At 44.0% G+C, this 72,089-nt stretch overlaps 2 protein-coding genes and 1 non-coding gene across 3 annotated transcripts in view; all 3 read right to left on the reverse strand.

The window, feature by feature from the left end:
• slc3a1 (solute carrier family 3 member 1) overlaps positions 1-6,345 on the reverse strand; it is a 17,668-nt gene extending 11,323 nt beyond the window's left edge. The window contains exons 1-5 of the mRNA XM_056292081.1: positions 6,084-6,345; positions 4,146-4,325; positions 3,283-3,425; positions 2,962-3,087; positions 913-1,032 (exon numbers count right to left, since the gene is read on the reverse strand). Of these exons, the coding sequence (XP_056148056.1) occupies positions 913-1,032; positions 2,962-3,087; positions 3,283-3,425; positions 4,146-4,325; positions 6,084-6,312 (798 nt within the window). The 5' untranslated portion in view covers positions 6,313-6,345. The remainder of the gene's footprint in view (positions 1-912; positions 1,033-2,961; positions 3,088-3,282; positions 3,426-4,145; positions 4,326-6,083) is intronic.
• Positions 6,346-10,545: 4,200 nt separating this feature from the next.
• On the reverse strand, positions 10,546-47,843 carry ppm1ba (protein phosphatase, Mg2+/Mn2+ dependent, 1Ba). Its single transcript, XM_056291339.1, has 6 exons — positions 47,516-47,843; positions 31,723-32,650; positions 29,758-29,875; positions 26,903-27,014; positions 17,543-17,600; positions 10,546-11,373 (listed from the first exon to the last, which is right to left on the reverse strand). Exons 2-6 carry the CDS (start codon positions 32,617-32,619, stop codon positions 11,344-11,346), a joined length of 1,215 nt encoding a protein of 404 aa, XP_056147314.1. The 5' UTR covers positions 32,620-32,650; positions 47,516-47,843; the 3' UTR covers positions 10,546-11,343.
• Positions 47,844-62,195: 14,352 nt separating this feature from the next.
• Positions 62,196-62,277, reverse strand: trnas-aga (transfer RNA serine (anticodon AGA)). The gene has a single exon. It is a non-coding gene; the product is annotated as a tRNA-Ser (tRNA).
• Between the last annotated feature and the right edge of the window lie 9,812 nt (positions 62,278-72,089).

Here is a 72,089-nt window from a genome sequence, read left to right on the forward strand (position 1 = left end):
TTTTTGTGTTTTTTTAATTTCCTCCTTTTTCTCCCCCAGTTGTACCCAGCCAATTACCCCACTCTCCCGAGCCGTCCCGTCGCTGCTCCACCCCCTCTGCTGATTTGGGGAGGGCTGCAGGTTACCACATGCCTCCTCTGATACATGTGGAGTCGCCAGTCGCTTCTTTTCACCTGACAGTGAGGAATTTCGCCAGGGGGATGTAGCGCGCAGAAGAATCAGAGAATCACGCTACCCCCCCCCCTCCCCGAACAGGCACCCCAACCGACAAGAGGAGGCGCTAGTGCAGCGACCAGGACACATACCCACATCCGGCTTCTCACCCGCAGACACGGCCAATTGTGTCTGTAAGGACGCCCGACCAAGCCGGCGGTAACACGGGGGACTTGAAGTGCCGATCCCTGTGTTGCTAGGCAACGGAATAGACCGCCACGCCACCCGAATGTCCAAGCTGACAAAGTTTTGGTGATTAACAGTTAGCCCCCATCCCTACAAAATGAAAACGGCATCTAAATGTTGCTTTCTTCTTCTTCGCTGATCTTATGTGTGTCCAGCAGCATCTCTGAGTGCACGTCACTGGAGGTTCGCTTGGTTCCGCATTAGGCACCTCCCTTCTGCAAAAGGATATTGTGGTGTACCGTGCATGAACCAGCACCTGTTTTGCTATCCAAGATCACTCCTGTTCAAATGGCAGATAAGAGAAGACATCCTCCCCCAGCTTTGATTGCCAGATGTCAACTTTAAACAGTGAAAGAGAGTTCCCCAGCAGAGGGACAGTGACAATTAAAAGCCTAGCGGCGGGAAACCATCAGCTACAAAAAGCGCGACGACAGCTGGAGCAGACCGTGGCGTGTAGCCGAGCTAGACTTTGACGTTTGACGCAAGTCATGAGGTGCCCGAGACAAAACTCACGGGCGGTTGGTGTGGGTCCACCTGCGGTTCGTCTCTCAGGTGTGCGGCCTCGAAGAGGTGCTTCACTGCATCCATGCGGAAACCGTCCACTCCCTTTCCAAGCCAGAAGCGAATGATGTCCTAAAAAAGGGAGCACGCAAAAAATATATATACATAAATAAATAAATGTAAACTACTAATAAGACACGTTAGCCCCTAGCTAACGGGTCTGAACCTTTAGCCGAGCGGTTAGTGACGTCGCCTTGTGGTGCAGTACGCCACATGTCGAATCCCGCACCGGGCAAGAAAATAACCGGTCACATAAACATGAGACGGTGAATAATAACCGCAGGAGGGTAACGAGGGGGAGAGCATTTGACTGTACTCGTTTGTGCTCCCGTTCCAGTGGTACACTGAAAAAGTGAATCTCAATCGATTTCCCTCAGTTTTGTTTATTTTTCGTCTACTGCTACAGAGGACCGTATATGCACACGAACGCATCCCAAGTCTATATTGGTCTGCACGTCCCATTGTACAACAAAACAAGACAAGGTGTCTATATGCACGCTCAATAATCCAGGTGAGGAAATCAAAGAAAGGTGAATCAGTTCACCTGGACACAATGTTTATTGAGAAAAATGTCTCATTACTCGTCTTTGTATAAATGTATTTCTAGTTTTTCCCCTTACCCCACCATTAACCCAGTGGCATATGGCCGGAACTCTTGCCAAATAACTCCCCTGGCTCACGTTTCCACAGGAAGGAGATAGTCGTAACACCAGCTTCCTTCAAACGCGCGTCGGCTGCTCTCGCTGTTTTACACGCTGAAGCCTCGCATGGATTGCATCCCCTTCAGGCCGCGAAGGAGACGTAGGGAGAATGCTTTCGGTTGCTTGGCTGCAGGCGCCCGGATGGGCCAGAGGGGTCGCTGGAGAGCGACGAGTCCCGGAACACTACACCTATCTACACCCACTATCCCTCGGGTAAGGGTGGCCTAATGAATGCCTTACCCCGTGGACGCTCTGGCCGCGACCGGTTACGGCGAGTCTGGGATACGAACCTCCCAGTCACGTGATCATTACTCATGTAAGTGACGTCTTCTGTCTCAACTGACTGCAGGTATCTATCCCCACCCTTATAAACAACACAGTGGCATAATGACCCAAACCAACGATCGGTTTCATATGCAAATTGCCGTGACCGTTAACTGGAGTTTCAATGGCCATGTGTATTATTCACAGAGGATTTGGGAATGGTTGCAATCACAGCATCGTAAGATGGTGACACACGTACTCTTAGACACCCCCCCCCCCGTTATGTCCAGATGAACTAGTAAAACTTTCTGGGAAAACAGAGAAGGGTTACTCATTTAAAGGTAATGTGAAGAAGTTGGCAACCAACCATTTTAACAACTAAATACAAAACTGAGTATCTGGTTGTCAGCAACTATTACTTATAAACAGAAAGGGAGAAAAACATAGATGCTGTAATCCCCCCCCCCCGTTTTCTCCCCAATTGTACTTGGCCAATTACCCTATTTTCCGAGCCAATCCGGGGAGGGCTGCAGACTACCATATGACTCCTCCGATACATGCGGAGTCATCAGCCGCTTCTTTTCACCTGACAGTGAGGGGTTTCGCAAGGGGGACGTAGCGCGTGGGAGGATCACTCTACTCCCCCCCGCCCTGAACAGGTGCCCTGACCGACTAGAGGAGGCGCTGGTGCAGCAACCAGGGCACACACCAACATCCGGCTTCCCACCCGCAGAGACGGCCAATTGTGTCTGTGTCTGTAGGGACGCCCGACCAAGCCGGAGGTAACACGGGGATTCGACCCGGCGATCCCTGTGTTGAGCGGCAACGGAATAGACCGCCACACCACCCAGACGCCCCCACATAGAACATTTAATAGGCAACATAAACGGTTTTAGTCACAAGTCAGTTGTACAGAGAAAGTAAACCTCGTGACTTGCATGTGAATAAAAACAATGGCGAGGGCCTTGAAGGAGTCCCATAAAGAGAGAGTTAAAAAAAGACAGAGAGCGAGTGGGTGTGCGAGTTACAGCCTTACAATTATCTCTTGGCGAACATGTGGGTTTCTGAAGTTGAGGTCTGGCTGCTCTTTGAGGAACTGGTGCAGGTAGCACTGTCCTCTAACGTCATCATAGGTCCATGACGAGTTTCCAAACACACTCACCTAAGAGGGAGATATGAAAAAAAGAAAGAGGAAGAGAAAATAGTGAGTTTTGAGGGGTATTTGGTGGCTGTAAAGGGGGGGGGCATTGCTCTTGTCAAAGCAACTTGCTTTACACATCTGCCTGTTAACTCTGGAATATAGGGAAGACAGATGTGGACCTACATGGCAGACAGACACAGCCAGCTATGTACGAACCCAGTTGTTTGGCAGCGCGGTTGCATTGCAGTCGGTCCACACATAGTAGTCCTTGTAGTGTTCGTCTCTGGTGCGGCTCAGGTTGAACCAGTGGTGGCGATCGCTGGTGTGGTTGGGAATGAAGTCCATGATTAACTTCAGACCTGAAGGCGATGGGGGAGGCGAAAGGGTAATCAGGTGGACAGACTAAAGTTTAGCAGGGTAAGATACGCAGATCCTGATATAGAAAACAGCAGAACTTCAAACGACACAGTTCTAGTACATAACGACAACAGAGTTTTACCGAATACACAGACAGAAAAAAAGAAGACATGGGATTGATGCAAGTAGGGTGAGTCTCTTTTTGCTCAGCCCATCCTCCACAAGAAGGTCAGAGGATGGGGTCAGCTACAGCAACGGCTCCCATGGAGCTGGTAGGGATTCAGCATCTTGTCGGTTCACCTGGCGGATGCTTACAGACACAACTAACTGACTGAGCCCATGTCTCTCCAACCTCCAACTATAATGTGCCACGCATGGAAATGGAGAATTTCGCCGGGCACTGTAATCCAAGTTACAGGGAGGCTGAGGTTGGTGGTTCAAATGAGCTGGGAAGCTCTGTGCTGTAATGGACTATGTCGAGCAGGTGTGCTTTCTAAGTTCGGTATCGATATGGTGATCTTGGGGGAGTCTGAAACCACCAGATCGTCTAAGCAGAGGTGAACCGGCCCAGGTCGGAAATGGAGAATTTCTTAAATGGAAATCCGTATGAAACCCTTCCCATCCCACACATTCATGCAGCCATACAACCCCCCACACACACACACATACACATGCACACAAACAAGCACTTATCTGATCACCAGCCTGCCCCAACTGCATACCTTTGTTATGCATTTCAGCCAGAAGCTCTTCAAAGTCCTGCATCGTTCCAAAGAGTGGGTCGATGGCCATGAAGTCTTCCACGTCATAGCCAAAGTCTCTCATGGGAGAGCGGTAGAAGGGACTGATCCAGACCGACTTGATGTTTAGGTACTGAAAGTAATCCAGCTTCTCTTGGATACCTGCCAATGAAATAATGAGGAATGAAAGGCAGAGTAAATATGGGGGGGGGGCTGCAGTGGATGTGCAGCAGAAGTTTGGTCATATAAAGAAAGAAACCTGTATTCTCAGTATGGGGGCGTGAGGGGTTTCACTAAAAAAAATTCTACACTGCTACACTAGACTTGATTCACAGATGTAGTTTTTGATGATTTAGACAGAAAGGGAAGCTTAGTAGTTGTAAAAAAACAACAACAATTGTAGCTGCTGCATTAAGCAGCCAAAAATAAGCAAAGAAATCATAGTTTCAGGGACGTTATGTTTTATTTGTGCAGATTCCTTCATTTCCCCTGTCACCATTATGTGAACAAGAATGGAGTGTGCACTAAAATGAGTCATAAACACATTCACTGCGACACTATGCTCCTATGATCATTATCCAATCTCATAGCAAAGGCAGAGTGTATCAATTGTTCATGTGTACAAATGTGTTCTTACACACCCATAGGATGTTTTTAGCCCTGAAGTTTGGCTCAGAGACCAGTGCAGAACCTGGGTAACCCCGGACTGTAGACACCAGCTGGCTAACACTGATGTCGTTGCCAGCCTAGGTGATGGCTCGTTGCATTAGGTAGACAATAGATGTTAGGGGGAAGGAATTGCAAATAACCATCAGGCTTTGAGGTGCCCGGGTCCAACACGGGGGTCAGCGGTTCAAATCCTCATGTTACCTCCGGCTTGGTCGGGCGTCTCTACAGACACAATTGGCCGTGTCTGCGGGTGGGAAACCGGAAGTGAAGAGTGGGGTAATTGGCCGAGTACAATTGGGGAGAAAAAAAGGGGGGGGGCCATCTGGCTTTGCTTCTAACTGTCAGACAATCATGACAGCTAATAAGAAAAATTCCATGGGTGTGTATGAATACATTTGTACATATAAAGGATTGCTGAATGAGGGCCGTGCACAAAATCCCTAATCTCCTACCTGAGCTATACCTAAAGAAGTAAATGTTAGGGAATGGAGAAAATAAGTGGCGATAAACTGATACATAGTGATAAAGTATACGCAAAATTAACTCTTTACCTCCACTGAGAGATTCAAACGAGTTAAAGGCACAATCTGTGACCCAAAAGTAAACAAAAGGGTAACCCCACTCCTGTAACTCAAAACAGACTTGGAGCCTCGGGTCTCTTAATACAAGGACTAACACTAATTCTGACTTTCTTTTTATTTTTTTTAATGGTTTCTGGTGACGTCCTCTCTTATGTCGTCTCGATCAATTTGAAGGTAACTACCGACAAATACATCCATTAATGCATTATAGATTTGGTGCATATGAGAGTAAACTATGGTTGAGGAGCTTGAGCACCCCCAATATTTTTGGCCCCCATCACCTCCAGTTCAGAAAAAAATACAACAAAATAGAACAAGATAAAATAAAATACTGACAATAAATACGCTTAGCTGATTATAAAGACGAGCAGACTAAAGGCTGAAATGAGATTTGTTTGGTTACCAACCCTCAAATAAAACAGCAATCAATCAAGTTGCATTTTATATAGAAAGCCAAACGTATGACGTCAGGCCGTGACGTCATTACACCACGTTCACAGGCAGGTAAATGAAAAACACCTGAGCAGTTAGTTTAGTTTTGGGTGTGCAGTAGGCTTCGTCTGCACATACAAACCCCCAAGCCACAGCTTTGGACACGTCTGTCCTTTCTCTCAAGATGAGCACCCGCAATCACGCTCCTACCGGGCCCCCTATACACGCGTCGTCGTACCTTTGAGATCTCCGACTCCGTCGCCGTCCGAGTCCCTGAAGGAGCGGGGGTACACCTGGTACACCGGGGACGCCTGCCACCAGCTCAGGCAGCGGGGGGACAGGGCGATGACCGTCACCGTCAGCGCCACCAGGGCCAGGGTACACGCCACCGTCAGCCAGAAGAGAATCTGCCGGGGCACCCTGTAGCGGGCCTGGCTGGAGTACAGCAGCAGCACCTCCTTGGGCATGCCCGCGTACGGCGCGATCTGCGCGTATTTGTCGTCGGCGCCCGTCTCCGGCGTGACCCCGGCGCGGTCCCTCCGGTCCCTGTCCCCGCCGGCGCTCTCATCGCCGCCTTCCTCGCTGAAGCCCGCGTTTTCGATCGACAACCCTAGCTCGATGCCGACGCTTCCCTGGAGGTCGTGTTCTTGGTTTTTCATTGCAAAAAAAAAAAGTAAGAAATTTTGTACAAATGCACGGAATTTAAAGTATGCTCATTTCCGAACTGGAGAGATGGCCGGATGTTAACAAGCAGCAACCCAAAGTTAAGAGTGAGAGGGTCAGAGTGCAGAACTCTCCTACACACCATTCCCACCTTCTCCACACCACACCACACCTCTCTCTCTCTCTCTCTCACCACCTCTCTCTCCACCACACACACACACACACACACACACGTTCCCTCTCTCCCCACACACGTGCTTTTCTGTCCTTGACTTGTGGCCTCGCTGACCACATTCATTCCCCAAACCTTAACCATCAGCACTACATGCCTAACCTTAACCTAAATTTAACCTACTACTGATTCTCACCCTAAACTGAAATCCAAACCCCACTGAAATTGAAATAAACTGTTGAAGTGAGGGAGGGGGAAAAGTGTCCTCACTGCTGTGGTTAAAAAGTCAAAATTGGCCCCCACAAATATAGCTGGACAAGAAGGCGCGCGCGCACCAAACGGTGCCTGTGGAATTTGAGTAACCGGAGAGATGTGGAGGAGGTCAGGTTAAAGATTAGACTAACTTGCTGCGTCCTTGGCAGACTGAATCCAGTGTATCCCGAGTGTTTGTAACCAGCGGCACAATGTTGCCAAAATCTTGGGGGGCAGATCTTGGGGAGGGGGGGCAGGTTTGAAGTCTATGTTCCAAGTGTAAACAAGTGAGTCTTGTTAGTGCTAGCTAGCCTGGTGACAGATGCGTTTTCAAACTGCAACACTCTTGTGAACCGGGCGTTTTGTACAAGCATAGAAAATGAGGGCCAGGCTGTGTTTCAATAGTATGCCAAACAGCCCCATGTTGCTCACGTGGTGTATTAAATAGCAAATACCTCTGAGGATGCACGGTGATGTTAATGATCGGTGCTGAAGACAAAACAATGCAGCAGTTAAATTTAAATCCATCTTTTATTGAAGATTATGTTCACTGTAGGAGCTGAAACATCACAATATCATACTGGGAAAATAGCAGTACAGAAAGGAGAGGGATGGTGAAAACCCTCTGTCTCTTCAATCTTCCTGTGGACCCCCCCCCCCTTGACCAACAGTTCTCTTAAAGGTCAAAGCTGAGGGTGTGGGTGGGGTAAAGGCCATACATCACTCTCAAACACACACAAGCTTATCATTATAATCTCATTTTGTCCTCAAAATACAGCACTTCTCATTTTTAAAATGGCTAAAGCATTGGAATAAATAAAATAAATGTGAAACTTGCCATTGTTGTCATTCTACAGATATCAGTCAATCAATATTTGTGGATATACAAAGAGTGTGCAGAAAATTCATAAGGGAGTGGCTTAGAGTGCTAGAGTTTTGTTTTCTCCCCCCCAACCTGCAATGGGGGGAAAAAAATAAAATTTTCAGTTCTATGACTTGGCTGCTTTGGCAGTTTGTGTCTATTTCACAACTGGGTTAGAGCCAAAAACTTCTGCAAATTTTTGTTGTCTATTCTATAGTGTCTTTTAACGTAATACTGAGCCGGCTGACCCATAATATCAGATTAATCCGTAATTGACAATGACACTGTCAATTAATGAACAACTCATCTGAAAATATGTCTGTGAAATCATCTTTAAAGCAGAAGCAAGGGAAGGTTGAGGGGAAATCATTCACGCAACACTAAACCGCCTTGGTCTCTTAAAAAAAAAAAGTGTCAAGAAAGACCTTGCATGTGACTCTGCTATATCCCACAATCAAAACAATAATCAAGTAGCATATAGTATTTTTTCCAAAAAAGTAGCTGAGAGACTTTTACCTCATGAAGCGACTGATGAGAGTGGTGTGGCGACACTGCTCAGTCCATGAAGTAGAGTCCTAGTGTGGATATTGGTGAGTTACATTCAGAAAAAAAAATCAACTTTTCTCCCTCCCTTCCGCCCTCAATTCCTCCCTTATCCCAGTGTTGAGTATAGCTTAAACAAAGTCCAAAACCCGGGACCGTGTTCAGCATGGTGGACACATGCACAGCTTTGAAGACGTTGGAGTATGGTGAACATGAACCGACGGAGAGGCCAGTTCCATCTGTCAAGTGAGAGTCACTTGAGATGTGGTTTTGGACCAGAACGGTGTTCGTTCCTTGGGGGAGGGAAGTTGGTGCGTCAATCGCAAGTATCAATTAAGTCTCTGCTTCTCGACGTTGTGTGCGTGTCACCGCGCTGAACACCCCCCCGACGTGTTAACCCCGCCCACAAGTGCACCGCTTCCTTGGCGAGGAAACGAGTAAAGCAATTATTAGACACCCCCGCTCCCCTCACCAACCCCCGTCAACATCATAAAAGAAGTTTTTCATCCCAATAAAACGATGCTACTGCAAAAACAGAACCACACATTCAAGTACCTATTTGTCATATGGCACGAGGGGCAAGTGTACCACAAGAACATAAACCAGCCAGAAAGCTTAAAGGCCTAGTCTCCTCAAATACTGACAGTCTAGAAAGCACAGTGACATTGCCAGAGAATGAGTGGGGGCAGGAGGAGGCATATATTACACTTCTGAATATATGTACATACGCTAACGTAAACATGTCTGCTAAAAAAAACATGATACCCACTTTAAGTACGTGCATCTATTCTTATTTATATTCTGATATTCATAATGTTTAAAAAAAATTGAAAAAGAGAATCTTAGCATGACGCGTGTTTTTTTCTCTCTCTTAAGTTCAAAACTGATATTCACTTAAAGGTCGACAAACAGTAATTTCCATGGTGGACAAGTGAAACGGGCCCCAGGTCAGTGCTAGAAGTTGGACCGGGGTCATGACCCACCGAGCAACAATTACCCTCTCCTCGCAAACGTTCCCTGCCCTCAAGACAGTGCCGATACAGGTGCTGGAAGGAAAAGCCGGTAGCAGTGGCTACAGGCTCTCTCTCTGAACACAGCTCTCGTGGCGTGGGCCACATGACAGCCAGTCCTATGCTGCCCCCCCCCCGCCCTTTGCCACCGCACACTGGCACACACACGTTACAATAAAGTCCCCTTCCGCTCCCTTCTCCCATCCCGCTGTAGTTGGGGGGGATGGTTCTGAACTGCATTATATTCACTTCAGCAAAATAATAATAATAAAAAAAGAATGGCAACCACAGTACAGTGCAGCATTTTACAAAAAAAAAAAGTTTTGAGTGTTTCACTGTGAGAAAAGATTAAAAAAAATTACAATGATTTTATGCAGGAAAGATTTCAGAGAGAGAGAAGGCAAGTAGTAGCTGGAGCAGGTGTGTATGTGTGTGTGTGTTGAGAAGAGGAAAAGGAAAAATAAGGAAGGGAAGATAAGTAGGAGAGGTTAAAATCCCGTTATCCCAAAATCTGTCTTTGGACTGCTGCTTAGTGGGGGGGGGGGGGCAGTATGGGTGACAACTATATACACACAGACATACACATGCAGGAACAAACAACAACAACACACACACACACACACACGCGCACACAGACGCGCACGCACACACACGCACGCATACACGCACAAGGCCACGCTGAAACCTTGATTGGGAATTTGGGAATTAATTTGAAACAAACATAAATCAAAATATATAGATATCTATATTGATTTATATATATGTACTTTCTAACTCTTAACCAACAGCAGGCTGAAAAGCTTATAATTCTGGCAATATCTGCCGACGCAAATGACAGCTTTCTTTTCTGTCACAAAAAGAGAGGAGGAAAGAAGTAGAGAGGAAGATACAGAATTGTTTCTCGAGTTCGTTTAAGAGAGGAGGAGAAGGAGAGGAGGTGAGCAAGGAGGTGTGAGAAAAAGGCATCACACTTCAGTTTAAACCCCTCTCACATAATGCCTATATGCAGCCAGGCGAAGAAGCACACGCCTTGCTTTAGGTAGCCATGACCGGGCCTGGAGGCAGCTGCAACCAACAGCGGTAGTCAACGCCAGCCAGACTCAACTCTTAACACCTAGAAACAAACATCCCGACTTGGCCCAAATGGATCACGTGGGGTGGAGTTTCCAGGTCCTTTACTCCATGTTCATTGCTGGGCCTGTAGTACGTGGTTTCCAACCAGGAGTCATGAATCCTGGACATTAGGAACAGGAATAACTTTAGTCCTGTGAAGGTTGGTCTACTCAGTCAGGTGTCTGTGCAGATGAGGCTGATGGATGTGGGCACCAGCCACTGGTCAGAAGCCACTGTCGGTGGTGGTGGCGGGTGACTCGGCTCTCAAGACCAAGTAGCTGCCTGGCTGCCAGTCAGGTGCATGTAAAGTACTTACACTTCAAACAAATAATGCCAAAAATGCAGCCGGCAAGCCACTTCCATCTATTCAGTGTCTTTCAGACATCCCCGGCCAGCTGGTTTGTGTACAGAATGGCTGGCTGTCCGGCTGTCTAGCTGCAAGGACCTCCCTTCTTTCTCAATTCTGAGCAAGGCACCATAGAGCATCATGAAGTCACTGCGCCCCACAGCGTCCAAGTAGGGGTGCTCATGTGTTTCCAATCAGACCAAAAAAACAACAAAAAAAAAATCACCACAATAAAAGCATGAAATCAAGGGGCAAAAAAACAAATTCGAGCTTTTGTTTCTCTTCTACAGCAACTCAGTTTTAATACAACCATCACTGTTGTTTCTTCCCCTGTTCTGTTTTATAAAAAGAAAACAAAAACCGTTGCGACGGCCCTCTGGGTTAGATGTTTTGGTGAGGATTAAAAAAAAATGGCAGCATTTCTGTTGCACTTGATCTCTTAGTATTGTAGAAAAAAAGCATAAAAAGTTGAGTACAGATGTGATTTTGTGTGAAAAGTTGTCCTTGGTTTTTGGATCAAGCCGACGCTCTGGACAGCTACCAGGGGTCCTCCAACTCCGTTCCATTCTGTGAAAGGCAACAAACCAAGGGAGGGGAGGAGAAAATGAGAAGAGAGAGACATGGGGGGGGGGCAGTTAGATGCAGCAGAAGAAGAGAAGAATTGGAGGGGGGAGGGCAGGGAGGAAGGGAAGACAAAAGAAGACACACTGCTGTTAAGACTGAAACGACATTTTTGAAGGTCACACAATGACATTTTTCAAATCTGGAATTCAAAACCCAAGTTTTCACTTGAATCGAGTGAACAAATCAAAAGTTAAGAAGCAGGTAGAGAAGGCGAGGTAAGCCGGAGCACACTTTCAAACTCAAAGGTTGGGCGCACTCTGTAAAATTACTGACACGATAGGTCCAAGGCTGTTTTTGCAGGGACTGAGACAGAGAAACAGACAGACAAAGAATGTCACGTATTTGCGTGCAATTGTGAAAACAGTGAGTGAAACACAGCCGTGCATGCGTGTTTGTGTGTCTTCACGCAGTTGGATGTGTTCATGTGTATCTGTGTGTGTGTGTGTGTAGAGGAAGATACCAACAAGAATGACCACACATCCTTATTAAACCTGAAGCCATTATCTACACTTTATATGCGCGCGCGCGCACACACGCGCACACACACACACACACACACGCGCGCGCGCGCACGCACGCACGCACGCACGCACACACACACACACACACACACACACACACACACACACTTTCATTCGTTCTTAATGACGCTCCACATGCTAAAGAGTAGATTGGGACAGGAAATAGCGACTGATGAGTGACTGGGAAGTGGTATTATGCACAGCGGGTGGCCACTTACATGCCTGTGGATTTGTGCGTATGTGCTTGAATGTCTGTGCGTCTATGTTGGTGAAGGGCAAGAGAGAGCGGGGAAGGGGTAACATTTATATATGTGGTCACTTACCAAATGAAACAGGAGGGCTGCGTTAATCAGAGGTTGAACACACAGTTAGACAAATCTACACAACCCGTATCAGTGTGTCTCCATGTGTGTGCGACTCCAAACCGTTTCTCCAAAACTTGCAGGTGCGAGTCATTATTTGACAGTTAAAGCAGTGAAAAGTAGTGTAGAAGTAATCGTTTTCATTTTATTTAGTGTGCTCTGAATGCAATATTCTTCCATCTAGTTTCAGATGACCTGCTCCAGCCTAACAGTTTAGCAGTATGAGCATTCCTTAAGGACAGTAAACATGTTTTAAGGGAGAAAAATCAAAGTCTTTCCGCCACTAAAGTGCTAATACAATTTCAAATATCCTAAACGAGCTACTTTTCATTTCAATTCAGTCAGCGGAGTGATTAAGGTCATCTGTCTGTGTCTGTTCGTGTAGGTGTAGGCTTTATGTTAGACAAAAGTACGGTAAGTCTCTAAATGAAGAGAAAATAAGACATTGCCACGAGGACAGTAAAGCACCCATGAGCTCCAATCATATGGCCCACGCAGTAGCTACACACACACAAAAGGGACTGCTCTAAGCACACACACACACACACACACATACACACACACACATACAGTCTTACCCAGACACACACACAAATAAACAGTGAAGTGTTTGCCTAATATGCAATCAGACTTTAAGATACCCCAGCGGTGTAGCTAGGAGCAGTGGGCAACGGCCGTGCAGCACCCGGGGACCAACTCCAGTTCGTCTTGCCATGCCTCAGTCAGGGGCACGGACAGGAGTATTAACCCTAACATGCATGTCTTTTTGATGGTGGGGGGAACAGGAGCACCCGGAGGAAACCCACCGCAGACACGGGGAGAACACGCAAACTCCACACAGAGGACAATCTGGGATGACCCCCAAGGTTGGACAACCCCGGGGTTCGAACCCAGGAACTTACTGCTGTGAGACGACGGTGCTAACCACTGCGCCACCAATGGCTGCGAATTCAGTGTAACAATTCAGGGGCAGCCGGGAACCGAACCCCGATAGCCTGGACCACAGGCGACTGCACTAACCAGTCAACTAGAAGGCCCGCCCCGTTAGCCCCCCCCCCCCCCCCACACACACACACTTGCGCGCGCACCTCAGCATATCAGCTCCCTCACACTTCTGGGCTCACGCGCTTCTGTGCTTGATGACACCAGCATGACCTTATTCACTCAAGGACTTCCTGTTATATTTGGATCTCTGCATGTCTAAAAAATAACTACCCAGAAACTTTCTTCAGATATTACAATTATCAACTATTAGGCGTGTGCGTACACATGCACACACACAGACACATGCAGGCAGGCATGCACGCACATAAACACACCTTTGCTGTGATACAACAGGAAGTGACAGGAACACACTACTGCAGTCAGTGTATGGGCATTGTACTGGTCAACTTGGCAAGGTGTCTCTCTGGGCTAAGTTCAAACACAAAAAAATCCCTCCATCATTCCTCTCATCCCCCCTCTCCTATGCTTTTGCTTCTTTCATCTCTGAAGCTGATGGTCCCTTGGGCAGAATGTGAGTGGTTTACGGGGTGTGGTAGTCCTTTGGCCCAGCGGCTAAAAATCCTCTGACAACTTGAAACCAAAATGGGCTCCAAGCTGGCAGGCCTTCATAATTACAAGTGTCTGTCTCTTCGTCTTGAACAGCACGGATCCCCCTTTAAAAAGAAGTTGTCAAGTTACACCAATAGGATAACCACTGCTATTACGGGGCATTAGTGGCTCAGGAGGTAGAGCAGGTAAATCGGTAACTGGAGGGTTGCTGGTTCGATTCTCAGCTCCTCCTGGCAAAAATGTTAATGTGTCCCTGAGCAAGACACCTAAGCCCTAACTGCTCCCGATGAGCTGGTTGTTACCTTGCATGGACACCGCCATTGGTATATGTGTGCATGGGTAAAATATGCGAGGCATTAATTGTAAAGCACTTTGGAAAACAGTGCTATATAAATGCAGTTCATTTCCATACCACAGAGACCTGCTTTCATGACTTACCTTTGAAAAAAATAGTCTCTTAAAAATGAATCTAATTTTAATTTTTGATTTTTTTTGTTCAGTTTTTTAAATTATCATAATGTTGGCAATTGGTGATGAAATTACACCCAACAATGTACCCTATTGTGTCCAATCAATACATATATAATTCTTAGCTGATTTGAGCTAATGGCTAGTTGGTCCATTAAAAAGTGGACTTTACAATTTGATTGATTTGATAATATAATAATTTCATGTGTGTGTGTGTGTGTGAGCCCTGTGATGGCCTAGCGGCCTGTCCAGGGTGTCTCCCTGCCTGCCGCCCAATGACTTCTGGGATAGGCTCCAGCATCCCCGCGACCCGGATAAGCGGTTTGGATAATGGACGGATGGATGGATTTTTTTTTTTTGATATACATTTTTAATCCCCGTGGGGAAATTCCTCTCTGCATTTAACCCATCCTAGTTGTGTAGCTAGGAGCAGTGGGCAGCCGCCGTGCAGCACCCAGAGACCAACTCCAGTTCATCTTGCCATGCCTTGGTCATGGGCACAGACAGGAGTATAAACCCTAACATGCATGTCTTTTTGATGGTGGGGGGAAACTGGAAAACCCACCGCAGACACGGGGAGAACATGCAAACTCCACACAGAGGACGACCTGGGATGACCCCCAATGTTGGACAACCCTGGGTTCAAACCCAGGACCTTCTCGCTGTGAGGCGACAGCGCTAACCACTGGGCCACCATGCCGCAAATACTACTAATACTAGCAAATGTGGCTTTAAAAGTCAACACAGCACTAAAACAACTTATTTTCACTGAATACTGATGTAATTGGACACATCCAAGTCAGACACATCGACTGTGGTGCTTATCTTGACATTTTAACGCTATACAATCTATACGCAAAACAGTGAATCTCATTTAAGTGCTGCTTCTGTGGTTATAAGGCTTGGCTATAGGCTTGGCTATGTGAGGGATACGAGTCACAACCCCCCGGCTACACCCTTCCATCTTCTACTATATATATATATATATATATATATATATATATATATAAAATTCTTTGATTGAGTAGAGGAGTATTTGAGCATGAGACAAATTGAAAGAGAGAGCAGATACAGTTATTGAGACAGACAAACAAAAGTTACATATTTTTGTATTTTTCAGTAGACTGTTATTCCCAAAGGTAAAAAAAAAACCAAAAAACTGCAGGGTGTGGTTTGATACCTGCATCCCATCCCAACATTCTCCCCAGGTTCTGGCATTTTTTAAATCTCAGATGGCGGTATGTTCTATCTAAATTTTGGTGTTTTGCTGATCTTTAAAATCAACCTTCAACTCCCTTCCTTTTCCTGTACAAAAGAAAAACCTAAGGTAGCTCAGCCAGATTTTTTTCCCAAAGTTTTTTTTTTAGAATCAGTCATCCACGTCTAAAAGAACATTTCACCCATTAAAATCAGGAGGAACATAAACTGACACTAGGTTTGTGTTCAGGAATCTTGTTAGTTTCAGGGAAATTCATCAAAAGGTGGCACGTTCTTATTCATCTTGTTAAAAAATAAATGATATTTGGGGTCCGCGGTGGTATAGCAGTCTAAGCATCGGCTTTGTGTCGATGCAGTTGCCCACTGGGGACCGGGGTTCGCGCCCCGGTCTCGTCAGATCCGACTATGGCCGGACTCGATGAAGCAGCAACAATTGGCAGCGCTGTCTTCGGGAGGGGGCTGAGTCGGCTTGTGTTCGTCACATGAATGCGTCTCTGTGTATGTTGGGAAAAAGCAGTGGTTCGGCCTGGATTTGCCTTGTCCCGGAAGTGGCAAGGCGTCTCCTTCGAGACTGCCGGCTGGAGAGATGGAGTTGGCGAACGCATGCAGTACGAGGGTGGGTGTTTGAATTAAAATAGGGAGCGATTGGCCACTAAATTGGGAGAAAAAGGGAAAAATCAGAAATAAAAAAAAAAAGATATTTGAGTCCCACAAGTAATAACACTTCAGTAAATCTAGTCCAAATTGCAGAGAGTAGCCTATACTGATGTCAGTAAACTAATCACTATCACACCAAATAACAATCTAGGGACCAGCATCGCTTTAGAATGAATGCCTACATACTTATTCTGTATCTAATAGGGAGGCACCCATACATTTATACTATTACAGATAAATTCTGCAGCTCTTGGATCTGGTTAATGTCGAGCACACTCAGCAAGGAATTTTGAGTCCAAGACAAATTTACAAGCTCATAAGGAAATCTGGATAAAGATTTTTGTGATCCAGTCTTAAACTGGTGAGGAACTTTCAACAATGTCAGATTGGTTTGATTGTGCCCTCAGTCTTACACTTGGCCCCTGTAGTGTGTGCTGCGCAACAAATGTAGACTGCGATGTAGACTGCATCTTTCCATATGGAACTTTCAACAGCTAATGAACTCTCAGCACCACAATAGTACAAATATGGCCATGAAGTAGAATCTGGTGTCTTGAATGACAGAACAAATTCTTTGTCCAGACCCTTCTTAAATTTCTTCTCCTTGGTTTGTCCGCACAAATGAATGCACAGAACAAGTGCCGCTACTAGCCATTTGCCAGCTTGCTCCATTTTAGCAATGATGTGAACACTTCTGTTTTTGTGATAACTCAGCACACACCACCAGGATCGGGGGATTCAAAGACTTAGAACTGGTGAAAGAATCCTATGAGGTGTGACCCTTGTGATAACATGTCCTTCCTGATTGTAGAGGATGTACACATCTAGGATTGAAAAGAAATTGTTAAATGTGTGATGTTTGTATTTTGAAAATCCCTTGGTGTATGCCCAGCATAACGCAGAAAAAGTTTGTCATGCACACAGCATGGCGGTCAGTTAGAGGTGGCGGCATGGGGGGGGGGGGTGCAGCATACTCCGTGTAGAGAAAAAATTATTCCTGTTTAATTATCATTTTGGGCTCAAAACATATCTGAAGTCATTTAAACTCTTCAGCTGGAAAAGTGAGATTGTTTGTTTGATGCTCAAACTGCTTAATATCAAACTCCGTCTGGATCCGTCAGACAGCCAAGTCAAAAGGTCAGTCAAAGGATTTCAGAAATGATTTGAACCTGGTCAAAGCCCGACATGTGAGAGGGGTAAGCAAAACACAAAAATGTCAGGCATCTGATATTGCCAGTAGTCTTCAGCAATGTGTTTATTATTACTCGTTTGTGTGAGCAGTCAGACAGAAAGGGATGATTCTAGTAGAGTTGCAAAAAGATTAACACTCACCCCATCCTCCTCCCTGTGTGGGTTCAGCCGATTGTATACTGCTTCAATAACACTGCGTCTGGGAGGAGATGACACACATATATAAAGTTCAACATATGTGACATGAGATCTCACTTTATGCTTCTGACTAAATAAACCAATAACCAAAGTAACAACAGGAAACATGATAGAGAGAAGAGATGGCAGTGATAAAGGAAAAACTACAGGTGGGTAAGATGACAAAAGAAAACAAACATGGTCTCATGTTCTAAAAAACATGTTAAGTCACACAGTCCTAAAACTAAGTAGTTATCGGGAAGAAAATCCCTTTACTACCTTCCCCACTTTACTGTCCTTGACATGTTCATAACAGGCTTGTGCCGACTGGTGATCAGATCGTATATCGACGATTAAGGGGATGATCAATGATTGGTTTTTCCTACACTGATATTAAGACGATTTTAAGTAACTTGCTAGCAGAACTAAGATGTTATAAAAGTAGTCTATAGAATCGGCAACCTGGGCGTCCAGGTAGCGTAGCGGTCTATTCCGTTGCCTACCAACACAGGACTCGCCAGATCGAATCCTTGTGTTACCTCCGGCTTGGTCGGGCGTCTCTACAGACACAATTGGCCGTGTCTGCGGGTGAGAAGCCGGATGTGGGTTATGTGTCCTGGTTGTTGCACTAGCGCCTCCTCGGGTCGGTTGGAGCACCCGTTCGGGGGGGGGAGGGGGAAATTGGGGGAATGGCGTGATCCTCCCATGCGCTACGTCCCCCTGGTGAAACTGCTTACTGTCAGGTGAAAAGAAGCGGCTGGCGACTCCACATGTATCGGAGGAGGCATGTGATAGCCTGCAGCCCTCCCCAGATCGGCAGAGGGGATCAGCGACAGGGATGGCTCGAGAGTGGGGTGATTGACCAAGTACAATTGGGGAGGGGGAAGGGGGGCCACAAAAAAAAAAGAATCGGCACCCTACTGCACATTTACAGATGTTTCTGGTGGAGCGGCTTGTTCGCCCGCTGAGCCCCGTTAATCAGCATGAGTGAATTTTACATCTTAATTACAAACCAGTTTGCTGTCTGTTTTCCATGGATCTGACACCCCACATCTCTGTTCTTCATATATCTGCTCTCCAAAACTTGGCTCTGCCCTCCCTCCATAAGAGTAGTTAATGTTGTGGATTTTATTTTGATTGTGATATTAAAGACAATAATGTTTAACAGAACATGATGCTGAACATGATGCATGATGATGATGATGTTTAATGGAACATGATGATGATGATGATGATGACGGAACATGGGCCGCCTGCCGCCCAATGGCTCCTGGGATGGGCTCCAGCATCCGTGACCCTAAATAGGATAAACAGCTCGGATAATGGGTAGATGGCTGGAACATGATGCTGTGATATTTAAGATGGAGCCATTGCGTGAAAGGACAGATTTTAAATAAAATGTTCACACCTTTTATAAATGTTTATTCACATAACTTTAACTGTACTGCTTGCAGAGAGCTTAAAGGTTTGATTATTTCCCAGCTCCGTCAGATGCTAAACCACGCTCAAGATGATTATTCAAAATCTTTAATCCAAATCAAATTCTCACATCAACAATGAGGCTTATCTTTAGCATCAGGGTAAAACCCATAATATTCCCAAATAGGAGATTTTACATTTTTCTTTGACACTAAGCCTAAGTCGTCCATGCTGGCATTTCACTGGCGCGCTGTGACATAACTCCCCCTACACCTTCCTTCTCCCGCTGCCCCCCGATGATCGGACTGCCAATCAGCGAGCTCGAGTAGCCACAGCGATCGCCCAACCCAAATTCATAATCCAATATATTCCTATCTTGGTCTCCTTTTACTACTTTAAGCCCTGTATCAACGTTGCTGAGTTATGTTCTCAGTGTTTTTATTTTGAGGGTGTTCTCATATTAGGTAGAACGGCTATGTGCCATGCCTAAGTACGATTCTCAGTCCTCAGATACTGCCAGTCACTGAATTGAAAGCTTTATTCAATATGGATTTTTAGAAAGAAGTCAAGTCAATTTTATTTGTATAGTCCAATATCACAAATCACAAATCTGCCTCAAGGGGCTTTACAGCAACACAACATCCTGTCCTTAGACCCTCGCATCAGATAAGGAACAACCAAAATAACCTGATGAACTGCCTTCACAAAAAGCTGTCAATTAGGTGTGTCTTTTGGTCAGTTTACAGGAGTAAGCCAATATTTCAACAAAAGTCAACAAGAAATGTGCCATGGGATTTTGTGATAGCTAGCCAAGACAGATTTGAAAGTCGGAACCTAAATCCAAGATGACATGTGATTGTTCCCACATCCTCAGGTCTTTTGTGTGGTACTGCCAAAGCAATCTTTAACTAATCAATCAGTATGAGGGAGCACAACATATAGGATCTATAAAAATCTATGGCTAAAACAAGGCAGGGCAAAGTAGCAAGGGAAAAGAGCAAAATTGGGCATAGCTACTGCTGAAAGACACCCAGCAAACATCCTACTTTACACCATGGCTATCATAAGCCAAAATCAACACTAATTTGATATTTCAGTACATTTTGAAGTGACTGATAGTTTGCATACTTGTAAGCATGAATAGTTAAATATCTGCTTCAACATCTATAATAGGTTTACATGTAATAACTAATGAACACTATAAAGTATGGTTTAAACCTGACTGAAAGAGCCATTTTTGATATTTCATATGGCCAGCATTACATGGTGAAACTATTCATGCACCTTGGTTGTATTACTAAGGTATGAGTTGTGCAGGTTAATGCAACTTTACCACTACACAAAGCCTTTCAGCTACAAAATCAAAAACACATGCGACGACACTTATTTCTAGTGCATGATAGATGACAAAACAACAGAATATTTCATTGTCATTTGTTAATATAAATGTAATGGTATGTAAACTAGTTCAATTGATGGTTAGCCAAGTTGTCATGTCAACTTCTATGTGAAAGGAAATGCTTAAAAACTACGTGGAATACCTTGGGTTAATCCATTAATTTTCAAATTACTCAGTAATAGTGATTTCTTTTTCCTAGGTCAATTTCACTAGGTTGCTGTCAATTATTTACAAATATTAGATGATACAATAGACTAATTTGATAGTCATGTGACACTTCAGCATTTTGGTTAGCTCTTACATGAAACTAGTATGAAAAGTTGAGTGGGTTTCAACTCTATGCAACCTGATCACATGCTACCACCTTTGGTGCTACACAGTAGAGGACTGTGTAGCACCAAATCCCACTTCCAATACTGTGTAGTTTGGTGCTACACAGTATTGGAAATGGGATCCCGTAGTACGCAACACAAATCTTGTAGGAGAGGGCGGTTTTAACTTTGCTGCAGGTGGGAGCGGGCGGTCAAAAAATAAACTGTGGGTTCTGGGATTTAGCTAGCGCTAACCAGAAGGATGGAGTGAACAACAAGTTGAAAAGAGCTCAAAGCAGGTCATTACAATACAAAAACAAAGCATGTAACTTTGGTATGTTATTACCAACAGGTATGCATCTCTTTATTAATACTACACAGTAAAATAATGTGTTTTCCCTGTGGGTTGGGAGAAGACAGAAAAGTCAACGGAACTCTATTGTGACGGTGTGAATGGTCAGAATGGGCAGGAGTGGACACACATTGCGGGAGCGGGTGGGAGTATAACATACATTGCGGGACAGGGCAGTAATGGTCAGGAATCCAGCAGAAGTGGGATTAAGAAAATAGTCCTGCACAGGGCTCTACTACACAGTGACACTGAAATGCAACTCAGCTGCATACGACCAAGATGCATGAAAAAGTTTTATGTGTAATACCTTCTTTAGATACAAGTTTACAGTACAGAGTGATGTGACCCTTCCTCCAGTTCATCCCCAAAGAGCCCCAGGTAAGGAAACCCTATTCAAAATTGCCATGAGGGCACCTTAACACTAGAACGACCAAGGCCGTCATTTTGACCGTTCTGGATTTTCAAAGTTTAATAACTTTATGAAGAAAAAAAAGATACATACCTGCCGCTCCCTGAATGCTCCTAAAATTGCATATATTTGTATTAAAATTAGCTTTAGATCAATTGCACAAAAAAAGTTACGATAAAATCTATCTTAAAACAACCATGAGCGGTCAAAAAGTCGGCTCGTAATTTGCGCATCATCGTGCGCGTCATGTCACTATTTATGACGTGTGTTGGTCGCATCATTTCCTTCGCGAAGTTCATTTCTCTGTTCTAGAAACACATAAGCGTTCTCCAGTGCAGTAATAGTCTAAACTTGATTTTTGATTACTGCCAACATGTCTGGGTACAGCCGCTGTTTCAGATGCACCATGACTACCCCCGAGGCATTGCAGTATTTACAGGTGTTGGACAACGGCGATTTTAAATTGTTTGAAAAACAGTATTAAAGTTGTCAAATGTTAATTTTGGTGTCAGTTGTTTCTTAACAGACATACTAACATATGCAATGTATTAATATCTCAACTAGGTATTTATCTTGACAGAATATAGAGTTTAAAAACCGTGGTCGTTCTAGTAGTTTTTAAGTTCCGGTCGTTGTTTGGGACTGTTTCAATATTTCTTTACATTTCACGTTTTATAGGCCTTGTTATGTTTGTTAGATTAGTAATATGTGTTTTCCTTTTGTTTTTCAGGTAATATTTTCACTTTTTCCATTTTGCTATTCAAGTTCGACCATGACTCGCTGAAGTTTAAAAATAGTATTATAGTTGTTAAAATGTTAATTTTGGGGTCAGTCATTTCCTAACAGACATACTAACCATATGCAATGCATTAATATCTCAACTGGACATTTATCTTGGCAGAATATAGTTTAAAAATGGGCAGGCATTTAGACCACCCATGGTCGTTTTACGTAGGAGTGAAATCCTGGTCGTTCTAGTGTTAATACACACTTGCTGTCCAATGAAGATTTTGTGAGTTTTATCTCACAACAAGTTGACTTTTTTTCTATCACTAAATAAAACCCCAGTTATCTCCCTGTATGTGCTCTGGGAGGCTCTGAAAGCCTTTTTACAAGGGGAAATTACCTCATTTTCAATGTATGAAGTTAAACTTAGGAAAAAGAAACTATCTGAAGTGAGTAAATAAGTAACTCAGCTTGAAAATATCTATGCTGCTTCCCCGTCACCCAAGATTTTTAAATCTAGATCCACGTACTATGAGCATGGGGACAAAGCAAGTCAAGCAAGCCCACTATCATTCTCTCATCGGATTCCACAAATTCAGGCCCCATCAGGTGTTACACCAGATCCCACTGATTAATGGACACTTCAGGCAGTTCCATGTGTCTCTATATTCATCTGAACATGTTACTGACCACTCCACCTTTGACCAACTTTTTCAACATTACTAAAGTAGAATATGACTCTGTTAAGACATTGGACAGGCCAATCACTATTGCCGAATTGAGACAAACAGCTTCTTCTATGCAAACAGGGAAATGTCCAGGGTCAGACAGATACCCAATAGAATTTTATAGGAAACTCTTCTGAAAAATTAGCCCCAATCCTAATTGATATGTTCAATGAATCATTTATGTCCTCTAAACTCCCGCCAACTCTCATGCAAAACTACAATCTCAGGGATTTTAAAGAAGGGTAAGGACCCTCTATCAGCTGCGAGCTATCGGCCCTTAAGTTTGTTGTCAGTTGATCTGAAACTTCTGTTCAAACTGCTTGCCATGCGCCTGGAATCTGTTCTTCCTTCTGTCATCCACCCAGACGAGACAGGATTCATCCATGGTAGATATTCATCTTCTAATCTGAGGAGGCTCTTCAAAATCCAGTATAACTCCTCTACTTCAGTCACATCAGAGATCCTAATTCCATTGGATGTAGAAAAGGCCTTTAACCAAGTACAGTGGGGTTATCTTTTCTATATTGTACAGAAGTTCAGTTTTGGCAATACATTTATTTCTTGAGTGAGACTGCTATATACTTTGCCCACTGCATCTGTTAGAACCAGTAACACCCACTCAAAACCTTTTCCTCTCCACCGCTCTACTCGGTAGGGCTGTCCACTGAGTCCCCTTTTGTTTGCCATTGCCATCGAGCCACTTGCTGTGGCTCTCCGGTCACACCCACAAATTATAGGTGTACTCAAATATGGTGTTGAACATACTGTTTCCTTTTATGCGAACGATCTCTTAGGGCGTACTCACATTAAGAACGATTGCCTTGTACTGTGCCCAAGCATGATTGTCCCTTCCTCCCTCGCCTGTGCTCACATTGCACTTAACATTTCAGGCCTGAGCATGGTTACATCATCATGTGACTTTTTGTGTTGAAGAGAAGCGATCTCACGTAACACAATGGAGTTCATGATTTTATTTACCTTGTTGATTATCTGGAGTCATTTTGGACGTGATGAGTAGGGAGAGATATCAAAACCCAGTATTAAACGGGCACCAGTGCTAAATTATTAAAGACCGTAGTATTGATAAGCTCCGACATTAACGGTTCTGCTATTGGTATTGGAGAAATTAAGAAAATACATTTTCTATCTATTTAGGCTACATAAACATTATCTTTCACTTTTTATCTCACCATCTCTGTTTCTAATTTGCAATAAGATTAAGACGCATGATGCATTTTCGCTATTCCCAGTCCAGAAGAGAGATCTCTCTCGGAGCCTGTCTTATGTGCGAGCCGAGGGGTGGGGCCAGCTCTCTCTCTCCGACGTGCACGCACGCACACACACACACATTAGGAGGGTTGCACAGACTAGTCAAATTTACTGCTCTGTGATAACACTTTAACCTTGACGTCGACTAGTTGTTGATTATGTAATTATGACATAAACAACATGGATGCCGCAGAGAAGACAACAGGTGAGGAGCCTGGTGGCGGGTCATTGCGGCAAACCAGAAATAGGGATTGGCAACGTGTACCCATGGTGGCACGGAGCAATTAAAACATTTTTTTAATATACTTTTTATTAAAAAAAATTTTTTTAATACAAAATATAGCATAACAGTGAATGAACAATTTGATTTAAAAGAATACTGAAATAATTAATTAGTCTCAAACTACACCATTGTTTTTGACAGCAAGAGTGCACACAATTGACGTGGTCTATAATACCCCTCCTCCCCCCTCCCTCTGATCTGCCGATGAGTGCAGCATTACAGCGGTAGTGAAAACGTAGGATACCTAGCTAGCTTTCTTTTTTGCTTTATGTCAAGAAGAACGGACGATGGCAGTAGCAAAAAAAAAAGTAGGTTGTCTAATGTTCGCCTCTTTCAGCCATCTTGGACAAACGAATTCGGATTTATTTCATGAAAGGACCAAGCTGTGTGCACTCTCTGCTGCTAAAATGTTGTGTGTCAAATTTCAAGTGTAAAGCGTAATTTTGAAATGAGGCACGAGAAAAACGTCAAAGATAAGGCTGATAAAGCTGAATTAATTAAGAGGGCAGTGGCTCACAGCATTCGAGTTCCGTGCTCAGGCACAGTTAGTGGTCATACTAAATGTGTATCATGCCAAAGTCCAACTGAACCGTGCCCAAGCCCACCTCTTCAAGTGGGGCAGGCCACGATACGCTGAACCGGGCCCGAGCATGGTACAGAGCGATCACACTAGTCAAATGAACTGGACTTTGGGGGTCCAACATGCTCAGGCATGGTACGGATTGCCTAGTGTGAGTACAGACTTAGTGTATATCTTTGATCTCCCAGGACCCAGGATCAGTTCCAACTGCTCTCAATATATTTACATACAACATCTTTTGGCCGTACATCTGGCTACAATTTTTATCTGGCCAAAACTGAGATATTACTTGTGAATCTGGCAACAAGAAACTACCCACTGCATAATTTACTTAATTTGAAGATTTATTTAACTCCAACATTCTCCCACAAGTTGCTAAGACACAGGATGATTTTGGGCGCTAGTTTCTGTTAAATTTATCCCTAGTGGTCCAGATCAATTCTGTTAAAATGAATACCCTCCCAAAGTATCCCTATTTGTTCCAATGCCTACCCATTTTTGTTCCGCAGTCCTTTGGTAAGAATGATAAATTAATATCTGAAATCATCTGGAACAGGAAGATTCCAAGTCAAGTCAAGTCAATTTAAGAGTCCGTAAGACCTTGCTTCAGAGGCCAAAACCTCTCGGGGGTCAAGCATTGTCAAATTTTACATTTTACTACTGGGCCTCTAACTTGAGAGCAATCCAGTTCTGGCTTTATCTGGAGGGCTCCCACTCGCCCCCAACATCGATAACAATGAAATCAGGGTCCGCGGTGGTGTAGCGGTCTAAGCATCGGCTTTGTGTCGATGCAGTTGCCCCCTGGAGACCAGAGTTCACGCCCCGGTCTTGTCAGATCCAACTATGGCCGGACTCGGTGAAGCAGCAATAATTGGCAATTCTGTCTTCAGGAGGGGGGCGGAGTCAGCTTGTGTTCGTCACATGAATGCGTCTATGTGTGTGTTGGAAAAAGCAGTGGTTCGGCCTGGATTCGCCTTGTCCTCCTCCTTGTCCTCCTCTTCTAGACCAGCCTCCCGATTTGCTCTTGTTCATGTTTCCGTGAATCTCTCAAATCTCTGGGATCAGTGTTTGCAATAGGTTCCCTCCTCCTCCATCTCTGCTAGGCACAGGTCGCTACAGTGTAAGGTTCTTCATCGCTTTAACTTAACTAAGGTTAGACTGTCAAGAATGTATGAGGATGTTGAGCCTGTCTGCAATAGATGTCATCAATCTCCAGCCACCTATATCCATATGTTTTGGACATGCCCCTCCCTCTTTACATAACTTTGGTTGGAAATATTTAATACAGTCTCACAGGTTATTTCGGTCTCTGTCAAACCATCAGCAATCACTGCCTCATCTGGTGTCACACTCACACCTCCAATATCAAATCATATGAAGAACTTTATAGCTTTTGCAACTCTTTTGGCTAGATACCTGATTCTTGTAATGTGGGAACCCCCACCCGACCTACCCATCACTCTTGGATTAGAGATATCTTCTATTTTGTTAATATGGAATAAATTAGGGGTATCATGAGAGTATCATCCACTAGTTTTAAGACATGGGGACCGTTTTTTGCATACACTAACCTTTACTACCGTCCCAGACTGACAAACTCTCAGACCATTTTCAATATCCCTACCTAATTTATTGAAATGACTCACTTTGTGCTTTATTGTTGTGTACTCCACATATGTGCAAGTGTATCTGCATACACACTTAGATGTTTATCATTACATTGCCATGTTTGTTTCTTTTTTTAAGAACCAGGTTCAATAACCACAATCGGAACAGATGAAATCCAAACGACAACCAACACTACCTAGACCTTGCTATTTGTATCCCTGGATGGGTGGCGGTCCTTACTTGCTGGCAAGGCCTCCCCCTGGTGGCAGATTGGGGATGGTGTCAGCTGACAGGTTCCTCATCACTGTCACCAGGTCTGGAGCCCCTTCCTCCCCTGACCGGGACAGCATTTCTAAAAACAACACCGGACATGTCAGACAAGTCAGAATTAACCCAAGTGGTAACGGCTATGGAAAGCAGGGGAAAGAGAGGAAGAGAATGGGTAGGGGAGAGAGAGAAGAGGAAAAAATATGACAGATGAGGAGCAAGAGAAGCAGATAAACTTCACAAATGAACTTGTAGAAATGAGCATTGGAGAGAACAGAGAGCGAGAGAAAGCCAGTGACAGAGAATGAGAGCCTGCAACCTGGTTAGAGTATGGCATGAAGCCAGTACAATGTTCAGCCAGAGCATTCCTGTCTTTCTCTCAGTTTCTCTCTCTTTCTTTTCTTCTTTCTCTCTATAGCAGTGGCAGACAGCCACTAAGGCCAAACATTTGCTTTACCAGAACATTAGCTCAACCTTGCCCTAAACATTTATACACACTGCAGCCAAAAGTTAACTTTAACATGAGTTTAGCCCACTCTGACTAACCTAAACATTTACTTACCTAGCATGTATCTCAGACTAGACTTTAGGATAGGGGTGTGCAATATGACGAAATTAGATCATGAACGATACTAACAATCTGCCTTTCCAGAGACTGTTCGTATCGTGCTACAGTGCACATTCTATCAGTTGCAGTTCTATGGCTCAAACATGCATCCAAAGTTGTTTTCTCAGCCAAATCTTAAATCACACTATTTGCTAGTCTGTTTCGTGCCTTCCCTCGAGACAAACCAATAAACCAATAATAGCAAACAGTAGGCAGTGCCTTGGATTTCTTCACCTCCCCCTTTTTATTTGACAACACAGCGTTGCATGGATGACAACTCAGAGGAGTTGATCCCTAAAAAGAATTTGGCATCGGTAATATGGAACTGGTTTGGATTTTCTAAAACCAACATGGCACAAACAACAGTTATTTACAACATTGCAACGATAAGGTTTGCACTTTGGATGGCAACACGACAAACCCTTTTAACCACCTCAAAAGAAAGCACCCGAAAGAGCATGCTGACAATCAAACAGTGAGGGGATCCCACGTGAGTGTATCAGCTACAACCACCCAGCCAGAGGCTACAAGGCCAAAACAAACAACTCTAATGAAGGCATTTGGGAAAGGCACTCCATATGACAAGACCAAGTAAGCGCTGGAAAGAGGTAACTGATACAGTGACATTTCACCTGGTCAAGGATATGATTCCCATAAAAACCATTAAAAATCAGGGTTTCAAAAGACTGCTCAAAATAGTTGATCCGCGGTACAAGATACCTAACCGCAAATATTCTTCCAACACGGCTATTCCATAGCTTTACTCAGAATGCTGTGACAAGATTCAACACAAAATTCCAAACGTCCAGTTTTTTGCTACAACAAGTGATTTATGGTCTAGCCGCAATTCAGAACCTTATCTGAGTCTGGCCATTCGTTTTATTCACGACTGGAAGGCTCATTCTTTTTTCTTTTAGGTTTTGTTACCTTGTAGGGCTATATTTGAAATAGGGAATTTAGTTTGGTTGCACTGTTCAGTGACTTGAAAAGTAGTCTTAAAAACCAACATGAAAAAGAATCGTGATAAGATTATGGATTGTGATCCTGCGTGAAAAAAATCGGGATGATATTTTTACCATATCGCCAACCCCTACTTTGGGATAACATACACATCACATATTTGTTATTTTTACCCATCACTACTCTAATATTTACTGGGTTCTCACATGTTACATGGTCTAAACCTGACGGTGGATATTATAAGGAACCTCTTCTCCTATTGCTCTGGTTTGTCACGCTATAGCTAAGAACCAAAGAAGAGTTGTAGGCCTAATGTCGGTGAGTCCCCATGAGACAAGTGCTGAAATGTGTTTCATTGAGCCGAGGAGACAGGGCTTAGCACTTCATTTTTTTCTTTTTTATTTCAGTCACCAACTAAAACAGTTGGAATAGCCTGGCTTTAAAATCTCCAAAAGCAGCCAAGGAAGAAAGCTGACATAACCAACAAAGACTGTGGACAAGTTGCACTTTGTTCTCACTCACCCTGAGAGAAGAATGGAATGAAAAGAGAGAGAGAAGGGGCCAGTGAATCGATCCAGAGAAGAGAGAGAGGGTTGAGCAAGGGAGGAGGAGGGAGGGGGGCTGCTGGAATGGAGAAGCAGCTCAGGATTGGGTCATTCTTGTGCTGTATGCCTGAGCAAACTCTGCCGGAGGTTACAAAACAGGGAGGGGCATAAGCAGTTTGTTGAGCAGATCTACTTTTAAAGTTATGATCTATGGCTTCTGTTCCAAAAAAAAAAAAAACGTATTTCTTGAGAAACAATGCTGCAGGACAGATAAGAAGACAGCCACAGAAAAATTATTCAGTACATTTCAAATGGTCTTCCTCATAAATAATTTAAATTTTCACCTATAACAAAAGCAACAAGTTTTACAGATTATCATATGATAGCACCTGGGTTCTCTGTAACCATGCTCCATTTCTAAGAAAATGTCTTTTGTGCACCATTGCAACTACGAAGTGCAACCACTGACCACACAAACATCTCTTACCAAAGTGGTGAGTGGAAAATGTAATCAGGGATTTACTCAACAGGCTATCATGGGATACTGAATTTTAGTTCAGCTGTTGAATACACTAGTCTATTGCTTTCAGTAAGGAATGCAAACAAGATATTTGTAGGGGAGCTGATGAAATGTATCCAGTTAAGGATTGTACATAAACTTCACATTTTGCAACCCCCCCATGTCTTATTCATGCATCTTATCCATTCAACCTCACCTTCTACTCGAGACTCCAGGTACTTGTTGAGCTCAGCATCTTTCCTCACAGCTTCCTCTGATACTTTGGGAGCGCTGGGCAAACACACTACCACAACACTCATATTATCCCGACTCCCCTAAGACGCAGGGAGAGAGGGTCAAACAGCAGGGAAGAGAAGGAATTAGAGAAGGGGAGATTGTGTCTGTAACATTTGGTTGATAAATCATAGTTGTTTGTTTGGTGTGTGTGTGTGTGTGTGTGTGTGTGTGTGTGGGTAACAGAATGCTTTGCGGTGTGTTAAACATATAAGGTGGAAGTCCTCAAAAGATAACATTCAAATTCTTTAAGCTATTTTTTCCAATTGGAGCACAGGCAATCAATCAGTTCTGAGCACTGACATGTATTATTTATTACTATCATGTACTTGACAAAAAGTATGGTTTAAATTAGAGCTTCAGGATTTGGTGAAAAAGTCATGTTGCAATTATTGCGGACAATATTACGATTTGCAATTGCGATATAATTTATACATAACGTGACATGTAGCGACTTTCATTTTGCATGTTTTACACAGGACCTCTTTCTGCTCAATGTCACTGAGCTTGAATACAAAATATCGCTTTATAACAGAGGTCGTGGTTTTTGTTGTTTTTGCCACCAGTTCATCAGCGTTAACCTGCTCATTGTCATCGGTATTCATTTTTTCTTTCTTTCTGGTCAGCACACAGCACACCAGATAGTCATGTGACCATAGACTGCACATGCTTCACTGCCTAAATGGAGACTGACTGGTCATCTCTTAATTATGGGCGTAGATATGCAGACTGCACACAAACAGACATTCACACGCACACATTTTATTATTTAATTAAATCGCAGCCTTTTGCAGTTATATAATTGCATAGGCTGACATCGCGATTGCGATTAGATTAATCGTGAAGCACTAGTTTAAATCTTGTGTATATTTTGCCATGTTTTACTCTGATTTTCAATTTTGGCTTTTTTGTTATTTTTAGCTTGATGATCTTAACTGGTGTATGCAAGTCCCTTCCCTTTAAAAGGTGAACAGCGATACTCCCCCCCCCCTTTTTCTCCCCAATTGTATCCAGCCAATTACCCCTCTCTTCCGGGCTGTCCCGTCGCTGCTCCACCCCCTCTGCTGATCTGGGGAGGGCTGCAGACTACCACATGTCTCCTCCGATACATGTCGAGTCGCCAGCCGCTTCTTTTCACCTGACAGTGAGAAGTTTCACCAGGGGGACATAGCACGTGGGAGGATCACGCTATTCCCCCCAGTTCCCCCTCCCCCCTGAACAGGCACCCCGACCAACCAGAGGAGGTGCTAGTGCAGCAACCAGGACACATACTACATGTACCCATATCCGGCTTCCAACCTGCAGACATGGCCAATTGTGTCTGTAGAGCTGCCCGACCAAGCCCGAGGTAACACAGGGATTCAAACCGGAGATTCCTGTGTTGGTAGGCAACGGAATAGACTGCTACGCTACCCGGACGCCCAACAAGCAATACTTCGGAGCTCCTGTTTTGATGAATCATTTTTTAGCACATTGACCTCTTAATAAGCTCGATTCTACACAGTGTCACAAATCCTAATACTGTGCTCAACTAATTACTGGAAAACACAACACCAGTCATTATAATAAAACATTACAAATGGTAGGTTATCATCATTATTATTATTATTATTATTATTATTGTCGTTTATTATACCTTTACCGACTGAAAGCTCTTTAACTCTGCAATTTGAGGAATGCTAAATGGATCTGATCTATGCAGAAGCCAGCCAATTCCTATTCAGGCAACAAATGGTCAAATTTCTACCTGTACCAAGAAAACAGTGTGACATTCTTATTCCCTTCTGCCAATGCCCCCCCCCCTTTGTACAAGTCCTCCATCTCACAAGTACATCACATACACACAAATGGGCATCTTTCATTTCATCCATAGCACATCAACACACACCTTGTGCAGGCAGGTGTCCACCACCTCATTGCAGACCCTCTCCAGATCATCAGAAACTTCCAGCCTGGACTTGACAAACTCGCACAGCTCCTCATTAGACATGACGTCCCAGATACCATCACATGCTAGGATCAAAAACTGGTCCTGTTCAGGGGCCCGGACTATCTCAAACACCTCTGGTTCAGGGCTGACTAGCTGCTCCGTGGGGCCCTTCCCATCCACACACTTGTAGTCGTAGTCCCCCAGGGCTCTTGACACTGCCAAGGATCCATTGACCCTCTGGATCATCACCGAACCACCAGCATTCTGGATGCGCTCCTTCTCCCGTGGATTGCAGGGCTTGTGATCAAGCGTGGAGAAGCAAACATGAGAGTTGCGGTAGAGGACGGCTCGCGAGTCCCCGCAGTTGATGAAGAAAAGGTGGTCAGGTGACAAGAGGACGCCTACCGCTGTCGAACCACTACGGTCCATTCCATTTCGCAGGTCTGAGAAGCTGCGCATGTGCTCATCGATCCGCAAGAAACCTGTACGGATTCCAGTTTTCACTGCCTCCACAGAGGGCGGGGCTGAGGCCGGATGGTCAACTGTGGAGCTGTCTGAGCCAGAATGGGAGCCCTGCAAGCCTTGTGTCCCAGTGGTTCCAAGGCTAGCACTGATGATGTGCTCCAGAAGGTGTTTGGAGCAGTAGTTGGCCACCCTTGAGCCGGCATGACCATCATAAACAGCAAAAAATGACCAGTCAGCCAGGCCAGGGGCAGGGAGACCCACTACAGCTGTGTGGGCGTCCTCCATCTCCACCCTCCAGCCTTGCATGGAGCTCAGGCCATAGCGTAGACCATTGCCCTCACCATGAGAGTTGTACTTCTCTGTCTTGGGCTTGTCCAGAAAAGCCCCCATGGCTCTGCCCTTCAGAGACCACCAACACAACCTAAGGGAGAAGGAAAGAAAAACATAGCATATGCAAGGGAGGAATAGTGAGAGATGGACAAACCATTGTAGTACACTGTCCTCGCTTGTTGGGACCGTTTTTATTTTCACAGAAAAACAACCAAAAGGGGCCTAATAATACATAAAAAAATATAGGTTATTTTAAACTAAAGGAAAAGTTAACACAGGGTAAAATCAGATGTGAATGATTGAAAATAAAAAGCTAATGCAACTAAAATATGCATTTCCAAGTTCAGTTTTTAAGCGAATTCCCTCATCACCAACAGTTTCATGAATGCCGCCATTGAAACTTTTAACCACTCAGAGAAGTCCCCCAGTTCGCTTGCATAAATCCACTGAAGTCACAAAGGCTGTTCACAATGCAAGTTAGTTAAAGCACTCAAGGACACTATTAATCTAGCTCACACTCACTGCCTCCTGAGTCACTTTGCACTATCTTGTCTGTAGAAACTGATTTCAGATTATGCATTTTGCTCATTCTGTACTGAGAAGTAACACCTGTGGAGTTTCTCAGCATTAAGCATAATGCGACAGCAAGCATTGCACTTCCAGCACAAATGCGTGGCAACCTCCTAGGGATTTTAGTACAGCATATAAAAACACACAACTTTCTCATCAATGATCAAACGTACCTTAAACTTTCTTACAGGCTTTCAATATTACAAACTACCCTCCCATGCAGGTATTTAGGTTACTTTTTTAATCCCTTCAAACTGAATTTTGATTCAGACAATTGGAAGTAATTCAATCCAAGCATTGCACATTGTATTGAATGATGAGATAATTGATGGAATGGCAGACTTACAGATAGAACGGCTGTCTGATTATGCATACTAAGAAAAAAGTCCCGCTCAGGGGAATAACATATTTCAGCAATGCAATTCATGTCCAAAATTGTTCCAATGGAGTACTCTGAATGTTTTCATTCAGGCTAATGTTGCTGTCATTAGCTGCTGGTCAAAAATTCCAATTATGAAATACTGACTGAGATACTGAGGGAAAATACTGAAATAACTGGTTGTTCGTCACTGGGGTTTTAAAGTATGCTGTTTTGTGTAACGTTTATTTGATAGACTGCAAGGAATTAGTCACACAATCAGTTATCATTACTCATCATATCCAGAAATAGCACACCAGCCGCTGTGGTTTATGCTTGGAGACTGAAGAGCAAGCTTAAAAGCTTCTTTGGCCAGCCAGGACTTGCTACTAAGAGCATTAACAAACTTCACATCCTCTCCTCTATCCCCTGTAGAACTGGATGTCCATAACTCCATCTACACTGGCTAAATAAACAGCAGTATCAGGTTGTCTGATCGAACAGAGAAATTCTACCCTATATCTAGCCTTTGCTAATTGGCTACAAAATGTTGGAAGTTACATATTGATTGTCACAACATTTTATGGCCTTTTAGCTTTGGATATTGAACTCTTAACTTGTACTTTATACTTGAAAATGTGAAGTGCTAATTCCAAACAAGTTTCTGGGCAAGTTGACATTCCGCTCTCTACATGTAAAGGTTTGAATCAATCACCAAATCTAAATATACACTACCGTTCAAAAGTTTGGGATCACCCAAACAATTTCGTGTTTTCCATGAAAAGTCACACTTATTCACCACCATATGTTGTGAAATGAATAGAAAATAGAGTCAAGACATTGACAAGGTTAGAAATAATGATTTGTATTTGAAATAAGATTTTTTTTACATCAAACTTTGCTTTCGTCAAAGAATCCTCCATTTGCAGCAATTACAGCATTGCAGACCTTTGGCATTCTAGCTGTTAATTTGTTGAGGTAATCTGGAGAAATTGCACCCCACGCTTCCAGAAGCAGCTCCCACAAGTTGGATTGGTTGGATGGGCACTTCTTTGAGCAGATTGAGTTTCTGGAGCATCACATTTGTGGGGTCAATTAAACGCTCAAAATGGCCAGAAAAAGAGAACTTTCATCTGAAACTCGACAGTCTATTCTTGTTCTTAGAAATGAAGGCTATTCCATGCGAGAAATTGCTAAGAAATTGAAGATTTCCTACACCGGTGTGTACTACTCCCTTCAGAGGACAGCACAAACAGGCTCTAACAGGTACTATTTAATGAAGATGCCAGTTGGGGACCTGTGAGGCGTCTGTTTCTCAAACTAGAGACTCTAATGTACTTATCTTCTTGCTCAGTTGTGCAACGCGGCCTCCCACTTCTTTTTCTACTCTGGTTAGAGCCTGTTTGTGCTGTCCTCTGAAGGGAGTAGTACACACCGGTGTAGGAAATCTTCAATTTCTTAGCAATTTCTCGCATGGAATAGCCTTCATTTCTAAGAACAAGAATAGACTGTCGAGTTTCAGATGAAAGTTCTCTTTTTCTGGCCATTTTGAGCGTTTAATTGACCCCACAAATGTGATGCTCCAGAAACTCAATCTGCTCAAAGAAGTGCCCATCCAACCAATCCAACTTGTGGGAGCTGCTTCTGGAAGCGTGGGGTGCAATTTCTCCAGATTACCTCAACAAATTAACAGCTAGAATGCCAAAGGTCTGCAATGCTGTAATTGCTGCAAATGGAGGATTCTTTGACGAAAGCAAAGTTTGATGTAAAAAAAATCTTATTTCAAATACAAATCATTATTTCTAACCTTGTCAATGTCTTGACTCTATTTTCTATTCATTTCACAACATATGGTGGTGAATAAGTGTGACTTTTCATGGAAAACACAAAATTGTTTGGGTGATCCCAAACTTTTGAACGGTAGTGTAACAATAACGGATGTTCTTATATGAAGACTTATATAAAGACATACGGCCTAGGGCCTCATTTATCAATAGGTCGTATGCACAAATTTGAGCTTACACACCCATGGAATTTTTTTTTAGCCCTTAAGTTTGTCTCAGAGACCAGTGTAGAACCTGGGTAACCCTTGAATTTAGACACCAACTGGCTAACAACTGGTTTTTTTGCCAGCCTGGGTGATTGCTCATTGCAAGTGGCGTGCTCATTGCAAGTGGCGACAGATGTTAGGGGGGAGGAATTACAAATAACCATCAGGCTTTGCTTCTGACTGCTTCTGACAATCTTGAGAACTAAAAAAAAAAATGTTAAGAAAAATCCATGGGTGTGCCAAAAAAAAATGTACGTACGAATGATTGATGAATGAGGCCCATAAATACTAAAAGTTGCAAAACTAGAAATTGTTGGAGAAATTGCTCACAGACATCACTCAGTAAGTGCTTACCTTGCTAGTAGGTATTTTTAGAGACTGAAAGCTTAAATGGCTATCATTTGATAACAATGACAGCATATTAATGGAGCTATATATATATATATATATATATATATATATATATATATATATATATGGGTGTGTACCCTCCAAATGAGTTATGAGTTTCCAAATATTAACTGTATGATTTAACAGGGAATGATGATTTTCAGCCTCAATGAATCACACACCAAACAAACAGAATGCTCCTTTGAATGTTCCTGCACTAGCAAGGCAAAAACAATATTTTGTTTTAACTATATACCATACTTACAATCCCTTTAGTGCAGTCAAGCACACGTTTGCAGACTTTTTTTTCAGTTCCACTGCATACGTAGTTACTACTCACTGGCTTTAAGACAGAATATTACAAATCACTTTAACGAAAAGACTTGCACTGAGATCAAGCAGATACAGTTTGCAAGAACTTGAACAAGCACTGTTCTGTATAATTAAAGACACTAAACATTTTAGGCCATGGATTTAAGATACAATCCTCTGTTGGTGGCACAATTAAAGTATATTCAAAAAGTTCAGATGTGGAATAAGTCCTGCTGCTCTCCTCACTGATGATGATGATGATGATCATGAAAAAGAAATCCTGCTATGAAACCTGCCACACACACACACACACACACACACGGAAGGAAGACATGTTCTCCAGACTCCTGCTTCGCACTTCCTTCTTTGCACCCTTTTGATCCTTTCTGGGTGTTTGTATGACAGCAAGCAAATGTATGCAGGGACACACACATATCCTGCTGCTTACCAGATATCAAAGACTTGAACTGTTTCCTGGTCAACACACACAGCTGCATGTGCACATATGCAATACTTATCACTGGCCAGATATCAAAGAACAGGGCAGCTTTATCAATACAGTTTATCTGTACTGTCACTTGGACAACTGACCCCCTCCACATCTCTCTTTAACACAAACACACACACACACACACACACAGACGAGGGCAGTGATATATGCTCATGATTCATATGCGCAAATAATGCAGTCAAGACTCTGGCATTTAATCTTTTACCACACAAAAATACAACTACGTGTGGACAAATGTTTTACACAAATGAGTAACGCGCACACTGAGCTCTGCCAGAGTCTGATGTTTCCATGGTTACACCGCTTGGAGTGGCAGCTGAGTAGCTATAGCAACAGAAGGAAAAGATATCAGTAGTTGAAGCATGCGACAAGAGGACCTTCTGTGTATGTGTGCATGCACGCGCGTTTCTGGGAAAGGGCTTGACAAAGGCAACAAAACTAACATTGTTTCCAACTGACCAATCCTAAACCCCGCCTTTTTTTCCTGAGGCTCCAATCACAGCCGAGCAGCCGCTGCCAGCCACAATAACCTCAGTCAACTTTCTTGAGCATTTTGTGCTAACCCGTAATTGTCAATGACCACACAACAGATTTGAGATTGTTAAAAGTTGTACCTGGGAAATATGTTAAAGTGTCACCCAGTATCCTGATCAAGTGGATGATGTCATTTTTTTTTTAAATCAATTTCCAAAAACGAAAACAAAATTGTGCAATCAGTGACAATGTTTCGGATCACAGCCATGTCTCATAGAGCTTGCCGGCACTCGAGTTGACTTAAGATTGTTGCAAAATGAATAACATCATTTGATTAATTGTGGCAAGAATTAGCCAAGCTAGCTAGATTCTAAATAGCCTATTCCATGTCTGGTGCTGGAACCAATACAGTATCGCTCTGCTGCAAAACTGCTACTTATTTTATCAGCACAGTCTATAACAGGGCTAGGGTTGGCTGCAACAGCTTCCAACTCTTTCCCAGGACTTAAAGGAAATTTTCCGTGACTTTTGTTTGGCTATATCGTATTTCCCAGACTATAAGTCCCTCCGGAGTATAAATTGTACTCAGTAAAAAATGTGTTGTTGCGAGTAAAAAAAAAAATCACAGTCAAGTCATTTCGGTGTAGAAGTCGCATTTATATTTCATTTTTTTAAATCTCATTCTTTCACAATACACAGAGACTTGAAAGTTATTTTTGATTAATCAGAACAGACACTCATCATCATCATTTCCGTAACCTATGGGGGTCGTAAGAGCATAGCTGATGCCTCAACAAGTCTCTTCCATCGAACTGATCCGGTATGGTGATTGAGTTTGGTTGAGTCATCGTTGTCTTTCAGCAGGGGGAGTTCCTGGTGGTCCCCATCTCCTCTCCAGGTATGGATGGCTGTTGGTTCACAGAGGAACTCATCCGCCCTTTGACAGGTTTTGTTTTTAGTCCTGCTGGGTGTCCACACACCCTCCTCACAACCCAAGGATTGAAGTGGGGGGTACCGGTTTAGTCGCCTACGACCCGACGGTTGCAGTTTAACGTCATACCCAGGACATGACACTAAAAGCCTGTAAACGTTGACTAGGCATATCCTACAAGTCTATCCTACAAGTCAAGTCAAGTCAATTTTACTTGCATAGCCCAATATCACAAATTACAAATTTGCCTTAGTGGGCTTCACTGCAACACAACATCCTGTCCTTAGACCCTCTCATTGGATAAGGAACAACTCCATAAAAAAAAAAAAAATTTTTTTTTAAAACGCTAAGGAAAAAAAGTCCATGCCTCATCTGCAACACCGAATCCACTGAATTCTTTATCCTCCATGTCGCTGTTAAACAATACCACCAACTCCCGGGGACGACAAACCGGGACATCCTCCTCTGCCACTGCCAGGTCATCAGACTCATCAGCATCCGTTCCACTTAGTCCGGCCTTTTGGAATCCCGACAGGATGGTGTCTGTTGTCACTGCAGCCCATGCTCTGTCGATCCATCCCACAACATCCTTAAAAGTTGCATGACGCATGCTTCCAGTTGCCATGTAGCTGTGCTCCCCATCCATCATCCATGTTTCTTACAGGTGCCCCAAGAAAGCCTTAAAACTCCAGGTGACAGCGATGTCGAGAGGCTGAAGTAACTTAGTCAAGCCTCCAGGGATGACAAAGCAGGTGTGGCGTTGCAGGCTTTGATTTTGTCTTTGATGTCTGCTGTGATTTTTGCTTGCATGCTGTCCATCACAAGTAGGGCTTTGCACGTTTTAAAGAAACCATCTGGAAGTTCAGCATAGCACTTTACCAGCCAAAATGTCATAATTTCTTCATCCATCCACCCTTTCACGTTTGTGGTCACAACAACATGGGATGGAAATTCATCTTTTGGCATGGTGTTCCATTTAAAAATGACCACTGTTTGCAATTTTGTGCGATCTCCATAGCATGCTAGTACCACCATGAAGTGAAATTTTTCACGACCAGTTGTCACAATGCTCACACTCTTCTGACCCTTCTCTGTGATACTTCAGCTCATTGGAATATCGAAAGTGAGGGGTACTTCATCCATGTTAATTATATGATCTGGTGTGATCTGCAGTGTGCAGCGAATTCCTTTTCGATGAAGGCACGAAAACTGTCAATCTTGGCTTGGAAACCTGTTGGAAGGTGTATTCTGTCTAACCATTCCAACTGGTGACTCCTTCAAGTGGTGGAGTACCTGTAGAGCTGCAGGTCGATATGGAGGAAATAGTGTGTGCCTCCGCATGTGTTATATTACCTAGAAGAAACCTGCTGCTGGCCGGTGAAAAAGCAGCGGTCAGCTGGCTGTGTGCAGTGTTTCCGCTTGAAATTTTTCATTGGTGGGTGGGGGTGGTGAGGTGTGGGTATGTTGTCAACTGGAGCAAAATGTCAAAATTTTCGACTGGCTTGCTTCCTTTACTCAATTCTGAAGTCATGCTTTGGCTACTGTTGAACTTTCCAAAGCCTTCTGTTACAACATGTTTGCAAGTAGTTTCACTGTGGTAATTATCATCATTGTCAGGCAAAACCACATTTCTACAAAGGAGCTAACTTGACAGGAAGTGAAAAAAATCTTCAACATTTTGTGCCCACACATTAGCTATTCACAGGCTTTGTAAAACACTTAATTGGTCTAGAAAGATTGGGGTGTTCACAAGCCTTAAAAAGGCACATATACCTTAAGTTTGTGCAATATAAAGAAAAATCACAAAATTTGCAGTCACGTTGTTTTCGCCCAGCACCTACATTGTGTTCTTATTCAAGAACTCTCATCCTACGATGAGTCATCTTTCAACTTGTTGGAACTTCAACTGTGTAGAATGTAAAACAATCTTTAGGGAAAATTAACGCTGAATTTTACACATTAGGTCACAAAATTTGCAGTCACGTTGTTTTCGCCCAGCACCTACATTGTGTTCTTATTCAAGAACTCTCATCCTACGATGAGTCATCTTTCAACTTGTTGGAACTTCAACGGTGTAGAATGTAAAACAATCTTTAGGGAAAATTAATGCTGAATTTTACACATTAGGCTACATGTTGGAGAAACTGTCATAAGCCATCCACAACAGTCTGGTGACATCTGATGACATCTGCGCTGTCAACAGGGCTGCAACTCTTTTGCATGGATCTATTATCATACAAAGTCACATTTCATGGACAAAACAATAATCAGAGCAACATATCTTGAAAATGTAGGCCTAATTCTGTGATTCTATGGTACAGCAAAATGAACTTTTGTTGCACATACGCGTTTTCCTTCCAATGAAAATGAAAACATTCATATTTCACTGATAGGGCATGTATACACAATTAGTAGGTGGCTGGCCCAATAATGGCTATGGTAGCGGAAAAACTGACATGATGGGAGTCTACACCTTTCCCACCTATTGTGGCAACGGTGGGACCCAGGTGAACATAAATTGGATGTGCCAAAAAGTTGTTTGTCTGTGATTTTACCATCACTCACACAAATTCATAAATAGTACATAATGAAGTTACGAGAGAAAGGACAAATATATGTCCATGAAGAATGTTGGCAAGCTAACACATCTGAAGTAACCGTGGATCTTATCCTTTAGACTGGGAGGGTAGCTTTAACAAGTTAACTCAATTTAAGTCCATTTCTAATAGGATCCTTGCAGGGCCAGATTGACCTGTCAAACACAGACAGCAGTAGTGGGGCTAAGACGCATGAAAGCTCTCTCCTGGTTACCAGTTGGTGACATGGTACTGTTAAAGTTATCACGTTAAAGCCTCTTTGAGTTGTTAATGTACAGATATGCTAGTGGGTAAATAATTGGTGATAGGCATCAGCCACTGAAACTGAGTGCAGCAGAATACCTCAACACTTTAAAGATGATGGCAAAATTTGAACAGCATATTTCAGAGATTGATGTACTCAGTTCTGAATAAAAATAACTGATGCATAGGGAGATTTCTTTTCTGTTTTACAAAATTACACCAGAGTTTGGGATAGTGATACATTAATATAATTTCTTCACTACCGATACTCTTCAAGTTCAATCAGCCAATACCGACTACCGATCCGATCCATTACAATGAATATTTACACCATCAGTTTGGGGTCAATGGGTAAACTTAGAGCGATAAAATCATTTTTTACCCACCATTAAAGAAATACGGGCTTTCATGTGCCAAAAATGCAATAAATCAAGCCATTTTGCCTTTATTTATGACACATAGGCTAACTCATGGCTTTTGGTATTGGATTTCAGTCTTTGGTAAACTCTCTGATGCTGATACACCCATTTTATTCTGGTTTCAGACCAAAATCTTGACACCAGTATCTATATCACAAGTTTGTGATGTTATAATCTCCTCATCAAATTAGCCTACAATCTATCAATTCAGAGGCAAGCTTGCTGAGCTTACGATTTACATAGTAGCGCACCGTAGGCACTCAAACTAATGTGTTAAGAGGTAAATTTTATAAACTAAATACTCAATTTGGCCTAGGGCCAGTCCATAAGGCAGGGAAGCTCATGGGCTTGGTGTGCTTCAGATTAAAAAAAAGGCAAAAGATAAAGCTTAGTTCTATTAATTCAGAGCGTAATACCTCATTTATGCTCAATGTTAAATATGTATATGGATACCAACACGGGGATTGCTGCTTCAAATCCCTGTGTTACCTCCAGCTTGGTCGGGCATCCCAACAAACACAGTTGGCCGTGCCTGCAGGTGGGAAGCCGGATGTGGGTATGAGTCCTGGTCATGGCACTAGCGCCTCCTCTGGTCGGTCAGGGCACTTGTTCAGGGAGGAGGGCAAACTGGGGGGAATAGCGTGATCCTCCCACGCGCTACATCCCCTTGGCGAAACTCCTCATTGTCAGGTAATAAGAAGCAGCTGCAGACTCCACATGTATCGGAGAAGGCATGTGGTAGTCTGCAGCCCTCCCCAGCTCGGCAGACGGGTTGGAACAGCATCCAGGACGGTTCGGAAGAGCTGGGTAATAGCCTGGGTGCATAAGATGGCGTTGCTCAACTTCCGACGTACAGGTACTTGCACAAGAACTTCCGGTCTGGTTTGTTGAGAGAAGAGATAGCTCTGTTTTACACTCGCTGTTTGCAGGACCTCCCTAAAATCACAGTCAACGATGTACATCGCATTTTGAGTGTTTCCTCGGTACGGTAGCTCAGACGAGTAAAAAAGAAAAGGGGTTTAAGATGTATATTTCGAGCTACATTGACAACTACAAGGATGAGTAACAGCATCATTAGAACTATGCTAGTGCTAGCTAGCTAACTAACATTAGCTGGCTGCCTTGCAACTAATGTTACCTTGCTACTTTGCTTTTATTAGTCAGCTGATGTTGCTAACTTACATCTACAGTCAAAATCACAAATTTTCAACACAATTACAATGTGATGTGGATGAAATGTTGTGGCCAAACAGAGGAGAGACCAGATTACCAGTGAGAGGCTAAAGTCGAATTTAAAGTATCTTTACGGTATTTCCTTTAACCTTACAGGAGTTCATAAACACTGTTTTGAATACTGTAATATCCTTCTGAAGAATTTTTGTGTTCAGAACCATCTTTATTGATGGCAACACTAAACACAGTAGTCTAGAGACTAATAACAGTAATTTGATGATTATCAGGTCTTTGTCATATAAAAGAAAATGTATTCAGGGTTGATCCTGTCATAATGATGCTGATACTTTGCATATTGCCTGTCTTTGTTTATGTAATGATGAAGACACATTTCCCTGTGGTGATATTGTTATACTCTATTGACAAATTTATTCAAGTTTAAAACATTAATTTATCATTTTGACTGTATTGGGGACTTTTGCAGGTGAAGTTTAGTGTTGTGCTAAACAATTTAACTGTTCTAGGGATTGCACTTAACAGTTTTGAGCATGTTGACAGTTTCAGGAATTGGATTTAAGAAACTGAGAAATACTGTAATTGTATTTTGTTGTGTAATAGTTGTGCTGTGAGGACTCATCCTAGTCTAAATAAGAATCTTGGAAAAAAAGAATGACTGACAATTGTGAAGCACTCACATATCTTATTTTTCCTTCTCTCATTCTCTACATCCCCAAACAATGACGAAAAGACAGAGTCAGTATTTGAAGGCATGATTTAGCTGACCGAAATTCGCACACTGTAGCACACAACAGTGCTCAGTGGAGCCTAATTCACGGCGTTGATACTCGAACGCCCCTTTTTGCCCTGTTTGATTCATTGATTTTTCCGACGAAATTAAAATTTAGGACGGATAAGTTAGCAGCTAACTAACGATTCAGTAGGACGTAAGCATCCGGTTGTACCGGAAGTTCTTATGCAAACAGACACACCCGGAAGCTCCGCAGCGCGACATTAATGCACTGAGCCTATTGGCCAGGTACAATTGGGGAGGAAAAGGGGGGAAATAAAAAAATAAAAAATGTATACGGATACGGATGGCGCCTTCTGTCCATAGTCTGCGTTCTTTTCGTCCATATTTGTGCACGTTTTCTGAAAGCTTATGGATACGGATGAAACGCAGCAGTACCACCGGAAATCATGGGGGCAGTGTAGCCAATAGTTCAAGCAAGAGAAGCGAGACACGATGAAGACGTTTAAAAAATGGCGAAACTCGTGATGAATTTAATGGCCTCACAGCCAACCTGTCTACAGCGCTGCCTTCAGTTTTTGCCCCTTAACAGGTACATTATAATGACCTCCTCCACTGTTTGTTGCTGTCAGAAACTTCTGACTCTGAACTGCCCTCTAGTGGATGTATTGCTTAACATCCATGCTAACATAAATTACGCATAGAAGTATGTGGGCAATGATGGTCACATGGGCACCCGGGTAGTGCAGCAGTCTATTCCATTGTGTACCAACACCGGATCTCTGGTTCAAATCCCCGTGTTACCTCCAGCTTGGTCGGGCGTCCCTGCAGACACAATTGGCCGTGTCTGCGGGTGGGAAGCCGGATGTGGGTGAGTGGAATAATTGGCTATGTACAACTGAGGAGGGGAAAAAAATGACGGTCGCATTGTTTGAAATGAAGTATTTCCGCGCATAGATGAGCCTTAAGACAATGTTTCCATCATCTAACTTGCTTTACTCTTATATCCTCATTTAAAAAAAATAAAGCAGCATATCATCCCCCCACTGACTGACTTAACTGCTAGACACATCCAGATTTGGAGTACTAACAAACCAATAGGAAATGGAACATTGTACTGTGCTCAAAAGTTAATACAAGTTGCCTTATAAAAGGGCATTGGCTTTACCCACCAACAAGCATCTCCAGGGTCTAGCCACACTTTGGTGCAGTGTAAAGAAGTGGACAAAAGCAAAGGGAAAACTTAGACCTGTTGTCTGATGACTCATACTCCTTATACAGGTAATAAAAGCCAAATACAGTTGCACTGCAGTACCAATTTCCGAAACAAGTATCTGTACAGCTATAAGGCTTAAGTGATCTGTCCAATGGTGTCAGATCTGCTGAGGCTGCTACTAGGGCTCGACTGGAGACTACCTGACTAGTACTCAAGAGCAGGAAGGCAAACATATCATGAAATATCGGACTGAGAGCAGATTCTCGGCAACAGGAAGACTATTAGAATAAACTGTGTATGTGTGTGTGTGTGTGTGTGTGTGTGTGTGTGTGTGTGTGTGTGTGTGTGTGTGTGTGTGTGTGTGTGTGTGAGACATACAGAAATTTTGCCTCCCATCATGATTCCCTTTGCAGAGATGAGAGAAATCAAGATGAATGGAATGCTATTGCATGGCATTGTGAGTTAAAAAGAAGAAAGAAAACTCAAGACATGCAACTAGATAAATAACAAATGCTAAATTTAAGGGACATACAAACTCATGAGCGTGTGCACATACAGACAAAAATCGGTTAAAGATGGCTCTGTGTCGCCGCTGAGTCTTGGCTGCTACTGGTTAGTATAGGGCAGGGATGGGCAACATGATCCAGAAAGGGCTGGTTTGGGTGCAGGTCTTTGTTCCAACCAAGTAATTACAAACCTGAGTCTACAAATCAAGGTCCTTCGCAAAGACTATTGGTTGACTAATAGAATCAGGTGTTTAACTGCTTGGTTGGAACAAGACTATTGGTTGACTAATAGAATCAAGTGTGTAACTGCTTGCTTGAAACAAGACTATTGGTTGACTAATAGAATCAGGTGTGTAACTGCTTGGTTGGAACAAAGACCTGCACCCACACTGGCCCTTTCTGGATCATGTTGCCCATCCCTGGTATAGGGAGTCTACAGACTTAGATTCAGTGTTAGGACCTAGATAACCTAGATGAGGTGTTGAAACATCCAAATCCCAAAAATAAATAGCCCAGTGCATGTTAACTAAGGGCGTAATTTTATTTCTATAGGTGCAGTACTCTCGAAAGCCATAACTGACTGGAAGAAAACAGCTTTAAGTGTTTTGTTGCAGGATCATGGTTATTATTGGCATATTCCAGTTATGATATCATACAACTTTGTCAAATTCCCCTGAAATTTGGGTCACAGCAGCTCTATTGGAAACACTACACAAAACATAGACACAAAGTCTAAAACATCTGTATAATACATTGCACATTTTTACAACTGACATTACTGTTGTCATCACCCCTTTTGCACAAGACCAATATATTTACTCACTCCACAGTATCACAGTCCTTTATTACGGTACCAGAGTTCCTGCTTACATTAGCTATTGAAATAATGTTGAATACATCAACTATTATGAATTACGGTATATTAAAACATTTTTTGCATCTTTAAAAATAGTACTGTCGATGCAGAAAATTTCAAACCAGGGCACAGAAGTACTCTTAAACATGGTCCCTCTCCTAAATCAGGTGCTGCCTTTATACGTATTAACTCTTAAACAGAACACATGGCTAGAGCGTTGTTTAGTTTTGTTTTTTCTGATATATTTCAATGTGCATGTGAACAACGGTAACCACCTCTTTGACTGCCCTCCTCACTCAAGTCTATGTAAATTCTTTTCTCTTGCCCTCTGGCCACTTAACATTTATCCATGGGTTACCCTGAGTTTGCATAATGACACAACAATGTGCATAACAATGTGTGTGCATATATTTAAGACTGTTGGTATATGTGCGTTTTGGTTATATCTATGGATGGGCTCAAACTGGGCAGAAAAAAAAACCTTGAGACAAGCCAACAGACAAGTAGAATGACGAAGGGCGGATTTAGCATTAAGGTTCCAGCATCAATGCGTGTGTATGTATGATCTAGAAAGTGACATGCACTTTCTGGACCACACATACTCACACAGACAATCCACTAGCCTGATAAAACGTCCCACAATAACTATAAAACGTGTGTACTCTTACGCGAGTTTCACAGGCCCTAGCATGGGACTTAAAAGTAAATTAACTGAATGGCTTTAGAGAAACTCATCTGCACTGTCATACTGAGGGCAAAAAAAAACTGCTTGAATAATTACTCAATGAAAGTAGCAGGCAATGTAAAATGCCCAACCTTGTGTCACACAGGTCAATTCCGTTCTTAGAATAAAAGTATTGTCCTCTTGCTCTCCAAAGGAATATGTGTTACATTCGAGCAGTTAACATTATGCGGTCATAACTCCTCATGCGAGCTGCACCTGTTGCGACTTACAATCATGTTAAACGACTGACTCGAATTCATCCACAGCTCTCTTACCCTCATTATGTCACATCTGAATATGCTGATCTCCACAACCGGTGACAAAGAATCTCACTAGCTGGTAAAAAAAAAAAAAAGGAAAAAAAATATTTCATACCTGTTTTCTCAAAGCCTGTTCAGGAACTGAAAATAGGTCTACAAAATGCAACATAAAAAAAAGTTGTGAGGCATACCGATTAAATTTGTTATGGTGCCCACTTGGTCTTTTCATCAGATATAAGAATAGTTATGACACCAGTGATAAAATACTAACCGGCTAGTGGCGCGCATTACCATAACAGCCAGGCTTCTGAAAGAGTGAGGCTGGCACAATAACGGTCGACACAGCAACATTATTAATCCTAACAGAACATGTAAGAACACACATGCTGTGCTGTGCTGATCCGCGCTATCGCTAGTCCAAAGGTGATTGTCCCTGGCTAGAAATGAGGCCACTTTGCCATCCATGTTGCTTGACCAGCTTGCCAGCTAACGTTGAGTTCACAGTTGTCAAAGTGCTGTATAGCTTCATGTTAGCTGCTGGCTAACAACCGTTAGCATAGTCCGTTTATTGGAAACGTTAATCAACCTTACCTGCTGTGAGCAGCAAACGCTACTTACTTCTCTAGGGGTGGAAATAGATGTTACAAGTCCTTCTCAAGGCTTCGGTGGCAGGTGTGGCAAATTACCAAAGGCTGTTTTAAAAGGTTTAGCCGGCTAGCTTGTGTTAGCAACTGTCGTTTGTCGCACCGAGGTCGTCAGCTAGCATCGATGGTGCTACCTAGCATTTTACACGATCATTCTCCTTTCAGCATGTCCCTACATCGCAATAAGGCCTTTATATACATGTCTGGCACTGTAACCGAGAAAGTGCCAGACGAATAACATTGGCGTGGGCCTCTACTTAAAAAATAAAATACTCGTCACAGGAGCAGATATCTGTGCTTTGGACACCAAGCTACTTTCGGCTAAAGCTAAATGTATGAGGCAGATGACGTTCTTTCTCAGGGTTCATGTTGAGGGAGGGCCATTCACCTCGCTCTTGTCAGTTATTGGTCGCAGTGCCATTCAAATAGAGAATATGATTGGACAAAGCACAAGCCATTCAGACCTACCCTCCAACTATTGTAAACAATTAAAACGGTAATTCCTCGAAAGTGAATCGACTTGTATGGCAACAATAATCATAAAATGCCAAAAAGATACCTTTATTAAATCGATCATTCATTTACAGACACACACACACACAAACTGCTGAAATTGCCCATTTACCTTTCCACCAGTCAAGAAACATTGATTTAAAAAAAAGTTAAACGCCTCTCCTGAAGTTCATTTGACAATTTTGCTCTACAAGGAACAGACATTGAATTTTAAAAACGGCTAACCACTTGTGAACAGTATTCAGTCGATGATGCAGCGATTCCCACCAACATTCATTTCCATTGCAAAAAATAAAAAATAAAAATAAAATGTTGACTATTTCAAAAAGTGTGCGGAATTTTAAAAAGTTGAGTACGTCCGTGCATCTCTTAAAGTGACTAGACATTTTAAAGTTTTGATGGAGTTGCCGTGGTTAAATTTATGGGAGTGTAGGTCCAAGGTTTTGTAGAGAATAATAAACAAGCTTTCAGCCAGCCCGCTGAAGACTGCAAAAAAATAAAAAAGACAAGCATTCTCTATTCATAGGATGGGCATGTAATTGTTTGTTTTGTTTGTGTGTGTGTGTGTGTGTGTGTGTGTGTGTGTGTGTGTGTGTGTGTGTGTGTGTGTGTGTGTGTGTGTGTGTGTGTGTGTGTGTGTGTGTGTGTGTGTTTGTGTGTGTGTAGAGGCTGAATATGAACTATGGTTAGGGTAAGGGCCAAGTATGTTTGTATGCATGTGGGTGTGTGCATGTGAAGTTGAAGAAAGCAGGGCTGGGGTGGGGGGGATACTGGCTTAAGATGGATATGATGAACCTGTTTGTATTTGTGATTGCTGATGAACAATGGTTGGATTGGGGTGGGAGGCTAATATGTGTGTATACAAAGTGAAGTACAGGAGGAAAAGATGGATGTAAAAATGTAAATAGATTTTAGGGAAAAAAAGCCCATAGAAGGTAAAGCAGCCTCATCATAAGTCTTAATCCTGTTTTTAAAAATGGTTAAGAGAGGGGAGGCTGCATAGCTGGGGAACTACCAGGAAGTTACTTTGGTAGCCTCTCATGGGCATATGTGAGTTTAACAAATTCATGCATCAGTTTTTTTTTCTTTTGTTTTGTTTTGGGTTTTTTGTCAGCAGGGGAGAGAAATGACTTGACCATTGCAATGTTTTCAAGTGGTAAAATGTAGTTTTGATTATGATCACTATCTGTCCAGTGGGTATAGTATTGCATCATAAACGCATAATCATTAGATTTCCACCTGCCTCCAGAGGCAACCAATATCAAATCAGAATTTTACTTTCTAACCATCAGCAACCAGCCAGCCACTACTAGAGTAGTACCATTGCTATTACCCATCAGTATTTGATCCCATCCTAGTGACTTTTCCGGCTACAGTTTCCAAAACAATTCTACAGACAATAGTTTTAAATGCATTTGTTGTGCATTTAAGTGAAGTCAGCAAGGTAGCTTTGTCATTTCATGTCAAGTGGTTTGTTTTCAAGACAAAAGTTAAACTAAAAAAGATTAGATTTCTCTGACACTGTAGCTAAATTTACTAAAAAGCAGCTCTCTATTAGCTGCTCACCATTCATGGCCCATGAGTTTTTCTGCAATAAGGTTAATAAGATCAGAAACAAAGTTAGTTCTTCAACTCCAGCTACTCTTGCAGTTCTTATCTCACCAAATTCATATTTATAAAATGAGTCACAGCTAGTCCCTATTATTACACCTTTTGAGACTATCTCTCTTGATACTTTGACTAAGCTCGTGTCAGCTTCTAAACTAAATACCTTTACCAGCAAAACTTTCTAAAGACCTCTGGCCTTCTCTGGGACCTACAATGCTAGACATTAATTTATCATTTACTACTGGCATTGTTCCCAGCAGTTTTAAGACAGCTGTGGTCAAACCTCTACTTGAGAAACCGCACCTCGAACCAGGGTCTGTTAATAACTATCAACCAGTCTCTAATCTTCCATTCTTTTCTAAAGTACAGGAGAGAGTTGTGTATCAACAACTTTTGACCCAGGCATCCACGTAGCATAGTGGTCTATTCCATTGACTACCAACATGGGGATCGGTTGTTTGAATCCCCGTGTTTCCTCCAGCTTGGTCAGGCGTCCCTATAGACACAGTTGGCCATGTCTGCAGGTGGGAAGCTGGATGTGGGTATGTGTCCTGGTTGCTGCACTAGCATCTCCTCTGGTTGGTTGGGGTGCCTGTTTGGGGGAGGGGGAACTGGGGGGAATAGCGTGACATCCCCATGCGCTACATCCCCCTGGCGAAACTCCTCACTGTTAAGTGAAAAGAAGTGGCTGGCAACGCCACATGTATCGGGGGAGGCATGTGGTAGTCTGCAGCGACTGGGATGGCTGGGAAGAGTGAGGTAATCGGCCGCGTACAATTAGTGAGAAAAAGGAGGGGAAAAATCCCCTCCCCCCAAAGAACAACAACTTTTGACTCAACTGTTGATCTATATAAACCTTTTCAATCAGCTTTCAGAGCCTGTCACTCCACTGAAACTGCTCCAACCAGGGTAGTAAGTGATCTTCTGCTTACTATGGATTCTGATACCACCTCTACACCTCTATTATTGGACCTCAGTGCAGCCTTTGGCACCAGTGATCACTGTATACTATTAGACAGAATATATTGTAATTTTGGTGTCTCTGGCCTAGCTTTCTCTTGGCTTAAGTCCCATTTATCCGAAAAAACACAGCTATAATAATATTAAAGTGAAATTCTCTGTTGTTAAATATAACATACATCAGGGCTCTGTTCTTGGACCTCTTCTTTTCTCTCTTTATAATTCGCTTCTTGGCCAAATTAAGTACACATAGTCCATCCATCCATCCATTATCCAAACCGCTTAGCCTACTCCCAGGGTTGCAGGGATGCTGGAGCCTATTCCAGCAGTCATTGGGCAGCAGACAGGAAGACACCCTGGACAGGATACCAGGCCATCACAGGGCCGACATTCACATCTAGGGACAATTTAGTACGCCTGATTCACCACCTGACCTACATGTCTTTGGACTGTGGAAGGAAACCGGAGCACCTGGACGAAACTTACGCAGACACGGGGAGAACATGCAAACTCCACACAGAGGACGACCCGGTTTGCGCCCCCCCCTCCCCCCAAGGCTGAACTACCCCAGGGCTCAAACCCAAGACCTTCTTGTGGTGAGGCGACCGTGCTAACCACTGTTCCACCACGCCGCCCATACATAATCATGGAATAAATTTCCATTGCTATCCACTGGCCTGCTTGCGAAAAAATTTATGTCACTAAATTTCCTGCTTTTAAATTTGGATAAAACTGAGATGCTGGTCTTTGGCTCTGCTAGACATAGACACCAATGTGATCAAGTAACAGTAATGCTCAACAACTCTGTGATTTCACAAAGTGTGGAAGCCAAAAATCTTGTTCTTATGTTTGAGCCCAACCTTTCCTTTGATAACACATTAAAGAAATCACGAAGACTGCCATTTTTCAATATGTAACATAACTAAAATTCGGTCTTTCTTGTCCGTGGCTGACAGAGACTCTAATACATGCATTTGTTTCATCCAGGCTTGATTACTGTAATGTTCTGTTTTCAGGTCTGCCACATGCTAGCACTAAAAGACTTTAGAGCTCCAATCCCAAATAAAACAAGAAAATTTGACCAGTGGTGGGCTGTCAGGGCCATTGGGGCCTTCTCTACTGGCCCTGTCAAAGTCAAAATCATAATTTTTTTTCATAGTTCAATTGAAGTGAGCCTGGAATGTGTCTGAATTCATTACTTGTTTTCTTATGGGGATTTCGTATGTCATCTAAATGCATCACAGCTCCTTGGACCAGCAAACGTGGTAATGCTCGCCTTTCAATGTAACCCAAAGCTGCAAACTGATTACAGCTTTGATTGACCATATCATCAGCCAGTCAAATTTTGATGTGAAGTGACAGAACTCCCCAAGAGTCCTGTGATGTATTAGTTCTGGCCCCATTGTTGTCATCAACTTTGAGGTTGAGCCTATGGCGGGTTGTGAGCAAACTAAACTCAATGGCCATCGCATTCACGGCTACTGATGATCTTGTTGCCGATCCACTTCGTGCTTTTTGCAAATCTGGGAGGATTGTCTGCATTTTTTACACGTTCTCCCAAACGGACTAAATTACTGGATGATATTTGCGAGAGAAGGCTGCCCCGAGTCTCTCAGTCGAGGGGGTACTTCAACTCCAGGTTGATGTGAACATTTTTCTTATTGAGCTGAAGGCAGTGCACTGATGATATTGTGGCTATACTTTAGAATTTGTTGAAGTTGCGCGAGTGACTGGTGTAAACTGCAGAAACTTCTTTGTTGTTTTTGTTTTTGTGCCATGTGGTGTGCATGTGCAGTCTGGTTGCTGAGTGATGAAGGAAGATCTGATGGTGATGCTGCAATAGCTGCTGTAGTGCACAGTGGTGTATGTGCATTGTGGTTGTTGAAGATCAGCTGTTTTGTTTGTGTTGATGCAGTAGTACATACAGCGCGTGATAGTGTTGTTGTTTTTTTATGTGGCTATGTTGGCTGTATTGGCACCATGTGAGAAATTTGTGTGTGTGTGTCTGGGGGGGGGGGCAGTTCATTACTGAAGGCCCTGAGTGATAGTACGCTACTGAATTTGACCATATTACACCAGTTCTTGCCTCCCTTCATTGGCTTCTTATCCATGTTAGATCAGACTTCAAGGTGCTTCTGCTGACTTATAAAATCCTAAATGGGCTTGCCCCACCTTACCTTTCTGACCTTCTTAAATCGTATATATTCCATCTTGAGCTCTCCACTCTCAAAATGCAGGGCCCCTGTGTGTACCCAAAGTTAAAATGTAGTCAGCAGGCAGCAGGGCCTTTTCCTATCGGGTCCTGTTCTTATGGAATAACCTGCCTGCTGCCATCAGACAATCAGAGTCTATTGAGTCCTTTAAATCCAAACTTAAAATTCATGTTTTTGCCTTAACCTACAATTAGTTGCCTTTAAATTGAGTACCTCACGACCAGCATGGAAGGTCAGTTTCTATCTCAATGAATTTACCAAGCATGTTCTGCCAACAAGATTATAGAGTATAGATTATTGCAGCTGTTGTCTCTCACATGTCTTTCTCTCTCTCTCTCTAAATGATGTCTTTTCTCGTCTCTTCTCCCGTGTATGTGAATGGTGTGATGTGAGTCTCCCCTCTGTGCATGTGTAGTCTGTCCTCCTACCAGGTCTACATGGTGATGGTGGTCGCCACCTGGACACTGCTTGGCAGCCTCCTCATCATATTCTTCATATTTCTTATAATTCCATTATAATTCTGTTATCCTCTTTCAGTGTTGTATTCTGTAAATTGTGTTTTATTCTGCATGACTGTCCATCTTGGGAGAGAGATCCCTCCTCTGTTGTTCTCCCTGAGGTTTCTACCCATTATTTGCCCCCTGTTAAAGGTTTTTTTTCTTTTTTTAGGGAGTTGCTCCTTATCCAATGAGAGGGTCTAATGACAGGATGTTCTGTTGCTGGGAAGCCCCTTGAGGCAAATGCTATTTGTGATACTGGGCTATGTAAATAAAATTGACTTGACTTAACTATTGTATGGTTTAGCTCAACATTTCTGTGCATTCTGTAAGTATCAACACACTATTAGGTAAGAGTTTCCAGCCCTTGAGTGACCTTTTATTTGATGACAAAAAAAATATAAAGTTTGTGCAGTACAGTATTGTTACAGATACCATTTGGTGTCTTTAGGTTTTTTTCCTGATGAAAACAAAACCCCTTACCTTAGTAATATTAGCACCATGCTCTGCTCAGAGAGTTGTACGAGAACATACATAACTTCAAACACTGTAAAATAGCTGAGACTTCCAGATGGGTTATTTGCTTAAATTAGCTGCACTATTGACATAACTTTATATTTTGCTTGCAAGTAGATTTGTGGGTAAGGGACAGGTGATCAGTTCACTATTAGGATAGCCCACAGTACATGGCATGGCTCAATATATTGAGTTTTTAAAAAAGCTCAACATAAGCTTTTTTAAAAAGAAAGTTTAACATAACATAAACCCAGCCACTGGGGATGCACAAGCCAGTGCATTCTTAGTGCCGGTCCGAAGGTCGGATAAATGGGGAGGTTTGCGTCAGTAAAGGCATCTGGTGTGAAATCGTTGCCAAATCAGATATCCGGATCGGATCATAAATCAGATTTCCAAACCAGATCGATCAAGGCCCAGGTTACCAACAATGACCACCAGTTGTACTGTTGGCCAGCAGGATGCCAATGGAAACTATGCTACAGTTGGGCGAAGGAGAAGGAGAGGGGGAAGGCATGTCCAGAGGTAGCGGGAGAGTAGGAGTAGGAGTGTGGAGGGGAGAGTTCGAACATTGAATGTTGGCACTATGACTGGTAAAGGGAGAGAGCTGGCTGATATGATGGAAAGAAGAAAGGTAAGTATACTGTGTGTGCAAGAGACCAGGTGGAAGAGGAGTAAGGCCAGGAGCATCGGAGGTGGGTTCAAACTCTTCTACCATGGTGTGGATGGGAGGAGAAATGGGATGGGGTAATCCGGAAGGAAGAGTATGTCAAGAGTGTGCTGGAGGTGAAGAGAGTGTTGGACAGCGTGATGAGTATGAAGCTGGATGTTATCAGCGCATTTGCCCCGCAAGTTGGTAGTGAGATGGAAGAGAAAGAAGAATTCTGGAGTGAGTTGAATGAAGTGGGGGAGAGTGTATCCAAGGAGGAGAGAGAGGTGATTGGAACAGAAACGGACTTCAGTGGGCATGTTGGTGATGGGAACAGAGGTGATGAGGAGGTGATGGGTAGGTATGGTGTCAAGGAGAGAAATGTGGAAGGACATATGGTGGTGGATTTTGGGAAAAGGATGGAAATGGCTGTGGTGAATACATATTTCAAGAAGAGGGAGGAACACAGAGCGACGTATAAGATTGGAGGAAGGTGCACACAGGTGGACTATATCTTAAGCAGGAGGTGCAATCGGAAAGAGATTGGAGACTGCCAGGTGGTGACGGGAGAACATGGCGAGGCAGCATTGGATGGTGGTCTGTTTGGAGATCAAAAAGAGGAAGAGAGTGAAGGCAGAGCCAAGCACAGACAGGCACTGGGACAGACAGGTACTGGGTGGGAGTGAAGAGTTGCTGAATGGCTGAGCAACTACTACAGAAATAGTGAGGGAGACAGCTAGGAAGGTAGGTACTTGTTGTGTCATCTGGACAGAGGAAGGAAAACAATTAGATTTGGTGGTGGAATGAGGAAGTACAGGAAAGTATACGGAGTAAGAGGTTGGAGATGAAGAAGTGGGATAATTAGAGAAATGAAGAAAATAGACAGGAGTACAAGAAGATGTGGCGTAAGGCAAATAGAGAGGTGGTGAAGGCAAAGGAAAAGGCATATGACAGGTTGTAAGAGAGGTTAGACACTAAGGAAGGACAAAAGGATTTGTACTGATTGGCTAGACAGAGGGCCAGAGCTGGGAAGGATGTTCAGCCGGTTAGGGTGATGAAAGATGGAGATGGAAATGTGCTGACAAGCGAGGAGAGTGTGTTGAGAAGGTGGAAGGAATACGTTGAGGGGCTGATGAATGAAGAAAATTAGAGAGAGAGAGAGAGAGAGAGAGAGAGAGAGAGAGAGAGAGAGAGAGAGAGAGAGAGAGAGAGAGAGAGAGAGAGAGAGAGAGAGAGAGAGAGAGAGAGAGAGAGAGAGAGAGAGAGAGAGAGAGAGAGGAAGAAGGTTGGATGATGTGGGAATAATAAATCAGGAAGGTCAATGGATTAGCAGGGAGGAAGTGAGGGCAGCTATGAAGAGGATGAAGAGTGGAAAGTCGGTTGGTCCAGATGACATACCTGTGGAGGCATGGAGGTGTTTAGTAGAGATGGCAGTGGAGTTTTTGACTAGATTGTTTAACAAAATCTTGGAAAGTGAGAGGATGCCTGAGGAATAAAGTAGAAGTATACTGGTACTGAGTTTCAAGAATAAGGGTGATATGTTGAACTGTAGCAACTACAGAGGTATAAAGTTGATCAGCCACAGCATGAAGATATGGGAAAGAGTAGTGGAAGCTAGTTTAAGAGGAGAGGTGATGACTAGTGAGCAGCAGTATGGTTTCATGCCATGAAAGAGCACCACAGATGTGATGTTTGCTTTGAGAATGTTGATGGAGAAGTACAGAGAAGGTCAGAAAGAGTTCTGTTGTGTCTCTGTGGATTTAGAGAAAGCATATGACAGGGTGCCGAGAGAGGACTTGTACATGAGTATGATCGAACGGCACGTAAAATGGCAGACTTCAGGAACCACCTGAGATTCAGCCTCAGGTGCAAACAGAGCGGGATTACATCAAAGAGCCTACAAATTAAATCTTCTGTCAAAGGTCACTGAGCTAACCAGATCCTCCAGAAGCCACAAACCCAGCTGTTGAACGAACAGGTGAGACAAATTAATTTTACCATCAACGCTTTGAAAGCCAAACAGGAGCAGATCCAACAGAGGCGTACATCGCGCCTAGGTGATGCCACTTTCCACTTGCTCTGCATACTACTCTAGTACACCTTGAAAAGTTAAATACCTATGTCAGAATGTTGTTTATTGATTACAGTTGCACCATCCAAACTGGTGTTGAAACTCAGAGGTCTTGGTCTGGGCAACTCTTATCTGTGATTGGCTATTTGATTTCCTGACAGGCAGGCCAGACTGTGAGAATAGATAAAATATATTCATCCAAATTAGTTCTTAGGACCAGTGCACCTCAGGGCTGCTGTCTCAGTCCCCTATTGTACTGTCTGTTTACACATGACTGTGTTGCCAAATATGACAATAACAGCATCATTAAATTCGCAGATGACACCACAGTGATTGGACTATAATTGACAGTGATGAGAGGGCCTATAGGAGGGAAGTGGAAGATTTAACCATATGGTGCCATGATAACAACCTCTCTCTAAATATCAAAAAGACAAAATAAATCATTGTTGACTGTAGAAAGATCAGAGGATATCACGTTCCTATTTCTATCAATGGGTCAGCTGTTGAAACTGTGGACAGTTTTAGATTTCTTGGTTTACACATCACAGACACCCTCACATGGTCTCTCAAGACCAATTGCATCCTCAAGAAGGCACAGCAGAGACTGTATTTTCTGAGGTGTCCCAAGAGTTTCGTTATGAGCACCAAAACTCTTATGAACTTTTACGGCAGTTCCATGGAGAGCGTCTTGACAGGCTGTGTCACCGTGTGGTTTAGCAACCTGACTGCTCAGGACTGCAGACTGCTGCAAAGGACTGTAAAGACAGCAGCCAAGAATTATTGACATGGAACCACCACAACTTCCTAATATTTACACCACTCACTGCAAAAGGAAAGCCCAAAACATCATTAAGGACATCAGCCCACTCGGGTTCTGTTCTCGCTCCTTCCATCTAAAAATGTTTTTACCGAAGCATCAAATCAAATACCACCCATCTCAGTAATGGTTTCCACAGGCAGTCAGGTCGCTGAACAGCTGACGCATTCATATTGTAGCGACTTCAGGAACAACCACAGGAACTGCCGCAGCCGGGACGCGAACCCATATTGCAAACCGCTCGACTAAAGGGTCAGATCCGTTACCCAAAGGCCAACGTGTCTACTTATCCATGCACGTTACAATATGCACCTTAAATTGTTGTGTTATCGTGTATATAATTTATGAGTTCACTGTGTACTTTTTTTTACCCCCCCCCCTTTTTTTCTCACCAATTGTACCCGGCCAATCACCCCACTCTTCTGAGCTGTCCCGGTCGCTGCCCCCCATCCCATCCCATCCAGGGAGGGCTGCAGACTACCACATGCCTCCTCCGATACATGTGGAGTCGCCAGCCGCTTCTTGTCACGTGACAGTGACGAGTTTCACCAGGGGGACGTAGCACGATCACGCTATTCCCCCTCCCCCCTGAACAGGCGCCCCGGCCGACCAGAGGAGGCGCTAGTTCAGCGACCAGGACACACCCACCTCCGGCTTCCCTCCCGCAGACACGGCCAATTGTGTCTGTAGAGAAACCCGACCAAGTTAACACGGGGATTCGAACCACCGATCCCTGTGTTGGTAGGCAACGGAATAGACCGCTACGCCACCCGGACGCCCTCATAGTTTTTGGGGGGTGGGGTGGGGGGGGGAGTGGTGCGTCCTTGTGTTCTTTGTCCTTGTGTCCCTTGTGTTAAGGCAGCGAGAGCCAGGGCGCAACTATTTCCTCGTATTCTAAATACATAGGACAATAAAGTTGAACTTGAACTGATTAAATTTGTCTTTTCTTCTGTGTATTTTTTGACTTTTTTTCCCTGTCGCATTGAATACCTTAAATTTTGGCCTACAAAAATAACCCGATGAAGGTCTGTGTATTGAAACGTTGTCATTAGTTATTAAATATCTCTGACTGTAAGTACGGGGGACAGTGTGCGGGATTTTGTGTTGTGCTGTTGTTGGCCTTTGGCAAAAAAAAAACCAAAAAACAAGTTTACTCCACCTTTCATTAACAATTTGCCACTTTGCATTTGTTGATACCGAGGGGCTGCCTACCCAATCACACACACACACACACACACACACACACACACACACACACACACACACACACACACACACACACACACACACACACACACACACACACCTGTTTCGTGGTTAGAGGACATAGCTTTGTGGAGAAAAAAACAAACAACTGGCCTCGGCCTTGGCCATTTATTCTCTGTTTGCATCAAACCACCTCATTTCAGATCCCCTCTGCGGCGTGCAGCAATCACGTCTTCCCTTGCCCCCTCCGCTCTTCAAACACAAGAGCACTTGAAAAGCTGATTTCCTGCTCCTCAGACTGAGCAGGTTTCTTTTGTCAGCCGAGGAGCTGGGTCAAAACAATAATTGTATAATCGCGTCCCTAAAAACACAGCGCTCATTTTGATTTACATGTCATTTCCATAAGGCTGCTCTCCTGCCTCCTTAACAGCTCGTGATGCTACATTAAGAGCTTTATCGTTGATGGTTATAAGGGCAAATCAATTTCATTTCCTGGCCCCGATGCGGTGTGTGTGTGTGTGTGTGTGTGCGTGCGTGCGTGCGTGTGTGTGTGCGTGTGTGTGTGTGTGTGTGTGTGTGTGTGTGTGTGGGCCAGGTGAATAACAAAGAGAAGCAACGCGAGTGTTTTCGTGTGAGCGTGTACGCTGTGACTACACCCTTACACGTACATATAAATGCGTCTTGGATGAAGGGGAAGCTGCTCCCCTTGCTTAATGGGATTAGACTCATTAAACAGCTGTTTACTAAAATGAGAGAGAACCTCTTTGTCTCGCTCTGTGTCTCTCTTCCTACCATACCCCGATCATTCTGGAACCCCCCCCCCTCTCTCGCTCTCTCTCTCTGATCTCTAATCAGTGAGATGGCCAAGAAGTGCCTTGGGGCTGAATACGAATGAGCACAGCTGCCCAATGTGGATTACTATCACACACACACACACACACACACACACACACACACACACACACACACACACACACACACACACACACACACACACACACAAAACAGTGCACAAACACACTCACAAACGTGCTCAGACATCAAACATAGACATACATATACACTCATGCACACACACGTGCACAAACATAAGCATGCATGCACCGCGGCACACATTCCTATGCACACAATACAGTCACACACATGCAGGCCCAACTATGTGGACAATACACACTCACACACAAAGTCATACACTCACGCACGCAGAGCAGATCGCATGGGCACAGCATGCATGGGCATATGGACACATATCAGCCGCATGCACATGTCATTTTTGACATATCTCCTCCACAAGTGCGCATGCTCAAACACACGCACCCATCCGTACGCACACACGCGCACCCCCCCCCCCACACACACACACAAGTCTGATCACATGGCTGTAATGGCCAGTGACAGACATATGCTTGGACACAGCTACCTCTTTGTGTCAAAGGAACATGTGTGAGTGTGGCCTATGTATTTGTGTCAGGAGGGCATGTGTTGTTGCCATATGCTGTTAGTCATCAGCGTGTGACACATCCGACCAGCTTAACTGAGCTCTGTAAAAGGAAATGAGAGAAATATGCTGCGGTTTACCTTTATTCTTGTCTCCCACAAGTCAAATATGCAGTGAATGTACAAAAAAAAAATCATATTCATATTTCTTCTGTTGGCCCAGTCTACCTCGATGTCACCTCCATCATGTCAAATGAGAGTTGTAATGAGATTTCTGGTCTATTTTCAAGGTTTCTCAGTTAGTTGTTAACAGTGACCGGTCTGGCATCCTTTAGCGAAGACAGGGAGGGAAGTCTCTCTCAGAATGTCTCGCTCCTCAGTCACAGAAAACCATTTGTGTGCCTTGAGGTGTCACCGCACAAGGTGTTTAGCGGTAGACAGGTAGTACACGGAGCATGTGAAGTGGCTTGATGTGAACTGGATATATGGAAAAACACCTCTGTGTTTGCTACGGTCCAGACGAGGACCAGAACTGTCTGAACCAACGTTATGAACTGTTTCCCTGTGTGGTTGTTTGCTATGGTCCAGACGAGGACCAGAACTGTCTGAACCAACGTTATGAACTAGTATATCCCTGTGTGGCCGTTTGCTACGGTCCAGACGAGGACCAGAACTATCTGAGCCAACGTTATGAACTATATCCCTGTGTGGTTGTTTGCTACAGTCCAGACGAGGACCAGAACTGTCTGAACCAACGTTATGAACTGTATCCCTGTGTGGTTGTTTGCTATGGTCCAGACGAGGACCAGAACTATCTGAACCAACGTTATGAACTATATCCCTATGTGGCCGTTTGCTATGGTCCAGACGAGGACCAGAACTGTCTGAACCAACGTTATGAACTATATCCCTATGTGGCCGTTTGCTATGGTCCAGACGAGGACCAGAACTATCTGAACCAACGTTATGAACTATATCCCTATGTGGCCGTTTGCTATGGTCCAGACGAGGACCAGAACTGTCTGAACCAACGTTATGAACTATATCCCTATGTGGCCGTTTGCTATGGTCCAGACGAGGACCAGAACTATCTGAACCAACGTTATGAACTATATCCCTGTGTGGTCGTTTGCTACGGTCCAGACGAGGACCGGAACTATCTGAACCAACGTTATGAACTATATCCCTGTGTGGTTGTTTGCTATGGTCCAGACGAGGACCGGAACTATCTGAACCAACGTTATGAACTATATCCCTATGTGGCCGTTTGCTATGGTCCAGACGAGGACCAGAACTGTCTGAACCAACGTTATGAACTATATCCCTATGTGGCCGTTTGCTATGGTCCAGACGAGGACCAGAACTATCTGAACCAACGTTATGAACTATATCCCTGTGTGGTCGTTTGCTACGGTCCAGACGAGGACCGGAACTATCTGAACCAACGTTATGAACTATATCCCTGTGTGGTTGTTTGCTATGGTCCAGACGAGGACCAGAACTATCTCCCTGTGTGGTGCTTCTGCTGTTAAGCAGCATACCGCGGGAAGGTTGGCCGTACTATGAATAAATGGGTGAACAGGAGCCCCAATTTAAGAGTGGGACGTGGACCAACGGTAATGTCACGGCGCCACCTAGTGATCAACAGTGGCATTGCTGCCAAACGCAACCGATGGGGACCGACGAGACAGACAAGAGAGAGAGAGAAAGACACATTCAAAGATAAAGACGTGGGGATGTTCGGGCAGGTCGAGACGAGAAGCCAAAGTTTTAATTTCACCCTTTTTAACATGGAATACAGATATTCCCCCGGGGTTTCATGAAATAACCCATACCTGTTGGTTACTGTAATAGATCCAAAAGATCCTGCCCGTCAATAAATAAAAGCGCCACCTTTTTCGACAGATCTGCGAATATCTTGGGCTTCATTTCACTTTCGTCATCCTCTACACCGGAACCACGTTAAGGGTTTTTTTTTTTTTTTTTTTGCGAAGTAAAGATTTAAGTTTTGGGCCGGATCGGAAATTCTACAGGCACGAACCCCTGCGCTTCATGAACTCTCCAACACAGAGGGTCCGTTTCCGGTGGTGCATTGGAAACGCCAAGCTTTGTAGCCGTAGGAACAGTACCGAGGCTGTTGCGACGACCTCCGTGTGACGGTAAAACTCGTTGTCGGCAGGATTCGAACCTGCGCGGGGAAACCCCAATGGATTTCTAGTCCATCGCCTTAACCACTCGGCCACGACAACTGCGCTGCGGATTCCCCCGGGGGGTCGGATTTTTTCTTCTTCTCTTGACTACGTTTCAATACAGGAGAGGACAGCAACGACACAAAAGACCTTATACATGAACGATAGCCCACCTTTGGTTGACAAGTGGTTTTCGGTCCTGAGTGACCCCCCCTCCCCCCCAGTGCTGCTGGTTTTCAATAGCTGGTGAGTTACATTCAGCTGTTGTGTCAGTAATTCCAGCCATCTAAACGTAACAGGCGACTGTAATTAATTATCCGGCAGAATGGAAAACGAGAAATACTGGAGGTCCCTGCACGAGGAGTGGATTAAGGACCACTGGGTCATGGTCATGTTGTTACACGTTCAATGTCTCAGTGAAGGACAGTTTTGGGGTTGTTTTTTTTTTTTTGGTGTTCTGTTTTTTGGATTCTCAGACAGTCCCTGAACTCCATAAAGCAGAGGAGGCGCTGTACCTCATCAAATCTCCACCTATACCTATATATAGTGACCTGTCGGAGGCATACGGTCTTTGATATACAGCACGGGTTTGAGTGTGAGGTTGGCTGATCTAACGATACTGAGCTCTGTTTTCTGTTGCGGAAGATCAACATCTTCATGTGATGGTTGCTCTCTCTCACAGACGCCAAGGAAGACAGGCGGAGAGACAAGCGGCATATTCAGAGATAATTACGTGAAGAGAAGTGTACAGACAGAAACACGATTCCGAAGTTTCAATATAGAAAAAAAGTTTTTCCCAAACTCCATGAAGTAATCCATGTCTGTGCACATGAGAATATTGTTGTCCGGGTTATTAGTCCTCTGCAGTACCATGAATCTACATTCGGCGGCCTACATTTGTAATGGTAGGCCAAATACTGCCACATGCACAGTGTTGTCCACGTATTGGTTCTTCATGCAAGAATTGGACACATGTACAAAATGGCACCTGGTGGAAAAAAAAAACAGAGGCTGACTTGTCATTGAAATGGGTTGAGCTGCTGAGAGATGCATGTTCCCAGGTGACCCAGGGAACTCTGTGTAGAAACTCCCATCTCTGTCTTTTCTCTCCATGAGCTCTCCTGGATTGATATTGAAAGGTTTGTGTGTGTGTGTGTGTGTGTGTGTGGGGGGGGGGGGGGGTTGCTGAGTTCATCCAGAAGATATTGTTTAACGAAGCAGGGACGATCTTTCCCCAGAGCAGGAGAGGGAAGGCCATCACGTCTCCTTCCACCTCCACCTGATTGACCTTCTCAAACTCACCAGCCCGGCCCAGTCCAACCCAACCCTCTCTCCTCCTCGTCTGTTCGCATGCAGTTCTCAGCTCGCGGTGCCACATCGATCTCACTCATCAGAGCACGAGACCAAACCTCGATGGAGAGGCTCTCCGGGTGGAGCGATAGAGGGAAGGAGAAAACAAGGCAGGAAAGAAAGAGGGAAGACATGCACGACACAGTCCAGCGAGTGTAATAACGGGGCATTCGCAGAAGAGGAGGGAGGAGAGATTTTGTTCCTTGGTTTTGGAGGTTGGGGCTGGCCAAGTGGTCTGAGATAACCGTCTTTCGACTGAAAATCCAGGGTCAATCAAGCCCGAATCAACCACACACAAAACTCCTTCATTAAGACATTGGATCCGTATCAGGCCCTGTTATGGTTTTCTTCTTCTTCTTTCTGATCGCCGTGTTTCTTTTTACAGGCAAACCCAGATCTTCTGCGGAGATCAATTACCGAAACATGTTTATAGAAGAGAAAATGTTGAGGTATTTTAGCTCTCCATGGTGGTACGTGCGCCTCCATCTGCTTTTTGGCATTTGTAGGCGGAAAGTCTATTTCCGTATCTGTGAGGATCCTTTTCACGCTGAGAAGTGAGTGGGTGAAGCTGATCCCAGCTCAGCAGATGTCTAGTTCAGATGATGGAGATTTGTGATAACGCTGGGAAAATGGTGTCAAAATATATATATATTTTTTGCAGTTATCTGTATCATAATCTGATCCAGTGCCGTGCGGCATTACGCGGAGGTCACCATCTATTCTTCACGACGACGTAAAACACTGAACACACATCAGTGTTGTATTCCTGCGGCAGGTGTCCCTGAGATAAGGGGAAGAGATGCGATGCATCCCCCCCACCATCGTTTTTATCATATAAAAACATTATTTCAATTTTGAGCCCCTTTGCCACTCTTCCACAATCCAACCGGGAAGGAGACGACGTGGGTTTTAACGTGTAAAGGGCTGCATCTGAAACCAGCCTGACTTTCCGCAGCAAATCTCAGTTGGTTAAAGAATTATAGAAGTGTAATTTTGAGGGGGAAACTGAGTGGCTTCCATAATGAGTAATGACTCAGCCTCTCTGTTTGGTCCTGCACACAGAATAGAAGCTTTGGGTCCAAAACCTATTTTTAAGTTAAGTAGTGGGAGAGTATGAGCTGTCTGGCGCTCTAATGGGCTCACTAACGAAGCGGAGAATGTTGATTAAAGTTTCAGATTTGAGCACTCTGACCCACACATATGTGTGTGTGTGTGTGTGTGTGTCTGTGTGTGTGAGTGCAAGCAGGCAGCCTCGCTCCAATCTTAACCTGCCCGCAACTGAAAGGGTCTATGTCCATTATTGATGACATCATTGAAATATGCACAAGGACAAAACAGGGGACTTGAGTTGCTGTGATGCTACCTGTGAATGTGTTTGTGTGTTTTGTGCATCTTCCATTACCTCTGTCTCCTTTAAAGGCCCAATGACGCACAACGGATGATCAGAAATGAATTTTGCAAAGACCTCTTGGCCTGTAACTATGTTTTTGACAGTCAGGAAAATGAAAGATCACATTTGACAAATGGAAATGGCCTGTATTATCAGTAGTTGATTATTATTAGAATTTTATCCTGTTAGATGTTTTCCTTTCAATATCCAGTTCAGTATGAGTGTTTGTTATCTTCATCTAAATCTTCATTTTTCGTTTCATCTTACATTTGCATTTGCTATTTGTGTGTATGTGGGTGATGCATCATGTGTTGTGTGTGTGTGTGTGTGTGTGTGTTGTGTGTGTGTGTGTGTGTGTGTGTGTGTGTGTGTGTGTGTGTGATGTTGTGCAGGTCCAGTGCAGTTTGATCTAACAGCAGCTGACAGGCAGGTTTGGGGCCGCTCTCCAGGGTCCTTTGTGTGTTTGCAAGTGGGGGGATTCGTGTGTGTGAATGTAAGCATGTGTGTGTGTGTGTGTGTGTGTGTGTGTGTACACGGATATATGTGTGTTCGTGTATGTGCGTGCATGGTGTTCTAATTGGGAGCTCGGTGGGACAGGGAGCAGGTCTTCCATATTGGGCCTGCACACACACACACACACACACACACACACACACACAGAGAGAGAGAGAGAGAGAGAGAGAGAGAGAGAGAGAGAGAGAGAGAGAGAGAGAGAGAGAGAGAGAGAGAGAGAGAGAGAGAGAAAGAGAGAGAGAGAGAGAGAGAGAGAGAGCGCTCAGCAGCAGTCTGATCTGTTAGCCTTTCTATATTTAACATGAGTCCAGTCTGCAGTCTCTTCACTTATTCATCCATCTCTTCCTCTCCTCATCCTCCCCCCGCCTCCCCGCCCCTCCTCCAGCCACCTCTCACCCGCACTAACCGGAAACGACAGCTGTGCTTCTGCCGATTGAGACCTGCTCGCCGCCTCTGTCTCACCGGACGTCTACACACACACACACACACACACACACACACACACACACACACACACACACACACACACACACACACACACACCAGGGGTGGTGGGTAATGTAGGCTAAAGAAGGCTAAGCCTTCCCTAACTGCTGGCTATTGCCTATTGTGCACCCTACACGGCCATACGTCCGGCTCTTGGACGGACAGCCCGGCTCTCCAGCTCTCTGTCCGGCGTCCGGCGGGACGTCTACTTGTCCTCCTTTTGACAGTATTGGGTAAAAATCGTGCACGCTCGTAAATTCTCTCGCGGAGTGTTAGAGCGCGCGTTGTTACACTGCGTCTTATTGGCTACTGTAAAAGAAGTCTGCGTTTTGATTGGCTAATGGTTCCTGCGGGCACTCCGGAAGTGTGTATTTACGAACGTGGTTATTTATTTTCAGCGTCGTCAGTGTTATTACTCACTGCCGGTTATTGGCTGATGCACTAGCTGTCAAATCAATGGTCTAGTACTTCATCGGTTCAGTGTGTGAACGCTCGCATTAATGTGTGAACGCTGACTGAAGAGTCAGTCAAAAAAACTATGCAACCCAGAGTGTCTCATAAAGAACACACATTCAGTGTCTCGGATGCGTTCATTACGAAAGTGCCAAAGATTTCATGCATTTTGCAAGCGTTGCCGAGCCCGAGTTGACGCGAGCAGCAAGGGAAAGGGGGCTATTGAACGGCTACATGCTACAGGTCGTCAAAACAAGCATGATAGTGGGTCAAATATTAGCCTTCCCCAATCTCAGCCTCGACCTATCACACACACACACACACACACACACACACACACACACACACACACACACACACACTTCTTAAATGTTAATATGGTGTCAGACCACACACGTAAGTCCCTTTGGGATGGCTGAGTTTATTTGAGGTATCGGAGCAAAATATGAACAGGGGAAGAGAAGAGAAGAGAAGAGAAGAGAAGAGAAGAGAAGAGAAGAGAAGAGAAGAGAAGAGAAGGGGAGGATTGGAGTTGTAAGCATAAGTGTGCAAGGAGATCGATTTTATATATTTATTTATTTATTTGCCATGCGATGATTTGGTGGCCTGTCCAGGGTGTCTCCTCTCCTGCTGCCCAATGACTGCTGGGATAGGCTCCAGCATCCCCGTGATCCTGAGCAGAATAAGCGGTTCGGATAACGGAACGGATGTGTATATATATATATAACTTTGTTAAAAGAAACACTCAATAGTAGGGAAAGTGCTCAACAAATAAGGAGCAAAATAATCCAGTGATGATTGCTTATGGCATGAAACAGGCTTGTACTGTCTCATAAAGAATTTACTTGACTCACTGGATTATTTTGCTCCTTATTTGTTGAGCACTTTCCCTACTATTGAGTGTTTCTTTTAACAAAGTTATATATATATATACACACACACATGTACGTGTGTGTGTGTGTGTGTGTGTGTGTGTGTATCAGGCCCTGTGATGGCCTGGTGGCCTGCCCAGGGTGTCTCCCCGCCTGCCGCCCAATGACTGCTGGGATAGGCTCCAGCATCCCTGCGACGCTGACAGCAGGATAAGTGGTTTGGGTAATGGATGGATGGATGGATGGATAGATATACCAGCATGTAGCGAACAAGACATACAGGAGACATATAGGAACCAGGGTGTAGCTTCACATGGACAGCAGTCAAATACCTTGGTTATCTTGTGTTCTCACGGGCCAGTATGGGCTGGAGTGTGTGTGTGTGCGTGCATACACGTGTGTGTGTGTGTGTGCATGCGTGTGTGCGTGCATGCGTGCGTGCGTGTGTGTGTGTGTGTGTGTGTGATGTGATGTGAGTTTGTGTGTCTGTTTCTGTGTGTCAGGGTTTGGATGTGTGTCAGTTTCTTTACAACGTGTCTGACAGCCAGCATATGATCCTGAGACAGAGTGACATTTTCCTTCACACCACTCCCCACTCCCCACCTACACACACACACACACACACACACACACATACACACACACACACGCTGCCATCCTGTGACAAACATGCTACATCCAGCAATGGCCAACAAGCCTAGGAACAGAAAGATGGTTAGATTGTAGTGAGACAGTGAGAAAGATAAGGATGGAAAATGACTTGTGGCTTGAAAGAGGAAAGATTTAGGGGCTGGACCAGACACAAACTGTTGGATGGATGGATGGATGGGGGGATGGATGGATGGATGTTAAAGGGTAAAGGTCTAGAGCAGGCTTTAAGTGAGTCCATATTTCAAAGGACTGTGTGAGTGTATGAGCAAGACAGTGCAAAAGAGAGAAAGAAAGAAAGAAGTCTGCCCGAAACTTTGACAACTCTCAAGTAATCCAAGACATGGAAGCTACTGGTGTATGCCCACAATGAGCTGCCACAGAGAACAATGCACCTCCTGAACAAAGATTTTTATTTATTTATTTATTTAACCGGGAAGATCCCGTTGAGATTACAATCCTCTTCTTCAGGGGAGACCTGGGCAAGATAGGCAGCAGGTAGAAAGCAAAGTTACAAAATCACACAGTTGCAAAACTACACATTTAAAAAACACAAACGAAACACAAAAAAAATTTAGAAAAAAAAAAGTAAATTACAAGCAGATTATAAAAAAAAAACAAGTACGTGTTGTGAAATCAGCTTCGAGTACTCTCGGTTTGGATTGAGATTAACTCCGTCAGTTTCCGGTCATTCTGCAACATATTCCAGGTTAAAGGTGCAGGACGAACAAAAGCCTTTTCGCCCAAATCAGTGCGGGCATGTGGAACAGAAAGCAACACATAGCCAAGAGAACGAGAGGAGTGAGGGCCAGCACTTCTCACTGCAATTAAGTCACAGATGTGGGAAGGCAGTAGACCGCGGACTGCCTTACATATAAAAGTATACCAACGCCTGAGCCTTCGGGTGACCAGAGCAGGCCATCCCACCCGAGCATGCAACTCACAGCGATGTGTCAATGATTCGCAATTAGTAAAACATCTCAACGAAGAACGGTGGGCAGTGTCTAACGCGCGTCTAAGATGCTCCTGCACCACCTCGGTCCGTTCTTCAGATGCCCGTATCGTGTCCTTCGCTCCCGTAGCCGCAGGCCAGATCTTCACAAGGTTGCCCAGAGCGGAGGCAGAGTTGACAGCAATCCCCCTTCCCTAAGGAAAACACGGGCCCCCTCTAACAGATAAGTGCCAGGGACTTGGAGTTGAGGAGTCCGGCTTGGGGGAGGAGGGGGCTGGACAATGTGTGCAGAATCCGTCATCGAAGCGTCTTCATCGAAGCGCAATGGCATGCGGCGTCCCCCTGGCCGCTCTGTAATGCGACAAGACATGCCTGACATTCCACACTGACATGAATCATAAGATAGCGTTGGACTTCACACATGTATGCACACATGCACGCGTGCACACACACACACACACACACACACACACACACACACACACACACACACACACACACACACACACACACACTCGGAGACATTCCCCTAAATGGATCCAAAAACACACAAAAACCACACAACTGCTGGCTACAGTTAAGGGTGGGGGCAAGAGGGAAAGTTTTGGAAAGGAGAGGAGAAAGGGGAGAAACAAAGGGAGAGCGAGACCAACAAAAGGGAGAGAGAGGGCACGAGGGGGAGAGAGACAGAGACAGAGGGAGAGACAGAGACAGAGACAGAGAGAAGGGGAGAGAGAGAGAGAGAGAGTGGGGGGGTGAGAGAGATTGTGTGTAGGTGCATGAGTGTATGTTGGGTTTTCAGGGCCAAGGCAGATTTCAAATGTAGGACTTCTTCTCTCCATCAGTTCATCCTCCATCAGTTCATCCTCCATCAGTTCATCCTGTGTCTTTTTGTTGGCTGACTTCTTGTTCTACGTGGCGATCGCATGCCACGGTTGAGAGGTCCCGTGTCTCTCCTGATCATCACAAGCGTGTCGTTGGGCATGTTGAGTTATTCGTGTACATGGCTGTTTGTTTACCGTCTCGCCACCCTTATCCGCTCACCCATTGGTGCCGAGTTGTCACGGTGACAAATTGTGGAACACAAACCTGATCTGATTCAATTAAAGTGTGGCTGGGCAGCCGCACGACAGCGGAGGCCAACGGCGGAACGAGATGGGAATCAACCCTCGGAGTGGGGATTTGGGAAAAGAATAATTGTTGTAAATTGAGTTTTTCTGCGCTGGAGCCACGATGAGAGGCCATGAAGGGACCCTGAAAGGACGTCAGAGGGGGGGGGGGGGATGTTTCAAACTGGAGGCACGTTTTGTGTCAAAGGGCAGCGAGGCCCCGAGAACGTGAATATAATAAAACACAATGAAATACAGACTACGATCGAAGCAAGCATCGTCGGCTGCCGATACAACTCTTGCTGGCAGCCGTCCAAGAATCAAGATCTTTTCAGTATAGCAGGTTGTGTAAGTGAAATTAAGTCCACTTCCATTATTGTTGTTTGTTTGTTTGTTACCAAAGCCGTTTTTTTCTTTCTGCACAGATGCCCTTCATTTAAACACGTCCAAATCATGTTTACCTCTGCTTATAATTACTTTTATTCTCTATTTTGTCGGCAAACTTTCATGCACCCCCCCCCCACACACACACATCTTTAATTTGTGTTCATTTTTGCAGTTAATGAACATGACTATGTGTATGAAACATTGCTGATGGGTGGGTTAGCATAGTATATGTAAATTAATCAACAATTATCTGCGCGGGTATGTTGGGTGTGTATGTGGGGGGGTGCGCGTGCGTGTGTTTAAGTTGGGTCAAATATTTTGTGTTGGTGTACGAAAACGCGCGCAAGCATGCACGCACGCACACACACACACACATACACACACACCTGCTGTGCTTGGGGGCAAACCCTCCATAGGTCTTTTCCCAAAGCAGAGGTGATGTGTCCCGTGCCACTAGTGTCACCGTCACAGCCGGGGCTCGAGCGCTGTCAAACACACTAACACCCAACCTTTTCAAGCTTACGTTAACGCACGAGGAGTGTTTGAGTATGTGTATTCCCAAAATGCCAACTGCACCCCATCCTTTTTCGGTAGTCGATACAGGTTCCTCCATTGTGTTGCCTTACCTCGCCTGAGGTAAATAATGTGTGCGCGTGCGCGAGCGCGCGTTCGTTCGTGCGCCATTTTAATAATCTTATTGTGATGTTGTCTGCCTAATCTATCATGGATTATCATCTGTACGATAAAATAACGTTGTCAAGTAACAAGATTAGTTTGTATACTGACATGTTTTGTAATTTTATGTCTCATTACGTAACAATGTGTCGCTTTTGAGAAAAAGACCTACAATACCTAACATATAGATAGATAGATAGATAGATAGATAGATAGATAGATAGATAGATAGATATATAGACAGATAGATAGATAGATAGATAGATAGATAGATAGATAGATAGATAGATAGATAGATAGATAAACTGTAAAATAATTTTACTACACTGCACTTGGGCTATTTACAGGATTAAATGTTAAAGCTTTGTGCTCAGACATAGTTGGGGTGACCCCTCCTGGCCTGGGATCAAAATCCGCCAGGAACATCCTCTGTTCTGTCTCCCTCTTTCTTGCTGTCTAGAATAAATAAAGTGCTGGGTCGAAGTGAGTGGACTGCCCCATCTTCCTCTAAAACTTACCCTAAAGCCCCAGCAACTTGCCTCATGCTCCCATCTGCTCTCGCCAAAGCCTGCAGTTTGCAGAGCAAACGACGACGCTGTTGAGCAAATCATATTGTATAACCTTCACGCTTCTACTTCGATTTTACTCCTCATGCCCTCTGGTTGCGGCGTGGCACCCCCTGGGGTCAGGGAGGAGTTATGTATGTATTGAGTCAAAAGGATCGATCCCCGGTCTCTTGATCAGAGGGTGACCTCGCCAACAAGTCAAGTCAATTTCATTTGTATAGCCCATTATCACAAACTACGCGACAGAGAGGGGGGGGGGTGACCACAGCGGCAGAGAGAACGCTCACACTGATTTGACGGCGCGACCTGAAAGCGCGCTCGTGCACGCGCAAACAAACACGTGCACATACACACGCACAGAGCGCGTGAGTGAGACGGAGAAGGCATGGCAGACAGCGTGCAGTGAATGCATCAAGGTGTTGGAGCGTAAAGTGTTTTTGCTGCTAATACGGATATAATGATGTGACAATA

Source organism: Lampris incognitus, chromosome 13, assembly GCF_029633865.1.
Source record: "Lampris incognitus isolate fLamInc1 chromosome 13, fLamInc1.hap2, whole genome shotgun sequence".
Classification (NCBI taxonomy): domain Eukaryota; kingdom Metazoa; phylum Chordata; class Actinopteri; order Lampriformes; family Lampridae; genus Lampris; species Lampris incognitus.

Coding starts and splice junctions, on each gene's coding strand:
- ppm1ba (XM_056291339.1), bottom strand. CDS start 32,619: ATGGGGGCTTTTCTGGACAAGCCCAAGACAGAGAAGTACAACTCTCAT. Junction 29,876..31,722: donor TGGACACCTGCCTGCACAAG/GTGTGTGTTGAT, acceptor CCTGCGTCTTAG/GGGAGTCGGGATAATATGAG. Junction 11,374..17,542: donor CACACAGGGAGGAGGATGGG/GTGAGTGTTAAT, acceptor TGCCTTTCACAG/AATGGAACGGAGTTGGAGGA.